At 40.3% G+C, this 72,089-nt stretch overlaps 1 protein-coding gene across 1 annotated transcript; it reads left to right on the top strand.

The window, feature by feature from the left end:
• Nucleotides 1-8,027: 8,027 nt before the first annotated feature.
• MAP3K7 (mitogen-activated protein kinase kinase kinase 7) lies at nt 8,028-42,543 on the top strand (the record flags this gene model as incomplete). The annotated part of the gene is made up of 17 exons (XM_084262346.1): nt 8,028-8,057; nt 8,817-8,927; nt 10,469-10,534; nt 11,404-11,449; nt 12,121-12,259; nt 13,409-13,533; nt 16,889-17,017; nt 19,003-19,133; nt 19,532-19,613; nt 20,755-20,906; nt 21,484-21,643; nt 24,169-24,249; nt 30,483-30,550; nt 36,034-36,142; nt 38,901-38,962; nt 39,489-39,604; nt 41,637-42,543. The coding sequence occupies 17 exons, from the start codon at nt 8,028-8,030 to the stop codon at nt 41,815-41,817; spliced, it is 1,788 nt and encodes a 595-aa protein (XP_084118472.1). The 3' UTR covers nt 41,818-42,543.
• Between the last annotated feature and the right edge of the window lie 29,546 nt (nt 42,544-72,089).

Consider the following 72,089-nt stretch of genomic DNA (forward strand, 5'->3'; position numbering starts at 1 on the left):
GTAGCATTTAGAGTTACGCTTGGTCTACCTCTCCTACCAGAAAATTCTTATAGACAATGGGGATGAATACTGTAGCACTGAATCCAGTCTGAGTGCCATTGCATGGAGGGAGAAGCAAGATTTACATTACAGTAAAATGGATGAATTAGAGACCATCCTTAACCCTCAGCTGTGGGTTTTGTACTCTTAATGTACTCTTAATGATGCAGTTTCAGCACAATCGTCAACTTTGCAGCTGTAACAAAACATACATTGTTACTGAGGATTTTCCATGCTGTCACTCCAGGCTCGGAAGTTCAAGGATTTTTAAGTGGCTGTAAGAACTCAGAATGGTCAGATTTTAATATACTTGGCAAACTTCAGATGTTTCATAATGGAGTGTCAACAGATCTACACTGGAAACTTGAATGCTTGTATAATCATAGCTTTGCTGTTGTATTATCAAGGCTGTCTTGTCAGCAGATAGCAGTCCCACTCTGCCACTGGTTTATTAATAGATATTGAAGTTCTGGAATACTTGCAGGCCCTGAGTCCTTGCTAATAAATGTAAGATCTATGAGTGTGCTTTCATTGAGGTTTGGCTGAACTCAACTGGTCAATATCAAGAACAAACCATATTTTGTTTTAGCCGCCATGCACATGACTAACTGTACCATAGCATTACTTCCCACCAGTCAAACATGTCTCTGATTTCAAGCTGCCTTATCATTATTTAAAGTGCATAGATTGAAGTAAAATGTAGAGATAATTATTATTAATGGGTTGGAGTCAAATCAAAATTGATGTGACACAGTGGGAGCATCTTCAAAACTAGAAGAGGTAAAACAACATAAAACTTGAATCCTGAAGAAATGTTCCCTACTTGACCACACAAATTTTTGACTGTCCCTCTCAAGTTTTCAGTTATTAGATAGCCAAATCATTAGAAACTGAACAGATAAAACTACAGAATTTGTCTGAAAACGTAATATAACACATCAAGTTAACAATAAAAAGCCTGATAGCCCTATTTTAAAATCTCATATTTAAATCTAGCCTTAATACTACTGTCTCTTCTACCCAGAGGAGCTTTCACATCTACGCAGTGAATAGAGAGCAGACTTTGGGGTTGAATTGTTCTGGCAACCTGCTCCCTGCCACTCTTTCCTGAAAATCCCACAGCCCTTTCTCCGTCATGTAATCTGATAACAGTCCCATACATGTCTAAAACGCGGACCTCTTCATCACATGATGTGTGTATGCTTTGGATCGTGTCTGGTCATGTATGCTGTGGCCCTACCCAGTCACTGGCTGATGCAGCCAGGTTGAAAACCATTGACATGTTTGCATAGCTGCAAGTTACTTTTGACCAGCCTGTAAAGTATTCAGAAACTGTTGTTAATACTCGTGCTGGTACACTGCAGTATATAGACTGACAATCTAATCGGGCAACAGAGTTAATTCCATGGGGATTTAGGGTAATATTTTCTTTAAGATGAACAGGTAAGCATTCTAAATACTTAGTTTAGAAAACCTACTTAAGGTGCTAACAACTAAGGAGATGCAGTTTGTGGCATGTTCACCTACCGTGGACACTTCTGAAGCAGTTGACCAATTTCATTAACTGCCTGAGAAGAGTGCTGAGAACTGTGTGTGTTCCTTGCAGTTGTGGAGCAGAGCAGTTTAGAGGCAAGAGAATGAGGAATGCAGCATGACAAGTGGTTTTTGCTACCCTTTATGGTAGTTCACTTTTAAAGTTAATGAGGTGTAGTGACCAATTATGTCTGTTAATGCTACAAGGTAAAATGGATTTATATACGATGCTGCTGAACATGGAGCTATTGCTACCTCCCATTTTTTTTTAAGTCCTGGGGGGCTGTGTTCAGTTGTAGAATACCAGTCTGCAGAATTGGAACCACAGGTGTCATCAGAGATCTGAACAGTATTCATGGTTCTCAGGAGCCAAGGGTGGGTAGTTAAGAATCCTTTTGAAGTCAGTCACATCAGCAACTTCTCAGCCTTTTCCAGAAAGCAAGCCTTCAAGGCACAAAGTTGGGCATCGAGAAGCAAAGGCAAAATATTAGTACATGGTGAAAACATAAAACAGAATTTTCTGTGATTTTTACTTTAAATACCTTTCTGACTTAATTCAAATCACTATGTAAATTTTGGTTAGTTACACCAGTGGAAGGTTCTCTTCATTCATCGAAGAAATTAGCTAAAGTGAACACTGCTGGGGTGTAAATTTATAGTGAGAGTTACACAATATCAGTTTCACATGGATGAAATTTAGTGTGCAAATAAGTGTTGGAAGATGGCTAATAAGCTAGTTAAACTGTTAATATAAGACCTGACATGTATTTCTACACATGAATCAATCTGTGACTTGTAAAATAAATTTTATTTTACTCTCATAAAAAAACGTGTGGGAAAGACAACTCATAGGCTATTCTGTTCCAGTGGTTAAAGTAAGATGCATATTTATGAGATAATAATAAAGTTCCATGTCTAATACAGCAGTTAAGGTCACAGCTTGAGTGACAGTGTAACTGCTATCCGAAATTGGTGGGGGAAGGCTTTTCCCTAAGAAAAAAAACTAAACCAGAACAAGCTTCATGTGTCCCTTATTTATCCCACCCAGTGGATTCTCACAGCATTCTGCTGATTACAGAATGATTATTTGTTTTGCGAAGACCAGTAATTTTAGACTGTGCCAGCTGAGCAAGCCCAGCTCAAGTTGGAGCCCTTCACCCTGAGTGCCTCATTACCCAGCATTTTATGTCTAAAGCTAGAATCTCCTGTCTGGGCTGCTGTAACAGAACAAACTGATTCATATTACAACATCAGACGAGTGTTTGCTAATGTTTTTAAATTACAGGTTATTAAAGTGAGTTCAGTTCTTGAGACAGCTGCGTATAAGGCTATCAGTATGTAAAAAGCTGGAATGAAGGTATAACCTGATAACCTATCTTTGCTTGGGATGCACACGCTTCTTAGAATGATCGAGCTATCAGAATGCAAAGAGGGCTGGTAGTGTGTATGGAGCAAAGGAGGAATTTCTGCAAACAGCCATAATTTTAGGAGCATGTGTGAAGGTACTATGATTCTCCACAAGCATGTTCTGAAGAAGTTGAGAAGAGAATGATTTCTTAAAGCAGAACTGAATTCAGATGGCCGAGTCACTAAGTAACTGCCCAGTGTTGTGCAGCGCTAACAGATGACGCACTAAATATGGACCAACCGTATTAGTCTGTGGCAAGCAGAAGTTACGTGTAATTGCTAAGAATATATGTTGATTTTTAATAACGGCTATTTTCCATTGCTGTATGCATCCCAGAAAGGGAAAGCAACATTTAGACTTGGGTTGAGCACCTAGTAGAAATAAACTTAACCAGTCGAAGAACGTAGCTGTGAGAATTGGCAGATCTGAACTCCTTCCTCAGAGCGCTGCCAGGGTATTGGCCGCAGTCATTTGTGGCACGGGGCCGGTTCCCTTCAACCTGCTTAATAAAGCATAGCACAAGTTGGAATTTGAGGCTGGTTGAATGAATGATAGAAAATGTAGGCGTGTGTTTTTATGGGCTGTAAACTGTTATTCACAGCTGCTTTGGTCCCTGCTTTTTTTCTGTATGCATTTTATGTGTCATACGAGCAGATTGGTGAGAAACTGAAAATATTTGTGTGCTGTATTGATACTGCTGGAACTCTGGTAGATAGAATAGAATCATCTAAACTTAAAAGTGTGTTTCTGTTTTTACAAAGCGTTTTTATCCCTGTTTTCCCCCTCAGTCTTGCATTGTGCCTGAAGCTTGAGAGATCCAGAAGTTCAGTTTGCATAAAGCTTTCATTTGCAAATAGACCAGTAACGGAAAGGACATAGATATTAATGATAATTTAGAGACTGCTGTTTGGAAGCACAGGCTTTGTTGGGTTTGTATTTCTTGTTTTTACTGCTTGTCTTGCTGCCCAAAATCGTAAACAAGTGTGTCATGTAGATACTGCAAATTATGAAGACAATTCTCCAAAGAATACTTAGTCTGCTAAACTGAGAGCTATTATATTTTATTGCTGTCTTGTGTATCCAACAAGGTTTTTATAGAAAGAGAAGCACTAGGTATCCAGCATGCAGCACTAACTAACCAGGAAACTTCATAGATACAAGGTTAAAACTATGTATTTTTGAGTGAATAGAAACCCTGTGCAGTTAATAGAAAGTTGAAATTAATTCTTCCAAAGCTTTGACATTTAATAGGGGAATAGAGGGATGCATTTTCCTTGTTTTACTGGGGAGTGGGAATTACTTGGTCACATCCCTTGGGACAAAGTACATCCTTGAGGGCTTAACATATCTACAGTCTCTATTTTTCTGCATGATTTCTAGTCTACATACTTAGCAGGCAGTATAGTCCACGTACTTAAAAGTCAGAATCATGTATCTTTGTTTATGTACAGCATTTGCTACTATTTGTACACAGAGGTAATGTTTGTTCCAGGGATCTTGTGTGGTTCATATTCTTTAAATAAGATTCCAAACACATTATCTGAAAAACATACAAAGGGCACTCTCTTTCTCCATGTCACTTTGTCACACAATAAAACAACTTTTTACTGGTAGGAGTTTTATAGGGAGAAGCATAAATCTGTATATCATTTTCAATCTTCAAAGCTCTTTAAGTATTTCTGCCAGTTTGAAATGTGCCTGTGTCATGTCCTAACCAAATGGTTCTTAAACGTAATTCTCTTGTGGAAAAGTAGAAACATTGATGTTTTATTTCTAAATAGGTCATCTGCTCTACATTTTCTTTTTTTTCTCCTAGAAGATATTTAGAGGGATAAAATCTTTTACTAGAAGAATGTGTTTATTTTTAGATCATTTTCCAAACATACACAGTGCAACAGATCAACTTCTGTTTATTGATTTGTTGTGTCAATAATTCCATTAACTGTGCTTCATATAATTCAGAATATGCACTACTGTCCAAACATATGCTGTGGCAGGGGACAAGAAGGAATGAGCATGAAGATACTAAAGTTCAGGCAGCGCCTCACTCCTGTGCTATTAAGTTACTTAGTTCTAGCACACAGTGTTGAAGGAAACTACATAGTGTTTAAACTGGTCTGTCAAATTCTAATTCTGGCCTTTAAAGGATAAGTTCAGTAAAAAAGGAAGAAAATTAAATATAAGTGGAATCCACCACAAGCTCCCTCCTGTCCCTTATAAAGGATGTTTTTATGATGACTAAGATGCTTTTTCCAGATTGAGTGGGAAAGACACGCTGGGCTTTCACATATGGTGAACTTCAAGTTTGTACCAGACCCGTCATTGCTTCTTAGGGTTGTTCTTTTCATATGCTGTCCAAGAGGCTGAGCTGCTTTAATGGAAGATCAGCTCTTCTCTGTTTTCCCTGTATCCTAGGTAAGTATTCAGTGCATTTGTGTCCTCTTCTCAAGTTCAACCCTCTGCCTAAGCAGGCACCAAGTCACTGATAAATTGTTATGAAACCTCGACCGCATAGTTATTTATCAAACTCTTTTCACAAGCCATAAAATTTATATATCTGACGTTTCTATTACATAATTCAGATTTAGATTGCCTGGTAAATTCTTCCTGTTGGTGCCTGACACTTTTTTAATTAATTTTTATTCTTTGGTCAATAGCATGTGATTCTTGTAATTTATTCCACTTTTGAACTACAACTTGTAACATTCATGGTGCAATGGAAAACCTTGCATGGGGTGGTACCTCTTATTATAGCTTCTTCATCAAATAGAAACATTATTTAAAATTGTGGCAAAATTGAAAAATCATTTCTTTAGTATATGAGCTGTTGGAGCACATCCAGAGGAGGGCTGTGAAGATGATGGAGAGGCTGGAGCACCTCTCCTGTGAAGACAGGCTGAGGGAGTTGGGCTTGTTCAGCCAAGAGAAGAGAAGGCTGCAGGGAGGCCGAATTGTGGCCTACCAATATGTAAAGGGGTGATACAGGAAAGTCGGAGAGAGACTGTTCAGGGGACATGGTGAGAGGACAAGGGGCAATGTCTTTCAAGCTGAAAGAGGGTAGGGTTTGGTTAGACAATAGGAAGAAATTCTTTACTATAAAGATAGTGAGGCACTGGAACATGTTGCTCAGAGATGTTGTGGAAGCTGCATTTCTGGAGGCATTTAAGGCCAGGCTGGATGGGGTTTTGGGCAACCTGATCTAGTGAGGGTGTCCCTGGCCATGGTAGGGGGGTTCGGACTAGATGGTCTTTGAGGTCACTTCCAACCCAAGGCATTTTATTTTTCTATACATGTGAAAAATTGATCTATTTAATATATAAAAATCCCTGTAGTATATATTACACTTTCATAATATTAAAATTGTATCTGTAATACATATATTTGCACTTAAGGACATAAGCCTTTTCAGCAAGGAAAGATATGACTAGCCAAAAAAAAGTAAGCCTGGTGTATCACAAACTGTGTAAATGTTACCAACTAAGTAAAAAACACCCAAAATAGTCAAATTGCTTCATTAAATTTTATCAGATGTATCTGAGACCAGTCTTTTAACTGATGTAGCTTCACTGATGTTTTCAATAAGCAGGGTTTTTTTTCCAAGTCACTGAATTGAAGGTAACAGAACCATAGTCAAAAACGATGAAAAAGTGTAGGAAACAGTATATTGAGAAAAGCTTTCTGAAAGGAGTCTCACACAGCCTTGTGCCGTAATGCCATTTGTATAGAGCCAGGAGAAATCATATGCACATCTCCTTTTCCTTAAGTGGAGGAAAGAGTCCTTCCCAGTTACTTGGCCAGTTTATGTTCCTCCATATCATAGGGGAGCAGCAGGCCTGGATCTGCTGCTGCCAGCGCAGTTTGTCCTGCCCGAGTTGCTCTGTTGATAATTCTCTGTCCTTAGTGCTTCTCTGGTGCGAGCAGGCTGCTGTCAGTTACCTGTGCTTGACACTGGATGATTTCCCTGTGCTCAGTAAATCAGCACTTCTGTTAAATGCAGACTTAGGGCACACACGCTGGCTGTGTGTTCTGGTCAAGCACTGTGTGAGTTGGTTAGGGAGGTTGTAATGGACAACTCTCTTGTACTAGTAGAAGAAGGTGGGGCAGGGCTGCCAGCCCCAAGAAGTTTGGCAATTTTGTTTGAAATACGGTCCAAGAGAGAAGAAATACCAAGGGAAACTATTTGGAACTTTTAGGTGTTTAGGTGACTCACTGTTTCCAGTGTGTTTATATGTATTGTTTTCGTAGGCTGCTTCACTGTCTTTCATATGGGTTGGTGTTTCCAATCTCAGTTGTGGATGCAAAAACAAAATAGTTGAGTATTAAGAGGAGAGTCAAGGCTCTATCCTGTAGTGTGGGGAGGAGGTTACAATCAACAGGTCCTATTTTATGTCGGGAAGAATGGGGCATGTTCTGTGGGTCTGCTGTGGATATCTTGTGATAAACTCAGTCTGTGAACATCTGTTGTGGAGGGTGAGAAGCCAGGAGACCTTGGGATACTAAGTGTGTGCTGTAATGTAAAAGAAAAATGCTTCTTCCTTTGTATTAACAAAACCAGAAGAGGAAAATGCCATGGATCACCATGGATGGCAACTGTCACTCACATCCATACATAATCTTACAAAAATACTGAGCATACTTCCCCTTTCTTCCCCTTTCTTAATGTAAGATCTTGATTGTTTTTTTAATTTGTATTTTTCCCCTCTTCAGATTGGGTCCTTGATTGCAGACTTTTTATATTCAGCATGAAAGTTTAGCAGGTCTTGAACTATGCACCTGCAGCCTTATCTACCCTGTTCTCAGGGGAAATCAGCTTCACTAATCATTTATTTATTGATTAGGAAAGTGTGTAGCAAAAACCTAACCCAAGAATGTTTTTCATACGTGGTAGTTTGCATTCAAATGGAACCTTAACATTTTTGGCATCTGAGTTGTCTTCTCTGGATCAGCACTCTTAGTTTACATTGCAGATTATTACTGCATTGGGGGTCATCTCAAAAAAAAAAAAACAAGGTAAAATTATTAAATGTTATTTCCTCAAAGGCTAAGCATGCAGGCGGTTTGCATTGTTACAGTATTGGTTAGTCAGTATCTCCTACAGAGCAAATGTTAAAGGTGTCTTGAATAATGAGTATGCAGAAGCTGCTGCTACTGCTTGTGTGAAGTTACAGTGAAGAGTTGCAACTCATCTGGTTTTCTGTATCTTTAAGCAATGCTAATTTTGACTAAACTAGAAAGCAGACGTCAACAAAAATAGAGAAAAGCATAGTTTATGTAGACCTTGTGCTTGTTTGATGGACTCCCAGGAGAATTTACTGCTTTTACACTGTTGAGGCATCTGTGAGAAAATGGAAGGATAATTTTGAGTGCATTGAACATCTCATCCTGGCTTCAGCAGAGTCCTGTGCAATTGTTTGCATATGCATTTAAATTTCAGAATTTTGAATTTCTACTACTAGCAAGTGTAAATGAATAATGCATATAGATAAAATTTCACCAGTCATCTATACAAATACATTTGCCATTGTTCTTTTCATTTTCTTCCAAACAGATCTTGTTCCAAATATTTCAGAAAAACCTGATCTTAATTACTGTTACTGCATGTGAAAAATAAAATGTTTTGGTTTTGTGTTTTTCTGTTCCTTTGGTAAATAATATCTGGAGGAAGCTTAGCTAAGCTTCAGTTATGCTTTGATGCCATAATATTAAATTGCTGCTGTAAAACATGATTCTGTGTCTCTGTAGTTTTCTAAGGTAAATATATTTTCTCTTTCTGAAGTCCTGCACAGCAAATTAAACCATTTCAAATTTTAACTTGTTTCATGTTATTTTATTCTAGGTTGTTGGAAGAGGAGCCTTTGGGGTGGTCTGCAAGGCAAAATGGCGAGCTAAAGATGTAGCCATTAAACAAATAGAAAGTGAATCTGAAAGAAAAGCCTTCATTGTAGAGGTACAATAAGTTTACTGGAAAATATGGGGTTTGGTAATGTGTGCTTTCTTAAATTCATGGCTGTATTTAGTGTACTAAAAGCCGTGTCTGTATTATAAAGTAAATATAGCCTGTGGTACCTGCTGCGGGCCTGAACCCCTTGTCATGCAGAACAGGACACCTGTCAGCACATCACAGCTCCTTTAGTTTGCTTCCCATTAAATGTGGAAAGAAAGATGGGAGAGAGGAAGGCACGCAGGTCAGGGAAACACCAGTTCCAGGATTCCATCCCAGTGTGGAGTCAGGGTGCAACTGAAATACCCACCCAAATCCCAGAACTGATTAGCACTTCCAGGGTCTTACAGCATAGGTGATGCTTATAATCAGGTCCATACTTGACACTGTTTCTTTAGTTTTTTTCAACAGTTCTAATCATTTCAGGGTGGTTTATTTTGCATATAAGTTTTTAATACATGTCAGTTAAGGACAATCACTCTTCCCATTCAATGTCTACTTCAGAATGATCTTGAGTAGTTCAGATACACTGATAGACTTGCCAAGATACAGAACATTTTCTAGAATCAAATTAGCCATGTAATTTAAATGAGATCTATTGTGATGTGCTGCTTACTATCAAGCCAGTAAGAATCTAGGATGTTCAAGATGAAATATGTTTAGAATAATGCTCTCTTAATTTTGGAACCAAAAATGTAACACACTGAATGGTTAAAGGAAGCATATTTGTGATAGGCAGCTTCATGTAAATATTTATATGTTGTTCATTACCATGGAAGTTTTTAATGTTATTAATCTAATACTGAGTAGATCTGATCAGTCTCAGCATTTTTGTGTTAGGAAGAAATCTGAGAAGATAAACCCAGAAAAACTTCAGTAATTACTGGGATTCATGAAGCCCTACACAGTGCAGGCATCAGTTGTGATACTGCATTATGGCTTTTTAGAACTTAGGAAGTGTATAGAAAAGAAAATATTAGCTCCCTAGACAATGAACAGCATAAGCTACCTCCAGTGGTCTGTGTGAAGACAAAAAAATTCCTTTTTTCTTGTGCTACCTACAGGAAAGGAAAATTTCAATGCAAAATAGACTGATCATCAATTAGTACAAGCACCAGTAGGTTCTTGAATCTAAGTCATGTTAATTTTTAACTGGCTGATTTATTTTATGGAATTGTGGGGTTTGTTTTTTTATTGTTGTTTTTAAGAACAGTAATTTTCTATACAGTGAATAAAGCCAATATGATTTAGATTGTTTATTAAGTCAATCAGGATTTCAAAATTGGAGGCTTCAAGAACACCGCTGAGCCTATAGAGGTCATAGTTGCACAGTGTTTGACTTGAGCGATTTTACTACACCGTTTTCTTTAAAATTACTTTTATACACAGCTCAAATGAGATACAAACCTAATTACATAAATTAAAATGCAAACAGGGATATCAGTCTTGTAATTCCTAAAAATCACCATCTAGGGTTATGCAGATACATAAAACTGTAATTAGTCTCATTCCCCCCATGGTTTGAAATTGTGTAATTTGTGTTGCAGCTTCGACAACTGTCACGAGTGAACCATCCCAACATTGTCAAGTTATATGGAGCCTGTCTAAACCCAGTAAGTTGCAGCTTCGTCAGTATGACGAAAGGTGACTAGCTTAACACCTGCAAGCATCAGTGCACAAAATGTGTATTTCTTATCTATATTTCTATGGTTTAGCCATAATAAGGAAATATACAGATACATGGGTTGGTTGATACGTTCACATTTTTTGTGTTTTTTTTTTTTTTTCCCTGCTATGAGAAATAAATTCCAAATGCTGTTTCTGAATACTGATTATGCTTCAGTTTGTCAGAACAGCATCTGGTGTATTACATATGTAGAGCCATTCATATCTACGGTCCTATTACTTGCAAATCAGCAATATGAAAAAATACATTAGCCACACGATTCATAGCTTGTAAATCAGTTCCTATTCTCATATATGCAATTTTCAAGATTTGCTTTCTGCCACAGCTGCAAACAGTCCTACATATTCTTAAAGCAGAAGAGCAAGTACTGTGACAGGACAGATGTATCCTTAGCTAATTCTAGTATGTTATCTGTATTGGTTAAAGTAACGCTGCATCCCTTGTTCCTTACTACTAATGAAAACCATTTCACATAGTATTTTAAAACCTTTGTAAGTTACTTAAAAAAAAAACAACTAAGGGCAAATGACTTGCAGTTTGAATATGGTATTTGCTCTTCAAGATTGTTGGGTAGGTCATTCTTTCCAAACTTAACAGTGGGAACTAATTATAAAACTGATTTCTCTTTCTGTTATGTAAGTATGTACCATTCAAACTGACTTTTTACCTCATAGATAAATTTTCCATTAGCTTAGATATGGAGACTTCCCTCTCAAAGAGCTTTCCTTTCAGTTTACAAGAGCTGTTTTCCACATTTAAAACAACCCTATTTTTTGTCCCCTCCCCCCTGCTAAGGTGTGTCTTGTTATGGAGTATGCTGAAGGAGGTTCTCTGTACAATGGTGAGTATCATTTCAACACGGTGTCTTCCTGGAGCTGAAGGCTCGTTGTTAAAGCAAACATGATCTAAAATATAAAGCTGTTTCATACACGTCTCCATCCTTGGAGATACTTAGAAGCCACCTGGACGCAGTCCTGGGCAACTGGCTCTATGTGGCCTGCTTGACCCTCTTTGCTGGACCTCTCAAGGTTCCTTCCAACCCCAAACATTCTGTGATTCTTTGAAATTGTTAAAAGTAATTATAAGGAGAAATGAATGTGCTTTAAAAAAAACACTTCTCAGTCTACTGTTCTGTGTTTTGATATCAGTTTGTTATATTTTATACAAGTCATATAAGGTTTTCCAGTGGAACTTCTGAAAAGATTCTTCCTTAACTTGTAAATTCCTTGAGTATTTAACATAGACTTTACCAGGGACAGCTGAGAGAGAGCAGCATCTTTGTTTTTGAATTTTAACATCAAAAATGACGGAAAACATACTAAAAAAACATGGAAAATATTTTGACATTTCTATTATTTTAACAGTCTGCAGAGGGGTGTGTTCAGTTTCAGTGCCAAGGTACTGATAATTCCTTAGATTCCATAGAGCTTTCTCACTGGTATGTTGTTAACTCTGTTGTATCTGTTGTAATATACAATAAAGTTCTTTTTAGTTTGTGCCTTTGTTTTGCAGTGCTACATGGTGCTGAACCTCTGCCTCACTATACTGCTGCACATGCCATGAGTTGGTGTTTACAGTGTTCCCAAGGAGTGGCATACCTCCACAGTATGAAACCAAAGGCTCTAATTCACAGAGACCTTAAACCACCAAAGTAAGTTTATGGTTCATGTTTCCTATTTTCTTAGAAATTATCTTAAGTTCCAACTGTAATAATTTCATTGCATTTGAAAGAGATGCCTTTATTTCATACTAATATTATTTGATGTACTATATTCTAAATGAAAGCTGTGTGTTTGAAACTTTGGTTACAGAATGATAGTGCATGGTATCAGAAAGGAAATACACCCAGTTACTTTGTGTTCAACTGGAAAAACATCCTGCTCTTGTCCTGTGTCATGGAAGAGGATTTTGGTAGAGATAGGGCTTCTGATCAGAGGCATTTAAAATGCCCCAATGAGTTACAATGAGTTGCAATGTTCAATAAGAGAGTGTGGTGGATGGGATGTTTGGTTGCTTGGTTTTAACATAATATTTAATCATGTAGTAGAACTCTTTCCCCTCCCCAAACCCTCCCACCTCATGGCCATCTTCCTCTATCCCCTCCTTCAGCTTGTTCCACTACCCCTGTAGTATCTCCCATCACTTTCCACTAAAACAAAAATTGTTTTCTGCCCAGTAATTGTGTTGATCTGACTCACTTTACAGCTTCAGATCTGGCACCATAGATCAGGAGGAAACAGAAATTTGGGGATCAGCTATCACCTTTTGGTGGTAGCCTGCTGCATTTACTACCAGATAAAATTACAATGTGAAGCCACACTTTAAATCTTGAGTTCTTTCCTGTATCCCCTGTCTTGATTTATAGAGCTGTTAACATGTACTTCAAGTGCTTTCATTTAAGTAAATAGCTAGGTTGACTGACATTAATGGGAGTCTTGATTGTTCCTTCTTTTGGTAAAATTGTTGCAGCACTTGTTTTTCAGCCTCTGGCATCTAAAAGACTAATTTTGTCAATATATGCTTAGTGGTTTAGTATGGCTAAAGATACTTATTTAAAATTCAGCATGTAGAAATATTAATAAATTACTATATATTTAACTATTTTAAAATATTTCCTACGTTCAGATCAGGCACAAGTGGCTTTGCTTTCTCAAACTATGAAACTAAAGCACTGAAAAGCAAAGCTGTAGATATTCAACTCTATTAGAATTGTAGTTAAGGTAGAAAAATTCAGTGGTTTATTACCAGAATGTTTTATCCTACAATTATAATTGTGATTTTTTTTTTTTTCCTTTGACAGCTTACTCTTGGTAGCTGGGGGGACAGTTCTAAAAATCTGTGATTTTGGTACAGCCTGTGATATTCAAACACACATGACCAACAATAAGGGAAGTGCCGCTTGGATGGCGCCTGAAGTTTTTGAAGGTAACAAGAATTTACAGTGTCGAAGTTATGTGTTCTTTCTATGGATGTAACTTTGAATTAATTTGACAGAGGAAAAAGATCATCGTGTGATTTCACTTCGTTTCAATGAGTGTACTAAAGTTTGAGGTAACAGCTGAAATAGTCTTGGCAGAGGTCTAACGTTTATTTTAAAATCGGTGTGATTGTCTACTGCCAAATAATTATGCAGGGTTTCGAAGAGCAACACTGAATTGAATTGATCATGTTAGTTAATTACATGAAGATGTGGAACCTTTATTTGTGTCATAGCTGAGATTTACATAAGTACTTTGACAGCTGCTGTTTCTTCTTTTATAAGCAAGTAAAACACAGCCAGAGGGCTATTTCCCCAGGATTGTGCTGTTTCTGATATTCTTCTTAAGTCATTTCAAACTCTTCTGACGTTTAAATACACTGTCATTACTTTCACTCCCTATTCTGATCAGCTTTTATCTTTAGAATTTCCCTGTTAGTGTCTCTAAATTGAACATAATTGCCTTCATTTTCAATCCCCCGCTTTCTTGTAACTCCATCTTTGTCTGCTTTTTTTGTGTAATCTAGAGATTTGATGTACTTCCTCAGTCCTACATACTGAGGAACTCGTTATTAACAGTTAATTTAGCTAAGTAGGAAAACAAGCTATTTCTTGGAGTGTAGCTAGAGAAGACTGATGACACTTGATAATTAGATAGGTATAATTGCTGCATGATTAGCAGAGAAATAATCCAGTCAATATTAGATTGCAAATTAACGCCGTTTAGCCAATCAGTACCTTAAACTGTGATTAGCAGAGTGGTCTGAAGAAGGTAGCAGGTGTCCTGGTTTTGATGTATTTAGCAAGCGCCTATGTGCAAGAGGGTTTTCCCATATTCTGGATCCAAGTGGCCTCTTTTACTGTCCATATGCAAGAGAAAAGAAATTATATATGTATATCAATGTATGTTTTTAGCAGGTATTTTCTCCCAAAAACACCACCTTTGGAGCTTTTGTTTTGAAGGTACCTTTTTCCCCCCCAACGTATTGCTTAGAGGACCCACCTAAGGGTGATCTGTTTCATTCTGGTGGGTAAAAAGTTTTCATTATGTTAGTTCATGTTGAGGCACCTACTCCATTTCTTCAGCTAGGAATGCTTCTTTACATAACATTTGTTTACCAGTAAATGAAATTGTATAAATGAGATACTTTTTTCTTCTAGCAATGATCAATTGGACGATCCATGTTAAAGCTAGATTGTTTTTGAGTAAAAAAATCCTAATCTAACCCAGATTTTCAAATAAGTATATTGTAGTTGGGATTTACAGTGCATATATTAATTCCTCTGGTGTAAGAATTCAGCAAGACAGAACAAAGAAATCTTGTATTGCAAATTTATTGTTGAACAGCAGCAAAAGCCTCCAGTTTATGGTTGGTTTTATGTACTTTTATCTGAAAGCATTTACCAATAATGACAAAAATCATACAAGTATCAAGGAAAGAAAGGAATCTATAGCTTCTATGATGCAGCATGTAAGTTGCCCTTGATACAATCATTAAATTACTAAAATTATGTCAAATGTTAAAAATGCTTGCTTCCGCTACTGCATCAGAATTCAACAATGAAGTAAATGCTAATATTGTTTTAGTACTGCTCTAGTATTAACATTTTTAGATGAGAACATTAACAGCACAAGAAGTATCTGTTGTAGGTGGCAGAGTGCTCTTTGAAGTAATTGCTCTAATATTAAGATTTTCCCCATTTTAAATATTAGGGCACGTGAAGCCTTGTACAGATCAAACAATCTAAGAGAACACAATATAATTTAGATCAGGATAAAGTGATAGAGAGCAAGCACTCTAATATCAGAACTTGCTTTAGAAGAACCTCTTAAGATTGCTTTGGGATAACTGGATAAATCAAAGGAATTGCTCTACCTTTGTCTGTTCTGTAATTAAACAATATAAAATACTCTCTCACTTTTTGACTCTGTTTTCAGAAACAGTCCAAGACTTCTCAGCCACAAAATAGAATTTTCTTACACAGGAGAGTAACACTACCTCCCTGTCACAGGCTGGGTTTCACAGAACCACCGTGGCTGCATAGACAAAAGGGGCTGTTTCGCTTCACTTAGCGATCTGCCTTTATTAACAGATACCTTCTTTTTTCCAACACCTTTGAAAAAACACTGTCTGCTAAAGCTGACTTTGCTATTCCCCGTCAGGAACCTTTGAACTCATTAGCCACCTTCAGCTAGTTTGATACAGGCGTAAAGAGATGCCAAGGGTTAAAGAGTTTTGTAAAATCAGTAGCTGGGAGAAGTCCAGATTAGTGCCTTCACTTAGGGAGGATTTGCAGTTCGTGCTGCAGCCTGCCTGCCTTACAGGCTGGCTGTTGTGCAGGAACTGGCCTGAGAACAGGCTGCTGGCCTTGTGCAGGAGCTACAGGTGCAAAGGAAGATGGCTCATAGGCAGAGTGGAGCCGCTTGCAATGGGGTGCTGTGTGATAGATGCACACAAAACTTGGCTTCTTTAATTCTACTGTTTATGAAATTACTTGTCACAAGGCTTTCCGATTATGTGTTAACAAAAAGTCTCTTGGCTGCTCGATGCCAGTTTTGATCCTTGTTTAAAGACATTTTATTCACACAATTATCATTAGCCATTCACATTAGTTTGTTGTATTTGAGTTATGGTTACAGAGCACACATCTTTGCAGTCTGTGGAAATTCTTATTCAGTATTCTTATATCACCTATGTGTCTTCTGCACCTTTAGCAGGGGTCTTAGAAAATACTGAAATTATGGTGAAAGCACTTTAATCACATGACAGAAAGAGTATAGATAATAAACAGGGAGGAATTAAGATGGTAAAGAATTGAGGTATCTGCTGAGTTGTTCATATGGTAACTTAGTAATTCTGCTAAAGACCTGTAGTTAATAAAGAGTACTGGCTATGACAGAGATGTTACTGGCTGGCGTATTGTGACTAGCACGGAAGAAGTGAGTTGAAGAATATTCAGAGGAAGAAGCAGAGTCAGTTAAATCCTGAATGCAAGAGATCTTTGAAACCTAATAAATTGCATTTTATATTTTATAAGAAAATCGACGCATTTTATCATTTTAGAATGACTCCAAGTGAAGGGGATTGATTTCCAGAGACAGGCATTCTCAATGATCCTACTGTCAAATTATTTTAGACTTAAGTTAGCGTGCATCAGCCAGCTTTAGAAAACACTCTTTTCTCAGCATTAACAAATGTGAAGTGAAAGGAAGCATAGAAAACTATTTATCAGTTCAAACTGTATTTCTTTTTAATGTGTTACATAGAAAAGAGACAAATTCTGTTGATGGCTTTCTTCCAGGTAGCAATTACAGTGAAAAATGTGATGTCTTCAGTTGGGGTATTATTCTCTGGGAGGTAATCACCCGTAGGAAACCTTTTGATGAGATTGGTGGTCCAGCTTTCCGCATAATGTGGGCAGTTCACAATGGTGAGTTAAAAATACTTCATTGCATTTGAAGTTGTGCATTTTGACTTATAAATTTGCTAAACACTCTTAGCTCTCCAGCTTTAAGTTACCGTTTTTCCATTTTATACTTGATTGAATATGTGTTTTGTCATAAAGGCTTAACAGTTAGACACTGCTACTTTCTGTCAGTGGTTTTATTTGACTTCTACAGTGTTTCTGTTTCCTGCCACATGTAACTAGTCTAGGAACAAACAAGAGCCACCTTCGTTTTGTTATGAAACTCCATTTTAAAAGTGATCTGAATCACGTGCTACAAAAACACCACAACCCCTCTGTCTGGATGAACAATGATTTTATTAACCAAGTTATCTTGTTTGGTTGGGGTTTTTTCTTCTTGGGCATCTACAGTAAATGCATGAGTAAGTGCTAGAAACTGTCAAAATCCTGCAGGACCATTAGGTATTAAAAATGTTACTTTGTTTTTCATCTGGGTTTTGTGGTGGGTGGGTTTTTTTTTTGTTTGGTTAGTTTTGGGGTGATTTTTTTTGTTGTTTTGTTGTTGTTTTTTCTTTCTGTTGCTATTCTGCTGTTTGAATTGATTTACCTTTATGTCTAGGTACCTGCAGTCATGGAGCAGGACTTTAGCTAGGTGCTGTACAGAACAGATTCTTGTGAGCTTAGAATATTAACAGGAGGCAATGGTTGGATTCGGCTGGACAAAAGAAAACACGGGGCAGAATAATGCACTACAGAGACTGTAGTGTCTTCATGCTAGTGGTGTAACTTTTTTAACAGTATGTTTTTAGGTACCATGGCAAAGCAGAGTTTTAAGAAGAATAAAAAAATTGTAGTGAAATAGTTCAGTGAATGTCTGCAAAGAGTTTCTGCCATTTGTGAAAGACAACATCAAAGAAAGCACAAACTTGTTTGGAAGATCTCATTAACAAATGAGCAATGAAGGCCGGTACTCTGCCTGAGTGTCATTGCTTCAGTACCAAATGATAGAAGCTTAAGGTGAGCACAGGTACCCTGTTCAATGGAGAAGGGAAAGGGGCAGCGAGCAATAGGATGGATGGATGAATATTAGAGTCATCATAATGCACAAAGATGTTTGCAAATGGCATTTTTGAATAAAGAAAGTGATTTCAGTTTTTCAAGAGCAGGAATCTTAGAATCATAGAATTGTAGGGGTTGGAAGGGATCTCGAGAGATCATCGGGTCCAAATCATTGAGATTAGGAGTGATGAGTGCCTTGGGTAAAAGCATTAACTGTAAAAATAAGTGTCAAAGTCATAAATCAGAAAGCCTCCGTAAGGTGTAGGAGTATCCTTTTGTGGAACAAAAATTCCCTATCTGTCCCTATTTTAGTTTTTAAAACTATTTTTTATTTTCTTTCTCCTTTTCTTCTTTTCCTTGTTAGGAAGGGAGTGTTAGTGCACTTCATCTCACTTGAAACCACTGTACAACAGTTGAAGTAAAATAAGTAATGAAAAATGTGTATAGACCATAAAAAACTCACCCAAAACTGGTACTCCCAGTGCTCAATAACATGTCAGAAATTTCTTAAGAGAAAAATCAGCCCCATCAGAAATTCCCTTTTTTTTTTTTTTTTTTTTGTCTTGTGAGTACAACATTGGGAACCAAAGACTTTGTTTGTTTACTAGCTTGGTCTAGAGCTTTATTCATCAGAAAGTGGTAACATATATTATTAGGCATTGTAATATGATGTATTTGGTCAGTTGGTTATTGAATTTATTCAAACCATTACTGAAGAAAAAGTTCTATTATCATTCTACTTGTTTGTATGGAATTGTAGCTTGAACGTAATGCAAAGGAACCTTTTTTTTGTCAGTTTTTGTTCGTAGAGAGAACATTAAGTACAAGCCAGTTCTTTCAGAGTCCAATTAGCTACATTTTCCCGCGCTTAACGAAATACCAAGGAGATTGATCAGTTGCTGATCAGATCTGTTATCAAATTAAGGTTTTTTTCCTAATTTCAATTCCAGGTACTCGGCCACCACTGATCAAAAACCTACCTAAACCAGTTGAGAGTTTAATGACCCGTTGTTGGTCCAAGGATCCCTCTCAACGACCATCGATGGAAGAAATTGTTAAAATAATGACACACTTGATGCGGGTATAAAAATTTATTTTAGTATCTTAATAATTTCTTCATCTGTTAAGTTGGGGAATTGAATTACAAAAGGTACCCCTTTTATCACACTCTGTAGGTGAGCTTGTATTTTTTCTCTCCCCTTCTCTCTCTTTTTGATAAAAATTAGCCAAATATTTGTGTAGAGAAGAGAAATGATTCCTCTCCTTATGGAACACATATACTAATTTATAACAGATTTGGGGAACTGAATAAAAATAGTCATAGATGTATTACTAAAAATAACTGCATTTTTTTCTCTTCTAAATAAATTATTATAAAGATAATAATTTCTAAATTACTTAAGGTATTATTCAAATAATAGTAAAACAATTGTTAATTGATTTTTTTTTTTTAATCAAAACATTGCTGTTTTTTCACAGTACTTTCCAGGAGCTGATGAACCTCTGCAGTATCCTTGCCAGTATTCAGATGAAGGCCAAAGCAACTCAGCCACTAGTACAGGTATGCTTGTATAAATAAGAGACAAGAACAGCAACATGAAATGAGGGAGAGGGATTGTAAAGCACATGCTGACATTGATTCTGAACTCAAAATGAAGCATTAGCAAGAATCTATTTTTTTTATTAAGACTTCATACCACATCGTGTTTAGTGTTCTTAGCCAAATGGTTTTGCTGGAGTGTACCATTTCTGGAGGACGAGAACATAATAAAAGCTGTCTCTGAATGCCCAAGTTTTAAGGTCTCCTTTTTTCCCCATGAAGGTTGGTAGCAACTGACATGCTTTCCTTGTATGTAATGTTTAGTGGTTGGCATTCTTAAATTTTCAACTATTCTTGAGAGCTGCACCTCCAGTTCCACACAATTTAAACTTGCAGTTGTTCAATGCAAGATGCACTAAATGCAGTAATTTAAATTAAGTGCAAGGGAATCACTAGGAAGGTGAATAGAGCAAAATGTGGGCTCGGTTTTCAGGTTGTCTTGCCCTCAGAGAAATTCTTTTAATAATAGACAATAAAAATCATTCAGTCTTCTCATTTTTAGAATAGTTCTCCCACTTCAGTTGTTTTTAATCTTAGGTGTCTTCACCTATTACTTCTTGGCTTGGTTTTTATCCAAACAAATTGCTGTTATTTTGGATAAGGTTTCTTGGCTACTTCACAACTTAGTGACCTGTGTATTACCAAATCTTTTCAGGTGTAGTGTTGTACTGATTTTACTAGCTGTTCACTGTCGCTCTAAGCATCACTTTAAGATACGATTTATCACTTTAAACTGTGTATATATGTTATTTTTCTGGGATTTGTGCTCCGCTATGGTTCCTAATGCACCTTGTCATTAAATGTGAACAAGGTTGTTGGTAGTGTTGTTGATATAACATCTATCCTGACAATTTCAGGACAAGCTAAAGATTGACTTGAGAATTCCATCAGGTACTCCTAGTCATTTATTTTCTCTTTTTCACTCCTTCTACTTTTTATGCTAATGGATCTCTTGCAGTCTTGCAGCTTGCCTTTCATTAAAAGTTTTCAGAAATGTTGCTTTAGAGCAAAGTAAGGCTTCTGAGAATGCTTGAGCGAAGAGATCCCCTTCTGTGTTTTTAATGGAAATTCTGAAATATTTTTCCTTATTACTGATTTCTAGGCTCATTCATGGACATCACTTCTACAAACACGAGTAACAAGAGTGATGCTAACATGGAACCAAGTGATTTCCAAGGAGCCTCTACCAATGACACTATTAAACGTTTAGAGTCAAAATTGGCACAGCAAATGAAAAATACAGCCAAACAGCCGGTAAGCCAGGACAAAAGTATTGTAACTGCTGTATGAACCATTAGTGTATTCTCAGTCAGATATAGGAAAAGAACACGAAAGGGGATGGAAACTGTCGAATGATTTCAAAGAGGTAAACTGGAAGGCTCCAATAAGATCTCCAATGAAATAAAAAATAGTTAATTATATTTGGAGGGATTTGTTAGGTTAAAAAATTTATATAATTTAAAATCACTATCTTGACTTAGAAGCACAGTATTAGTGTGACATGAAAGGATTAAACACTTAGGTGAATTTCGAAAATACTGTGTTTCATATCAAGTAGGATGAAAAAATACACAGATTCACTTGTGACAATACTGGCCTAGTTCCATGCAATTTTCATCTGTGTAAAGTTAGATTCTTTTGAAAGACGCAGATGTTTGGTTCTGGTATACCAATAATAGCTAAATTATTATGATTTATTGAATTAAAATTTTTAAATGTCACTTTTAAAATGCACATTATAGAAATATATTTTAATCTACATACTGTGCATACCATGGAGGGGCTTCTGCAGAATTTTTTCTTCTCTTTAAACATGTGACTGTTGAAACAGGGTGATCCTGGCCGTTTGAGTTTACCTCCATCTCGTGGGAGCAGTGTGGAAAGCTTATCGGATGTTCGTGCACGACCACAGTCAGCCCTTGTTTCAGGAGAAGCCAAAAGGATGAGTGCTGATATGTCTGAAATAGAAGCAAGAATAGCTTCCATCACAGGTAAAATTAAAGGATGTTTCGGGGATAGACTAAGGAAATGCAAGGAGGGCAAGGAGGAGGGAAGAATGCAATAGTCTTACAGGAGGTTAATACCATTAGATATCTGAAAATACTTTTAACTTTCATGTAGGTTTTATTGTCCTTTATTTCCACGAGAAAAAGTTGCCCGTTCATGATTGTACACTCAACAAGGCTGAGTATTTTAATTGGGCACTTTTGAGGCTGTAGAAGAGATTACTTTTGTTGAATTAGACTTTGACCTTTTAAAAAAATCATTCTGAGACTTCTAAATGTCTGTTCTATTTTGAATGCACAACTGTCGTCTTTACATCTGAAACAATGTTATTCCACCTCTGCTAGAACAATTATTTCTAAAACAACATTTCCTTCAAGGCTATTTTTACAGTATTTTGAAATTAAGAAGTGGGAACTTTAAAGTTCAGCATGTTCCCAAATAAGTTTTAAAATCCACTTTGACATTTTTTAAAAAAACAAAAAAAAAAAGCTACAGGAGTTTTGCAAGGTTTGCTTCAGGTAGCTATAAACTGTTGTGTCTAAACATTGAATCCTTGTGAATTGGAATATATGTGTAAGTATAAATACATAATTTTATGGTGAAAGCAATCTTCTTCCCAGAAGAGTGAAATAATAAAAATGTGTATACTTGTCAAACACTTTTTTCTTGTCTCTCTTCTTCATCAGAGATATTGTTTGTTAGTCTACACAAATTTCAGGTGTTACATTTCATATGTGAAACTTTTGTTATGGTATATAACCACAGATTTAAATAACCAGACAAAATTAGATTGGTTAGTCCAGAGTTATTTACTTGTTCTGGTATTTCTCTACAAATCTGAAAATTAGGGTAATCATGCAGCTTTCATTAATGAGGAAACATGCATCATATTCTGGCTTTCTTGTGCACCATTATTATTTTGGTTTTGTTCTTCATTGTATTACAACAATTCCAGTATCTTGTTTTACTAAATATTATTTCATGAGTAACTTCAGTGTTTATCTTGCCCTAAACACTTTTTACTTTTATGTTCTTATTTTAAAGCTTTATTTCAAGATTTGTCTTTTGTATTGTCAGTCATTGACTGGATGATTGTGTAGCACATCTCACCCTGGATATCTCTAAAGGTTTCCTAACACAGAAGGCAGCTGTGTACTTACCTGATAATAACAACGTGCTGGTTTTATTTTAAAACATGTCAGGACTCACTTTGGTCACTGACACACTCTAAAGGCAATGTAAGTTTTTGACAATAGTGGAGATAACCTGGCCCTCCTTTGTATGAGTTTTTAATTTTCCTGGTCTTTCCTTGTCTTCCTTAAGTACATTGCTCTTGAATAGTAATTATTAGTTCAGAATATTCTCCTTTTTTGACTGTAGGGTTTCATTTTTTTGAAACAAAAACATATATTGAGCATGCTAGTTTTTGGTGGGGTTTTTAAAAGGAAATCACTTCAGACAGTAGTGGACTACTAGAAATGAGGTCAAACCCATCTGACCTTAGCCTTTTCAAGAAAAGCTGAAACAGCATTGTATTGGTTTTGCTTTGGTTTTTTAATCTTGTTAACTGTTTGACAGAAATGTGCTGTGACCCTGAAAAAAAAAAAAGGTGTGTCTGGGTGAGAACTGGGTTGTTAAGAGTAAATCAGGTCAAGAACTATTGAATCTCCTTGTTCCATTTATCATTAGATTAAATGTAAAAGTAAATCTGGTAACGTACATCACTGTTACTTATTAAGTTTGAGATGGATTTGCTGTAGCTTTCTACCTTTAGGAGATGTATTCAAACTTTTCTTTTCATGGGGACTATTTTTTCTTAAACTATACAAGTTGTAAAGTCAAAATTTAAAAATCTCTGCTTAGATTTTATTCCAAAGTATATAATATTTCTTCAACATCATTCAAAAATTAAAAGGTGGGTAGAGATACTCAGTTTGCAAACTAAAAAAAACCCAAATTCACTAGTAGGACAAAAGAACAGAAGGCAGGAATGGTCGTGAAATGTAGTAGGAGTAAGCATTTTTTTCAGAGATGGATGAGATTTCCTTTAAAAGGAGGTGATTTAAAGAAGAGTACCCAACTACTAATCTTTATAAAATAGTTTGTACCCAACATGATAGAGAAAATGTTATGTAAGTTCAGACAATCGAGAATTTATTGCAAATATACATATGACCTGAAATAATTTAATTTGCTCTCTGCATAATTACACTTGGTTTTCCCTTCCTTGTTGCCATGCTGCTTTCTGTGTTTGACTTTTGTGTTGCTAACTACAACTAATGACACAGTGTTGTAATGACGGCTAGTTCTGCATTTTTTTGCTTTTTAACAGTTGCTTTTATTATGTGTAAGCATGAGTGGAAGGCAATGCAGTTTACTCTGCATGACACATTTTTGCATGAACTATAGTTTAACCGAGTTTATGAAAAATGCAATATTAGGAATTTAATAATTTTGCTATTGCCATTTTAGTGTTTTGCATGTGTATTGTATATGTGTATTTTTTCAGCCTATTCCAAGCCTAAACGAGGCCATCGTAAAACTGCTTCATTTGGCAACATTCTGGATGTCCCTGAGATCATCATACCAGGTATCGCAGACCAGGTGAACGGGTCAGTTGGTTAAGATGCCGGAATAATGATCAGACTGCTAAAAATACTTCTTGCTCCAGTTCCTTTAGGACAGAACTAGAACTGTTCAATATTTTTTTCATAACGCCTCTGTGAAGAGGAGGATGATATTTTAGTACAGTTACTTCTATCAGGAAAGGATTCGATCTTCTAGTTTGAATTTACTTTTATCAGTAAAGGTCGTCTTATAGAGCAAAACTATATATTCAGTCTTTTATTACACACTTTATGTAGTGGAAGTGGACTTAAGCCTGAAACATTCCTATCTAGGTAGCTCTGATTTGTGTTGGGTTTGAGCACCCATTTTTAACCTAATTAAATATTAGTAGAAAAAAACCTTTAATACATTATGTACAGACCTTCAAATCCACGATACCTGCGATTAAAAGAAATTATGCTTAATCTATGTAATTCCTGTATTTTACTACACTTCTAGAGCTAAAATATCTCTGCATGAGGTATTTCTGTTGTGTTTAAGTTAATACAAAATAAAATTATTAGGAGAGGCATCTAACAGGAAGAAAATCGGTACAATCAGGTACTATAGCTGGTAATTTCAGTTGGGACTTCAATGATTAGCTTTTATCAATCCCAAAGCTGTATTTAGGTAGCAGCACGTTGCTTGTCTTTCCCATTGCTTTTTTTTTTCCCTGCAATCAGAGTGGTTTTCTTTCTTTCATACTTCTCAAAACCTAATAATAAGGGAAGTAACCACTACTAAGTATAATCAGTTCCAAACTGTGATGGATATACCATGAGCAGTCGCTTCAAAATGATTTGTCAGAGGCAGATGATGTAAGTGATAGGATCTACTGCTAATCTGGAGAGCCATTAAAATCTGTGGGCTCCCTACTCTAAATGTGTCATCTGAGGAAGCTTTCTTGCAATTCTTGACATTGTTTGGTATTTTAAAGTTGAATGCAAAGGATATTCTTGTGCAGAAGATTCTTTCAAATAACTTTATTGAAGTTTACATGTACAAATACAGAATGTCAAGCAGCCGATTCCAAAAAATTGCCTATTTAGCATTGAGAGTAAAAAATTAGCAAGAAAGCCTACTTGTGTAGCTTTCTGCTGTAATTTTGAAATTGTCCTCGCCTGCCATGACATAGTGAAATCCTGAGAGAGCAAGGAAAGTGATATGTCAAGCTTTGCAGTGCTGACATGTCATGAGAGCCTGGTAAATAAGCTCTATAATCAGAATTCTTGTCTGAGCACGCTGTGTGCATGTAACAGCGTTGAGGCTTCCAAGAAACCCTGAAACTCTTAGAGCATAATTAAAAACTCAGTGAATGCTCTGTCATTTTCACAAAATAGATTGTACCAGTCTATTGGGTTTACTTATTTAAGTAGAGGAAGTCAATTAGATATTCTTCACCTGGGTTGTCCTAATTGAACTTGACAGGGTGGGATTCCAAGGAGAATTTGGAAAGAGACAGCAACCTGTAGAGTGAAAGAAGGTACAGGACTTTTTTTCAAATTTACTCGTAAGGTATTTAAGTCTTAAATAAGTGATAATGAAATTCACCATGCTTTATCAGGAGCAACTATTCCTAAAGAGGAGGATTAGAGTGTCACATTGGGTGAACTTTGTTTTGACTGGGCTAGGGGGGAAGGTAGAGGGTAAAATTACGGTGTCATGCACCATAGGTCATACACAAGCAAAAACTTCTTGTTGGTACATGGGACCATAGCAGGTACATGCAGACTAATCCCAGGTAGTATAAGCCACTGATGTAATGCAGTTCTGAAAACGTATGAAATCTTAGAGTTCATTTCCACAAAACATAAGGAAGCACTAACACTACTTACAGGCCCTTGTTGAAGTTTAATCGGGAATTTGACATACTTGTTCTGGGCAGCCATATAAAAGAAACATGTATGCTCTGAAGTGATAGTAAGAAGAGCTACTAGGATGCTATGGTAGAACATAGAGAAGAATCTGAAAGGGTGGCTTTTCTAGCCCACAAAATGAAAGCTGAGAAATGAAAAATTATTTTATATAGCTAAATCTGCAACTAAAGACTAGGAAGAGAGAATTGTTTAAGCTACAGGACAGCATTGGCACTACAGAGGAAAAAAATAAAAATGCAAATTGGGTGCAAATAAGTCTCTGTTGTATATTAACAGTTTTCTGGTTGTCAGAGCAGCTTTCCAGTAAGAATCACAAGGCCAGGAAAGAAAAGAGACTCATCTTTACATGACAGGGATGTGATCCACTGCCGAGTAAAATAATTACCTATATATTTAAAGCAGATATTCAGAAGTATCTTGCTCAGTTACTCTTTGTAAAGGCAATATTACGTGGCCTGTTTCTCCCCTCTTTTTCTTTCCTTACTCTCTCAGCACAAGGCCTCTCAAGTCCTGGCCTCTTAAAGGCTTTTCCCCTTCTCGCCATACTTCCAAGACCCCCAAACCAGCAGCTTCATCTCGATCCCACCCTGCTACGTTCCACAGCACTTCTGCCACATACCCAGCTCCTCAGAACTTTTCCTGGGCACGTCCGTCTTGGTCCTCGGGGCAGCGCAAGTGCTGACCCAGTCCGTGCTCGTGCCTGAAGTTCTGCTGAGCACATGGTGAAACAGCTGCTCCTAGGCGAGGGGAGGCACCACGCAGGCATGTTACCATGAGTCAGCTGCTTTGGGGCAGGGTTATTTTAGAAGTATGAGTATTACATCTGCTATCATTGGGGGTTTTCGTAATGTGTTGCCTCAGCTGCTTTTCATCTGTGAACTGATTATGCTACTGAGGTGGTAAAATGCAAATTTTTAACAGTTGAAGGTAAAATGTTGCCAGAAGTTTCTAAAATATAGATGCTATTCTTTCTAAATAGATTTAAATAAGGGTTGAATAGAACTTTCATTTAAGATGCTGTTTTGTGTTACTAGTTTATAAAACTTAGGAACTGAAAAATGGATCAACTAGTTCCTTTTTTGTGTAACAATTTGGCAAATGAGTTTCAGCAGTGGTGCCCTGTAACCAGGTAGCCAAGTATCAATTTATTTATTTATTTATTTATATCCAATTATAGTATAATGGTATAGATAGTAAGCACCAACATCTTAAAATATATATATGAAAAATAAACCCCCTAGTAAGTACAAAAGACTTAAGAAGCTATGTGTTTAAAGAAACAAAAAGTCCAATCTGTAATATGATCAAGGAAACTAGTCAGAACACCTTTTCTGTACGAATCAGTCAAGCTGTAACTATCAAAAATACCTTCAAGTACAGCGTTTTCTTCACTGCCAATGTTAGACTTCTCATGCATATAGCGTGCATACATTTGGCTTTGTAATTTTTTTATCTGAAACTGTGCCACAGCATTAAGATTTTTATAGCATTGACACTGCATAAATGATTCCTTAGGATAGACACATTTTGTTGAGTGTCTTTAGAAAGTGTATAGGAATTATAGATGCTTTAGGTCTGTAGTTTTTCCATCTGCTTTTAAACCAAGTAAGAGCCAGAAATCCCACTCTTGTCTCCCCAGATCACTTCATCCTTCTGGTACTCAGATCAATGTTTTAACTTCTTTAAAATGTCTTCTAGCACTGTTGCATTCACTGATCATCCTGTGCTGATGAGAGGTTTGGATCTTGTAGGTATGGTTAGGAAGAGATAGTACTGTGGGCAAATAAGAAAGTGTAAAAGGGAGATACCAAGTATCTGCTAAAGAGCAGGGAGAAGAGTTTGTAGCTGGTCTGGATATTTGATGGGAGAGGGTGGGTGGGGGCAGTGATCAAAAGCCTTACGTTGTAGATTTTTGTTTCGCTGTAGTATTTGGGACATCACACAGTGGAAGTTATCTGTCCCATTTGAATGTACTTTTAGAAAACAAATGACAGTATGTGAAACTGGGATTTTTGAGGCCACAAAGTATGTTTGTGATGTTTGATTTTTAATCTTAAAATTCTGTAAACCACTGAAGTCCTGCCATAGTGTATCAAGCTACTGTATATGAACTTCTGTGTATATCTTAGTTTCTGTAATGAGAATTTGTTCTAAATAGATACATAGGTAAGAACAATCTCAAAACTGTGAGAGGAAGGCACAGAGAAGTAGCAGCGATCATTTCAAAGAAAGGTTGTATGTTATAGAGTATATTTTTCAATTTATATTTGTCTTGAATCTGGAGCAATAAGTATTTGTTGATTCCTAGTTCTGTTTCTGCTTTGTCTAAGCTATTGCCAGATGTCTGCAGTAGTTATACTAATTAAAATGGCATTGCCTAGTAGAGCTTGCTCTTCCCTCATGCTACTAACTCAAAGATACTTCATTTAAAGGTGTTCATTTATTACAACACAATAGTTTTGACCCTTCTTACCCCAAGGCATTTTCTTTTCTTTCTTGCACCCCACCCTGATTATTTTAACGTTTTGGCAGCCATGTTCTAATATTTCAGCAACACATGCCCTGGGTTCTTTAAATTCACAAATGTTGCTAATCTGAAATGAGAATTTCAGATATTTTTGCAAGCCTATTTCAGCTGAGCTAATTTTATAACAGTGTTGTTGAATGAAACGTGCACATAATTTTGTACCAGTCGTGGGTGGCTCGCCCATATCTTGAATATTGAGATGAGCTGTGGCATCCAGATGAAGTATCCACAGCAGAGAATTAAATGTATGATCTGGTTTGTTAAATGACTAGGTAGTGAAAAAGTTCACTTCAAATGAAAAAAGTTCAGAAATGTTGACATACATTTATCATTCACACAGTCTCTAATATCCAAGTATTAAATGTAATCATAGCCATTGTTGCTTAGGTAAGTATATACTTTCCCTGAATTTCATAGGCAAAAAGATCAAAAGCACAGAAAAGTTGCAATTCAAATTAATTTGTAGTCAGAACAAACAATATTCCCATTCTAGAATCCTTTTTGATTTTCTTAGATGCTTGTTTCTCATAGTACTTGCTATAAATTTTAGACTATACAATGCCATGACAAATTGGGGAAGTGACACTTAGAATTTTGTATTGCAGTTTTGTGGTAATACGTTCCTATGTGTAATAGTACCTGTCTTTAAAAAAATAAAGTATGATACAATTAAATGTACTGCTTAATGTTCAGTAGCCTTACGTTTTTATAGTAATTGTTGCAAATCAATACACCTGTCAAGACAGGCTGTGGAGTCATGTGGAAGTGATGCTGAAGAGGAAGAACCTAAAAGGTTAAAAATGCGGCGCCTGTTACAGGGCTTGGAGCGAGCTGGGCTGGCTGTTGTGTGCAGGGTCGCGGGGCGAGGGGCTGCCAGGGCTGCAGGACATGTTTCAGATGCTCCCCTCTAGTAGAAAAGTTACGTAATGCAGAGCTAAGAGCAAGAATTTTGAGCATTGTCAGCTGTTACTCGAGGCGTTTTGGTGTTTCCTTTTGGACAGCTGACCTGCTCTCAAGAGACAATATAAACAATCGCCGTAATAAAAATCAAAGTAGCCAGGGAGATTCCGTTGCATAATCTCCTTTTATTTTTAAGGAGACTTGGTTTCCTGGAAATGCCTTTGATTACGTGTCAGTGTTAAAATTTAAACTGTTTTATGTAGCTGTCACTGGTGGATAATTGCTAACAGGTGGAAGGAGAAGAGGAAAAGATTACAGCATTGTGCTCGGTAGGTTGATGGTGAGATGTGATTTAGCCGAACCATCCCCTTTTCACACTTCTCAGACCATGAGAATAGGACATAGATTTGTTGGGCAGAAGAAGGCAAAGGCCAGAAGGAAGCACTTTTGCTGCTTAGTTTTCATGAGGGGAGCAGCATGCAAGCCGAAGTCCTTGCCGTGTTCCTTGAGCACGCCAAAGAGCAACAGGTTAAAGCTGGCAGCCTGTTATCTTTGCGGTCTAGCTTTTAGAAATCCCCATAACGTAACGCACTTGAAATAGATGTCGTCACCAGCTCCTGCCCCAAGTACTAAGCCTGACCAAATACATGTGACAGAAGATGGTGGAGTAGAGCGCAGCAGCTATTCATGTGGTAGGAGTGGTTATTGTGTTAGGATATACTTTTTGTTGACAGGCCAGCATGTTTTGAGTTAAAATTCTGCAGCTGTCTCTTTCTCCCCCCCCCCCCTCCCCCCCCCAACTTTCTCTCAGTGGATTTGTACAAATTCCAAGCTCCTCTGCAACAGTCGCACCCTACTTATTTTGTTCTGAATAGATTTCACTGGTTTGTTTTTGTTTTGTTTTTTTCCCAGCAGGAAACGGACAGCAGAGGCGCAGATCCGTTCAAGATCTTAGTGTTGCTGGAACAGAGTCCAGTCAGGTAATGTCTTTCTTGTCTCTTCTTTCAGTAAAGTCAACACCGAATCTGTACAGGGAAAACTGGTCTGGAAATCTTCATCTTTGATGCTTTTGTGGAAATGATATGGAAGTTTGGTAGACTGTAGTGTCATTTGTATTGCATTTAAATGAGATTCCATGAGGGTTATCTGTGAATGAGCTCTAAATGAGAAGTCTCTTTTTTTTGTAGAGCTTGTGCAGCATTTATCATTTTTATGTACACATCGTTTTTTGTGTATCACTTCATTTGACTGACAGCAGATGTTCTACAGGAAAGCCTTTTCACCTCTCGATGTAGAAAACATTTTAAGTACTACTTAAGACTGTCTGAAGCAGTTATACATATATTAGACTCGCTTTTTGCATAAAAATAAAAAGTATGTGTTTCAATAGCTATTTATTATTAGTCTCTGAACCTTGAATAGTAACTTACAGTTCTACCTCTCTGTTTCTTGAGCAAGGTTTACAGGAGGATGCTGTTCTAAAGTTTTCTTTTAAAAAAGGACTATGCTACTAAGATATTTTATAATAAAATAGCTTCTTATCTGATACCCTAAATGCCATGGTAACAGAGTCTGTGCTATGCTATATAAAATTAAAATTAAACTAAGAACCTGTTAAATGAAAAAAGTACAGCTAACGTTTCATTCAGTTGTGTTCATTTTGTGGTTTTAATTGCTTCATTGTCTGTGTCAATAATTTGCAGGGACTGTTTAGTGTGAATTGGTAATTTTGAGACCACTACTGGTATTTGCATGCTGGAAACTGGAGCTTAGCATATTCATCAGGTTAATCAGGTTTCCATATTAAACAACCTACTGCAGCAATCTAAAATAGGTGGTAATTTTGGGGGTGCATAGTTATCTGGGAGGTAAACGTTTGATCCTTATTTAGTTTGTGGAGTGGGATAGCCACACAAACATCATAAATTCTTCAGGTGGTGTTAGAATTTACTCTGTACACCTATCAGAAACTTAACAAATGAGCCTTAAATACATTGTAATATCTTCAGAGAAAATAGGTTTGTTAGAAAGAAATTAATCTGCAAAATTTAGTAAAGAAATTATTAGCCTTTTCAGTTAATTGTAGAACTAAAATTATTCAAGACTTGGGGAAAAAAAAATTAAGTGACTGTACGTCAGTTATACTGAATTGCCCTGATTGATTTATGAACATGTTTAAACATAGCTTTACTTATTGAAAATGTTTCATTCTGTTAATTTTAAAGAAAGGTTAATATTTAAAAATACAGAATTTCAGAATTTACTTTGTATCTGAATAGCAATCATAATACTCTTTGAAAGCGAGTCTGTTCCTTGTATGGATATTGCATCTAAATTGTCACAAAAGTTTGTTTACCTTGAGATTTTCTGATGAGAAACTGCTATAGAAGTACAAGAACCACACTTTACTTTCTTGCTTCTGATAGGTGAGATGTTGGAAATCTCAGTGAAATAATTAAATTGTCTCCTAATTTACAGTTTTTGGAAACATTATGATAAAATCTTGAAAACATAATATTTTAACAGGCGTGAAAAATCAGTTCTTGGAAGATGTTTTTGTACTGTCCTTATAAATGAATAATGAATTTTCATTCCATTTTTGTGTGTGAAAAAAACCTACAAAATTCTGCTGAAACTGATGCTAGTTTTTGACATAAATATGCTTGTATATTAAAAAAAAAAATCAAAGTAATGAAGAAAGCAAGCACAATGTAATTATGGCAAAAGACTTAAGATTACTCTCTATGAGTTTCTATAACTCTGGACCTCACTGTCTTCAATTTTTATTAAATATCTGGATCTGCTACCCCTTGTAAGCAATCTACTACCCAAAGCAGAAAACCCCATCTGTGACTAGCGTAGCTCTGGTCAGTTTATCATATCTCCCCATAAGCACCATACCATACATAGGTTATCCCTTCTAATGTGAAAAACCCCTTCCCCCTCCCTCCCTTCATTGCAAACATCCTTCTTCCCCACATTCCATTCTCTTGTACACCCACCCTGCCACGCAGCCGCCTTCACCCCGCTGCCATGGCACTCACTGCCTGCCTCTGCTCCCGCACCCAGCCCTTGTACACCCCACTCCAAATTCACAGAATGCCCCAGCTCTGTTTTTCTTTTTAGCTAATTGACCAAGGGGCTAAAGCTGATCGGAAATCTTTCCATTAAACATTCTTCTCCTGAAAATTGCAGCTGTGTCAGTAGAAAATTATTCTGTTGAACTATGGTGGTGTGTTAGGGTTTTTTTTCTTAATTGGGGAGGATTCTACAGAATGGAATATTTGTTAAGGTGGAAGAAAACACTGAGCTTGGTATCATAAATATACCAAAGTTTTGGAATGTTTACCTGAAAAGGTAGACCAAGGCATCTCCCTGCCTAAATGCAGGTCTGTTTTAATCCAACCTTCTTGTACATATTATGATATTTATGTATATTTTATTTCTGTGTCCTGTTAGAGTAAGTTTTGGTGTGCTTTGTATGGGTGATTACTATTTTTATGTTGTTGAGATGCTTTAGGCATTTTCCGTTACTGCTCTTAGCGATGTTATCGACAGCAGTAGTGCTTCGCAGGTGATTCTACTGCTCAACTGACCCTTTTACATCGACAGTTTAGATGGGAAATATCCTGGGCCAAAGGTTGGGGTGGTTTGGTGTTGAGAACCTGTGTTTCAGTCCAGTTTTTCACAGATTTCTCTAGTACTTGTGGACCTTAGACTAGACCTTACTCGAAGTGACGTTAGGAGCACTTCTACAACCCTCTGTACTGTTAAGTGCTACATTTCCACTTGTCTCCATCCATATACTCTGATGCTTTTTTTTTTTCCCCGCTTGATTGTTTCTTCTGCCTTCCCATTTCCCTGCACATGTATTTTGAAACACTGCAGTGTGCCATCTATCCAGCCCCTTACCTGCACACCCTCGTAATGGGAACAGACATGCAAACTCTGAACTGCAGCCATAAAACTTTTGGAGGCTTGAAGGAAACACAGGCTATTTATGCTGGATAAAGTCTTTACAAAAATTTCTCTTTTATACAGATACTGATTATTTGGCATAATTACTAATGAACTGCAGGTTGTGATCAGATGCCTGTGTATCTTCTGTTGGGTTGGTTGTTTTGGCACATCATCCTTTACACTGCTATCATAATATCAAAACTGTGTCTTTTAAATGTTTGGGGTTTTTTTGTAAATAACTGCTGCTGAGCCTTTTGTAACTCTTACAGTTCACTTCAAAATGGAAAAAAAAAAGAATAAAACCATATACTGTGTTGAAGAGTGGAGAAGCAAAGTCAGAATGTACATGCCCACATGCATGCAAGCTAAATATGACACTTTGGGGTATCTGATATTATCAGATGAATCATTCTGTCCGTGAGATTGTGAAATCAGTCACAGATACACTTTTTTTTTTTACCCCCCACCCTCCCCTTCTACAGAGAGATACAAGCCACAGACAAGGAAATGAGACAGGGCTAGTAGCAATGTTTTCTTTAAGTTGGATAGTCCATTTAAAACTGAGTGGAGGATCATTCCTCAGAGCACACCAGGTTCTCAAGACTCGGCAAACCTTGGAGAAGTGGTAGCTAAGAAGCTGACAGTACCACGTGGGTTTGGCCACCTGGCAAAGATGATTTTAGAGTAACCTGGTAACAAGTCCATTGAACATGCAGAGATACCTGGACGAAGCAAGGATGAAAGGATAGCTGCAAAAGGGTAGCAGAAACTTACTGCTGAAGAACAGTCTTTGGCTTACCTGTCAGAGCTGGCGCCTGGGGGGCCTAAAACATCTCACTCAACACATGCTCATAGGCTATAATCTAACAAGTTGATTTGAGGGGATTTACAGTGCTTTTTAGAGTTCTTTCAGATACAAATCCTTCATTTCTACCTCTAGTAATTTTATCTGAATAATGTTACCAAGGAAATGTTTTGGTCCATCAACAGAAAAAAAACCCAGACCAAAAATAAAGCCCAATCCAGTACAGCAAGCATTCTAGTATGGCATTGAGAAGCTGCTGTAACTAGAGTGCTTCTCAGGTGCCCTTTGCTATCAACTGTAGATATTCAACAAATCTTTTTGTTTAAGGGACTTACCCTCTGTTAAAAGTGCTTGCTCTGTCTTCTGACCTTTCACATCAGCACAGTGTGTTTATCATTCCTATCCAGGGATGCTGACAGTAAGCTATAAGCTCGGCACCTTAAACCAGGCTTAATCATCAACAAAGGCTCCAACACAAAAGCTTTTTTTAAGAAGTGTGATGCCATCATCCATCAGAGTGTTTCTACAGTGGTTTATTGCCATGTTCCAGGCTACAAGCAGAAAACAACAGGATAAAAACAACAGGAGAAACAGAAGGCAGTTGAAATAATGGATATTTCAGTGTGTAGAATCCTGTTACTGTTATGAAATCCTGTCTTTTAAACATAAAATTAGGAAATGAAATTACATGAGTATTAGGAAATTAGAATCATAAAGGCATACAGTTTCCAGATAACATATATTTGAATGCTTCTTTTGAAAAATAGGGACATTTAATCAAAATTGCATGATAAATGCACAATATTGAAAATAGTTGTATTTTAAAAGCATCTTTTTACTTCGCTTTATTATTAACTTTTTCCTTCACTTTATTTACTTAAGTCCTTTATTGTACTAATTTTGTGAGTGAGGGTGTATAGGAAATACAAGAATATATATTGTAAATAATAACTGTTAAGAAGCTCAGTAGAATAATGAAGTCTTAGCATTTTGCACTTTGATAAAAGGATTGGAGGAGTCAAGCTTTATGTAAAGGAACTTCCTACAGCATTATATTATTCTGTTCTTAATTTGCTTTGTGACAGATGTACTCACCTTCTAATAGCTTTGCTTTAGTTGCTTGATCCTTTTTGATTTGATAGGGGTTTTTTCTGTTTCCTGAAGATGAGTCACATAACCTCTGAGTTAGCATAAGAACCGTAAGAAAACTGTAGATTAATACACCACAGAGTAGTGCAGTTAGTAAGCCGCATTCCTTTAGTTGAATGTGGTTCCACTCATTGATTAAACATTGGAAACAAACTCTTATTGCTTCCTGATGTGAAGGGGCTGCTAGATTTCGCTGAGTAGCGGTGTGAAAATTAAACATAGTGTTGTGATTATACATAAAAGATCTTGAACACGTTGTTCAACACTGCATTTTATTATGCTAAATAGCCAAATTATATTCATTTTCATATGGTAAAGAGTAGAAATGGGGATGAAATAATCCCTGTGATGCATGTAAAGTTTATCAAAACTATCTGGAGAACTTTCAGGATAAAAGCTTGGGAAAGAGGGAATTTGGGAGGATTCCAGGTTCAGGTTTCTTCAAACTTTATTTTGCTCTTCAGTAATTTATTTTTTTTAATGAACCCTTCAAAATACCTTCTGTTAACTTTTCCTGTAATGTTATTTTGTTTTCTTTTATCATTTCAGGAGAGTAGAAACAGCAGTAGATCATCTAGTCCTAGTGTGAGAATGATCACTACCTCGGGACCAACCTCTGAAAAGCCAACTCGTAATCCATGGACACCTGATGACGCAGGTAATCATTTGTTCATCAGTTCACTTTTTTGCTGGTAAAAAATATAAAATATTTATTTGATTATGGTGTGGGGTGTGTTCCTAGACATTAACAAAAATAAGCTATGAAAAGTTACATCCATTTTAGTTCTGCTCAAATTAAATCATTACATTATTGTTTTCCTTTGCACAGTGGCTTTAAGAACTTTTTTATAGAGATTATATTAAGTTACATCAACTTTTAATCATTGTGCTTGTAAGAAAGTACTGTACATAGACAGTGGTGGTAGTCTTTAATGCAGATTCTTAGCACCATGTTTTTGGAGAGTTAGGGGAATAGACATGTTAAAACATTTTAGGCTTGTGCGTTTGTAATATGGATGCACAGTTAAGGCTTTCGTTACTCTGAGTTCTGAATTGAAATGTTATGTAGGTGAGTATCAAGTGGAATTCTGGGTTTTTTATCTGTGTTGTAATGTTGCTTATGCAGAATGTACATGTACACACAGTCTTACCCTTTTTAAAAGAACTAACGTAAACGTGTCTGCAGAAGTGTTGTGAATACTTGTAGCCATCGCTGTTCTTTTGTTATGAAACAGGATTAAGAATGAACATGATTTAATAGTTGAACTAAAACTTAAAAGTCATAATGCCTGCCATTATGAAAAGAACCAGTACTGGACTGCATGAAATCCCCACAATTTCTTTTTTTGAATATAAATAGGAATTACAAAAATTACCAAAATGTACATATTAAATCTTAAGTTTAGTCTAAATATGGCACCTCCATAGTGCCTCAAATTCTGAAACCTTTTACTTGTGATCCATTTCGTCATTGGCTGGCAAGACTCTTTCCTTCTTTTCTTGTAACCAACTGCAAAATAGAAACCCACATGTGGACTGACTCTTGTACAAGCATATATATTCACACTCTATGTGTGTATATATACGCATACTTGTATTTTACCAAATATAAGGTGATTCCTTATGTAAGATGCATACTTTTTTCCCCACCCCCTATTCTTGTGGTAGGAGGACAGTGACATGCTTTTGTGTTTTGCTTCTGTGTTTTCTTCTTTCTGTCCATTCTCACTTTGCCTGATCCCACTCTCTGCCTTGTCACTCATCATTTCCCAAAGCCCTTGCCCACTGCCACAGACCACTCCGTGCCCTTTTCTGTGTAGTGTGGGTCCTGAGTTGCTTTGGGCAGTGAGCGCTTATGGGAATTGCTGCCTCAGACAGAAACAAGCTTTTACCAAATTAATCATTCCTTGGCAACTGGAAGTTGCTGGTCGTGTGCCAGTGTGAAGGCTGTTTGGCCCAGGGCTTGGGCCGCAAACGCAGCACAGCACTAGAGCTAAAAGTCAGGTCCATTTTCTGGCCCACAGAAATCCCTCACCTTATACTCAGGTAAATACAGAATGTACCACATGTTTATTGTTTCTTGTTAGGTTTATGCAGTCCATGAACGTGGAATTCTTTGAATTTAGTTTTCTGTGAAAGAGGGTACATTTTTAAGTTAATGGAGCAAAATGTTAAAATGAGGATGCAGCTCAATCTGGTCAATCACAGGAAGAGTCACAGTTCTGTGACACAGTGCTGAAATGCTCAGAAATGTAGTCTGAAGGATTTTTGCATGTATTGATGTATTTGAAACAATATTGCAATAATTCCTTTGCTGTAGCACTATTCCATACAGTGCAATAGTCTAATGTAGGGAAGGATTTTTTGTATTGTTCTCATTTAAGATGCCGTGGTGATTAAGTCTCTGGTTTTGGGGTTGTTTTTCTTTTTTCTTTTTCTTTTACCACCTTCCAGATTCCTTACAAGCATACACTTAACCACGTTTTCTCCATTCCCACCCTCTTATTTCTGTTTCCTTTTGAAGCTGCTCTTGGAGATAGCATAGTCTTTGAGGGCAACACCTTAGTTTCTCTACCACGACTACTCTGTGGCAGGTGCTTTTGGGGTATGGGTAAGCAGCCCCTTTTTTTTCCCACCTACCCTCCTCCATATAATCCTGTAGTAGCAATAATACAGCTATACAATCAGTAGTTTCTCCGTGTGTCTTTACTCCTATGTCTCTTAAAGCTTAACAGTAACCTTGTGGTCCCCAGATTTTGGGCTACCAAAAGATAGGATCTCTAAGAGTTCAGAAACATGCCAAATTTGGAATGAAAGCACAAGAGAAGTTCAGAGCAGCCAGGCCCGGGTGATAGATTGGTTACTGGGTTCCTTGCTACCCACAAAGTATCACTACAGAGCAGGGAAGATGCCCTAGAGCATGTTGTGAGGAAGATACTTACAGACCTCACTTGGAAGCAGGTTTCAAAACTGAGCAGGAGGTTGTGCTTATTTTATTTTGGCAGAGCTGGTTTGCACAGCTTCTAATTTTAAAATCATTAGATGCATGGGCTGGCTGGCTGATCCTTCATAAACAAGAATGAAATGGCAATTTTTTTATAAATAGAGAATGTGATTGCAAACTGTATAAAAATAGTATTTTAAAAATCTGTATGCTGCTACGTGGCTTCTAGAAGTGTAGGATGATAACCTTAATCTCTATTTCTTCTTGGTGTGATAGACCATACTTTTGAAGTTCTTAACTTCATCAGAAAAACAAAATGATTCATCTGCCTTGGGATTGGAACGCTGCTATTTCCATTTGCCTTTCCACATTCAGACTGTGTATTGTGAAATGATGTAGAATTCTTGTTTTTGTCCTGTAAGAATAGAATTAACTCTGAAAATATATTAAAATTTTCTTGGCATTGTTACAGAGACCAATGGGTCAGATAACTCCATCCCAATGGCATATCTTACATTAGATCATCAGTTACAGGTAATAAATAAATGTCTATTAGATGCTTTATCTTGCATTTCATTCTAACGTGTGAATTTTGGGCTGTAAAATACAGTGCTGCATATTTACCTGTGTTTATATTCTGTCTAACTTTTCACCAAGGCTAAAAAAATATGTTGTGTAATCTGAGATTGGTTGACTCAGATTTGATCAAGCTATTAAAAACAAGCCCTGGAAATATGATCCCCAAAACCAAATGTAAGTGGGGTCTGACTGTCCAAATAAGACATTATTAGCTTGAGTGTTACTGAATTAAAATGTTGTATTCACTTTATTTGTTGTGTGTGGGATTAAATGCTACTTTGATTTTTGTGACAGAGCATCAGATTAATAACTGTAGATTTGAGGTTTGAGTCAACATTGACATCAGTGCATGGTTTAGCACTTATTTTTAAAAGCTTACCAGTTTTTAAAAGACGTTATAAATACACTGCAGGGACATTCTAACACACTATATACCAAGATACCAGTTCATTAGTTTTTAACATGTCTGATTTATTTTCAGCCTCTAGCACCATGCCCAAACTCCAAAGAATCTATGGCTGTGTTTGAGCAGCACTGCAAAATGGCACAAGAGTACATGAAAGTTCAGACAGAAATTGCATTGCTGTTGCAGAGGAAGTAAGTGAAATGTGTTTAACCCTTTCTGATCTTACGCATTTCTTTTACACAAAGTCTGTTATTTGTGACTATTATTTCTAGTTTTATGAAGTGGCATTTCAGAAGGCATAATTATTGTAATCTCAGAAATACTGAGCCTCTCCATACAGGTGAGATACTTAGAGCAAATAATGGAAAGGAAGACTCTTTTTCTGGACAAGTCCTAGTTTAAAGTGCATGGCCTATCTGTGTATGGAACATACTAGTCATGTTTGTATCATCTGAAATGGAAGACCCGGACTATTGAGAATCCTTGGAATTTTATTTCCCATTGCAATTTGACGGTAATCATTTGGATAATGTATTATAGAATTTAAAGTAATAGGTCAATGTTACTCATTTTGCAGTTAATTTTATCTTAAATCTGACTTTTGTCAGTCATCACATTTGCAGCAGTATTATCCACACATATCTAGTGGTTTTCTACTAAGGGTTTAGGATCTAATACTTAAAAGCCATTATGCACTTTCTTATCCTTGTGCACTGGAAATAAACTCTTCCCTCTTACGTTGTATGCTCATACAAGTGAAGTGACTGCAGGTATTGTTGGATATGGGCTGGGGTCACTGTTGATTCAGAACTCCTGTTTGCAATACTATAGTTCTGGTGTGCTCTGCTTCTCCTTGTTTCTGTTTCCCAAGGCTGGGGAGCTGTTCTGACAGGTGATCTGTACTCCCATGCCAGAACAAGCAACCAGCTCATTACCCGCCAGCGTCCCAGCCGCTGCAGGCGAGCGGTGGTTAATGAGGAGCTTGCCTTGGTGTTTGTGGGAAAGCTAATGAGAAAAATGTGTGTATGACCCTTTCGTACATCAGAAATGGCATACTGAATGGGGGTGTGGGGGCAAAGCTACTGTAAAATGTCCCTGCTGTCTAATCAGTTCTGGCCTAGCTTCCTGAGAGCAGACTTTGTTTTTCTATTGCAATTGAAATTTTTAGACTTCATGTGGAGCTACTGAAGCTAGTGAGAAGATCCTCATTTTTGTCTTATTTCTGTTGTCCAGAAGGGTCAATAAATTATATAAGAATGTGTTTCTGTTTCAAAGCTGTCAATTCTGTACCTTTAGGTTCCTACTTTATCTTTTTTTCTAGGAAGTATGTATACACACTTCTCCCAGACTTTTTTTTCCTAATCAGAACATAATTGCCCATAGGTGTTAAAACAAATAGTATTGTGACTGATGAACTAGATGCTGGTTAAGGTAGTTATTAGTTCAACCTTTATAGAATGATTAAGTTTTCTTTAACTGTAATTACAAACCATATGGCAACAATTAATTAACATGAACTTTCTCCTCTACTATTTTGATGTTAAAATATTGCTGGCAGCTTGCCTTCTTGTCACCTCATAAACAAATAGTAAACCAAACTGCTACATCAGTTTTGCAGGATAATTTATAGCGAGTTTATCACTGTGTTTGTTCCTCGAAAATTGTTGCTAAAAACCATATTGAACACTTATGGCAATATATTAAGTGAAATGACAGTTAAAAGAAAATTTGCTTGATTCTGTTTTTCCACTGCTTTAAAAAGTTCAAGTTCAAGCAGAAAACAGTGCTTCATGGAAAAGATACTAAAATTATTGTAATTTGGGCTTTCAGATTGCCTTTTCAGTTTTTAAATGTACATATAGTTAAGCAAAATTGGAGGTCAAATAGATTTATAAACTCTGAATCCTTAGATGTTTTACTGTGACCTGTAGAACTACATCTGAAAGACATTAGATAAAGGACAACTTTAGCGACTGAGGCTATGGCTTGCAGCTCTTCTAAAGTTTAAATGTGGATTTTATTTGGAAGAGAATTTTTCCCTGGGCTGCCTTTAAAGAGTAAGATTTCTTTTTTTTCATCAGCTTCCCCCTACCCTCCCTCCTTCCCCCCAGAATAGCAGCCATGAGTTCAGACTAATAATCCAATAATGATTTGGAACATCCTAAGTCACCTACACACAAAGTAGATTACAATTACTTTTTTCTTTTTTTTTTTTTTTTTTAGACAAGAACTGATAGCAGAACTGGACCAGGATGAAAAAGACCAGCAAAACACATCCCGTCTGGTACAAGAACATAAAAAGCTGTTAGATGAAAACAAAAGTCTCTCAACTTACTATCAGCAATGCAAAAAACAATTAGAAGTAATCAGAAATCAGCAACAGAAACGGCCAGGCACATCATGATTTCCTGGGACCTTTCAAACGAGAAATATGCACAGAAAAGACTGATTATTTTTTTTAATTGTTGTTATTATCCCTTATTACGACAACTCATGAGTGTTAGCTTCTTGGTGTGATCTGTATTTGTCTGCTACACTTAACATCATTTAATTTTCTTTTTCCTATGGTGGACGTCCAGTTCAACAGGTTAATCGAATAAGGTGAGAAAACAGTGACTTGAATTAACCAACAGCCCTCGATTTAAAGCACGAACAGTGGCTGTATGCATGCTCCTTGTGTGAAGGCTAGCCTAACAAGTGTTAAAGTGGCTGCTGAACTGTAAGATCTTAATTTTAGGTTTTTTTGGTGTTACCTCGAGAAGAGCAAAGCAAAAACTTTCCTGTTTAAGAATGATTTCGTTCCAGTGTCTCATCTCAAACAATTAATATGGTTATTTTCAGGTCTTAAAACATGCACCAGGCTGCAGAGGTGATGTTGGCTGACCAGAGTAATTCATGATGCATTAGTGATGCCTTTTTACCTGTAGACATAGTGTATTTTTTCCACATGCAAAATGGTAGGCAAACTGATGCCAGCATCCTTGGTTCAGTGCTTGATAGCCCTGCATTTTGACTAATATATTTCTTGTAATCTTGCATTCATAAACTATTTGAAGTAAAAGGCTGTATTTTCTTTACTTTCTGGGGGGGAATGGCATGATACCAATCATCCTGTAGTCACTGGGCAAAAGTTATGAAGGTGATTCACTGGGCAAAATCTGTCCTTTCTATAAAAGAGAAGAAGAAACAAAAACGTGTGAAAGTGTGTGTTAAGCCTCTAAAGCTTTTGTCCCTGTAGCATCTTTGGAAGGAAACTCAGAAAGCAAATCAATACAGAACTTTGAATATTTGCTCCGTTTAAACCACTTCTGGGATATTTTTCCCCCCCTTACAACTTGCTGAAAAGCATTTACTATAAATGTAAATAAGTTTGGTTTAGATAGGGAGAGAAGGGTTTGGGGAAATGAATTTAGTTTAAATAGCAAATTACGAAATGGTGTTGAGTATGCAAATAGCTGAAGCTATTAAGAAAATGAGGCAAATGGCTCAGATCTCTATCAGGAATCTCAGCTATTCCACTCATTTGAGCACAGTTCAAAGGAAGTCCATCACAGAATGCCTGTTGCCCTTGTGACTGAAGAACTGCATTTAATGAACTCAAGCGGAATATGTAATGATCAGTGTCGTTATTTACATGGGAGAATATAACTACTTGTTTACATTGCAGATTGATTAGCTGTATTATGAATTAACTTTTAACTGGTACAAAAATGAAGAGCTTCTAAATATAATGAGAAGCTCTTCCTTACATAAGCTTTTGGTGTACTCAGTTGTGGGCAGGGCACACTGTCTTGCAAAAGGAAAACAGAAAGCTAAAGTTTAGCTGCTAAGCCCTCAAAATATGAGAAGTAATCTGAAATCTAACTTCCACTTCTTTCGTGAGAGCCCACGAGCAGACCTTGGAAAAACATTAAAGGTAAAAACCTCACAGGTTTTTTTCTCCTTCCTGCCTACTTGATAAAAAACATTAACGCTGTTGTGCTGATCTGTGAACAGATCTGATGTCTGACGACAAACCATTTACTGAAGAGTGGCATCCTGTCTTGAAAATGCATCTAGTGCTGGCAAACCTCTGGGATTTAGGATCCCTTCCCTCATTTTATTTAAATAGAGGAAGGGTTATCATTTCCAAAACCTTAGCAGATAATTTGATTAGTTAGCTGAAACTGATATTGGGATCAACTTAAGGGCACACATATTTATAGCAAAATGTAATTGCCAGAGAAAATAACTGCAGTATTAGGAATAGCACAAGTTATCCAGAGAATTGCTGTTCACATACATCTGTCCGTCTACCAAAACGGACACGCTCGGTGACCAGCAGCCTCCTTAACATATGCCAAGGCGTGAAGGAGAGCAGCGTAAACACCAGTGCTCAGCTTCAGAGGCGAGGTTGGTAACTGCATGCACAAAATCACTTCCCAGGACAGTTTTTACAGCTTGCCTTGTCCTGAGCCACATAGATACTCTCAAGATAGATCAGTATTGAGGAGGAAAAGTCACTTTATGGCAAAGTTTGAATGATGAAGGTGAATGCAATGCTGACTTAAGGGTACATAGTACAGACATCTGTGCCAGCGTCACTTATGACTTTTCAGGGTTTACATTGAAAAAGGGTCTCTGATTATAGAAAGAAGTACTGTGCCACCATGCACTGTTGAACTTGGCTCCGTCCAATACTTAGGTTGTGTTGCTCTTGTGATTTTTTTCAAAGAAAATTTGAAGTTTGAACTCTGGCCTGACAATTGTTCCTTTCTGAATTCCACCAAAACTTTCTCGGCGAAGTGTTCTGTGTGGCAAAGCCTGCGCATCATAAAAAAAAAAACCCAAGCTATAAGGGTAGAATGCTACAGTTTGTGCTAAGGAGAGTTTCATAGCTTAACTTGTGGTGACCTTTATTATTTTCATAAGGCTCTTGTTTTAAAGTTGTTTACAAATGTACTTTTATTTTTCTGTTAAACTATCTGGAGTGTTCAGGAATTTTTTCATGTACTCCTTTGTCCAGTTCAAGCTGTTGCTCTGATAATTGGAGGTGCAACACCTGGTTTTGTTCTGGCACTGCCTTCTCAGCAAAGGTAACAGGCTCTGCTTTTTGTTACAGTACGTGTTCTGTAAGATACTGTGTAATTGAAATGACGCTTCTGTACACTGTGCAGTGCTACCAAAAATGCTCTTTATAGGCTGTTTGGGTTGTTGGGGTTTTTTTTCTGATAAGTTGAAGATTGTAATTCAAAACTTGTACATAAAATGGTGAATGATTTGATATGATTCAGGAATGAGAAGTGTGGCTTTCTGCTGCAGGGTTTTACTGCATTGTCAGGAATCTAATTAATAAAACCTGAGAGACTTCCACAAACATGTAGTAATGCCCCCGGCACTTGCCAGGGCATCCTTGATCTCCAATGGAATCCCACACAGGGTGGGGGATAATCATCATGCAGTTGTTCCCACCACCAGAAGAAAATTCTTCTGCTATTAGCTCTTCCCTTCCTGTGTGCAGCAGTAGGGTGTAGGATGAAGAATCCTGCTCATAGCTGAGCATTGAGATATTTTAAGAATGCCGCATCTTCCACACGGATGTTCTGTGAAAAGATAAGCATGCCTCTTCCATGGTTCAGTTCGGACAAATTCCATTCCCTGAGACTCTCTGTCTTGCTCGTAATGGATCGTACCACTGAAGAGCTTCCGTTTCCATACCGCAACCAGAGACAAACCCTTAACTGTTCCTTGTCTGAGAAGACCACCAAATCTTGCACCAGATCTGTGCTGAGCTGCTTTGAATGACTCGGCTGTTCCAGGTGTTCTGCTCCAACCTGCAGGAACGTTTGAAAGGGTGAGGCCTAAAAGAGACTCAGCCCCTCAAAACACAGATTTCCCTGCGCTGAACTGGTTCAAGAGGAGGATCTTGTGAAAGTGAGCCTGTCTATGTACATATGCACCCATACACATGCTGTTATGTGCTCAGAGAGCAGCAGGTAGCAAATCGTAATTGATAGGTGGCTTTTTATTTCCAAAATCTGGGCTTTCCATAGCTAGCTTTTGTTTGCTTCAGCAGTGTCAGTAGGTGAGTGGTGCTCTAAGGTGTTCAGTACCCAGTTCTATGGGGAGAGCTGAATACAGGCGAGTGTGTGTTGGGAGCACGCCGGTTCTTTCCTTCACCCATGGAACACTTCTCGGCTTCTTGCAGGGACAGTTCTGTGCTCCCACCACACTTGGATGGCTCTGCTACAAATGTTTTGGCTTCCAACCTGCATCCTAACTCTGATACTTGCACAAAGAGTGAAACTTAATTTAGACTAAATACTTTTAAGTATTTTAAGACAGTATTTTATTAATACTTAAAAGAGCACTGCTAACCCCAGGGCTTTAACCTAAACAAGCATTAATAAAAAAGGGGTTTCTTCCTAGCTGCATGCTTTATGCTAAGTGGCTAAAAATTTTAAGGTACTTCAAAGGGTAAAGTAGGCTTGTGTTCACAAAATTCCACGTGCTTTGTCTATACCCTCTCTTCCACCACTCCCTGGATCAAGGCAGCCCAGCTACTCTTAAGCTTGGGAGCTGTTGCCTGTCACGGATAGAAGGAGTGAATCGCCATGGTGTAAGAAGTTACATGTGTATCCAGCCTTGTGAACCCAAAGGACTGGGAGAGGCAGACCGTGAGGCAGGTGGAGTGGAGCCCCTTGGTATGAGACCACGGCTCTTTGTTAGTGCTGGGGCAGGGGGAAATTTACCCTAACTGTGGCTGCCAAAGCAGCACTCAGCAGCCTGTAGCTGTGAGTTTTGGCTTCCCTTGGACCTCTCCCTGCCCTTAAGCAATGGGTGCTTCCTGCGTAAATATGAACCCACTGAGGCTGGCATGCATGCTGGTAGAAATGCAATGGTCTTCCCTTTTCCCTCCCATGGATTTCAGAGTGGGGAGGCAGTGGAGCAACTACATGTAGGCTGCTCTCATGTGGTATTTAGGCTGAGCACCAAGGAGTAACCGTATTCATAGAGCTTATGGGCTTAGCACGTGGGAAGGGATGCAGTTTTAGTTTGTAGCATAAGATTACAATAAATGTCCCTAGTTGTAGGAGACTTGAGAATCATATGATGAGGTGGATGTACCTATAAACTCTGAGAGTGTTCTTTTTTCATGAGGAGCAGCAAGGTGGGCTTCACCTGTAGGGCCACCTCTGGGCGACATGCAGAGCTACCATGACTGTCCTGGTAGCTCCTGTGGTGTGAGAAGAGGGGTGGCCAAAAAAGCCATTTAAGAAAAAGTAGAGAGCTGTTGTCAATGTGGTATGTTTAAAACCACTCAGGCTCCCTTCCAAAAACAAATAGTTTCAAAGACTGGGCTAAAAGAGGGAAGAAGTCCTCTCATCTGAGGATGTCTCTGCTGCAGAACTGATCCCCTGAATGTCTTGGGCTCCTCTGGGGCCTCAGAGAACTGCCAGTGTCCATCACCGGAGGACTCCTCCAACAGCTGTCTGCAAAAAGTTAAACCTGGTACGTGCAAATCAGACTCTTATTAAAGTCTCTTACATCATCATTAGTAATGCGGCGAGAGCACGGCCGGGAATTGTTCATGAGGTAGGAGGTGAAGCTAATTTAGGCTGTCTGGGGTCTGCAGGGCTGCCGGCACACACTGCTTCTGTCAGTAAAGGGCTCGGGTAGGACCTCGGAGACGGAAGCGGCACACGGAGCCATTTTGGTGGGTGCAGCTGTGCTTTACATCAGAGCCGACTGCTGTGATGAATGTTGGCAGGCCTGCTGGAGAGACCTGCCTGCTGGAGAGAGAGACCTCGCTGCTCTTCTTCCTTAGAGGTCTTTAGCCACCACTCCAGGTGCCCGTGAATGCCATCAGGTACCAAAGCTGTAGCCAAGTTTGAGGTTTGGGGTGTTTGCTTTAGGCTCCTCAAAAAAAATGGGTCCCAAGAAAGGCCTGAGGAGGGATTAATTTTATTTGTTTTGGAAGAAAACCCCGTAAAGCCCTAAGGGGGTGAGGGTCACTGAGCGCACTGTATTCTACCTCTGGATGAGAGAACTGCCTGTAGCCTCAGCACAAGCCGTGATGGAGGCTTTCTGTTTTGTTCATGGTTGCTTTCCCGAGTGCTCTGACTTGAAAGGGCAAGCTGGAAAAGAGAAAGAGGAAAATGCCATGACAACACATCTGGGGATCTGAGCGTGGCTGCATTACTGTTTAATGTGTGTATTAAAACAGCCCCCCAAAAGAGTGCTACAGGTCAGCCTGAGTTGTCAATCTCAGCTCCTTTAGTTCTGTCGTTTTAGGACCAGATGCCCTGCACCTCCCGGGCAAGTCTCAGCTCTCACCAGCTTTGAGCAGGTACAGCTGAAAGAGCTTTTCCTTTCCAGGAGCGGAAGGAGCCTGTGTACTCATGTGCGAGCTACCGGCAGCTGCAACTTCTGTTCTCCAGGTCAGTCACTTGAGCGAAGTAGAAGGGCAGATGAACTCACCCCCTCATAATTTTTTATCCAGCTATGTCAGGAACAGGAAGGGGATCTAAGAGCCTGATCTCCTTTTAGTATAATCCTATGGTGGCAAATCAAGAAAGGTGTGGAAAACAATCAGTAATAAGAATGTGACTTTGTTTCAATTGTCTGAGATTTGGGGGATTTTATGGTTTTTTTCTTCCTTGGGGTTGAGTCTCAGGGCTCGAAGAGAAGCCAGCTGACATACCCCAAAAGCACATGGCTTTTCTGCATTCCATTCAGCTCCTGTAAGCTTAGTCTCTGTCAGTGAGGTTCACGTACAGAAATCAGTTGCTAAAGAAAGCCCTGAAGTCTAATTACAAAGAGGATGGCTCTAGAGGAGTTTAGCCTTAACTTGATTCGCTTGGGGGCAAATTTTGTTAGTGAATGAGCCATGTTCTGAATGCTGTCAGCAAGGTGAGCGTCAGAGCCTAATGGCAGGTGTATGGTACGAATTTTTAAGCATCGCTTTGTCTTTGGTTACTGCATTTCTGATTACTGATGTTCCTGGGGGAAAGCAGAGCTTCAGGTTTACAGAAAGCAAACCTGCCAAGTCCCTGTCTGGAATCAAATCATAGAATACATAGGACCTGGTTGATGACAGGTTGGCTGTGAGCCAGCAGTGTGCCTTGGTGGCTGAGAGAGCCAATGGGATCCTGGGGGGCATCAGGAGGAGTGTGGCCAGCAGGTCGAAGGAGGTGATCCTTCCCCTCTACTCTGCCCTGGTCAGGCCCCACCTGGAGTATTGTGTCCAGTTCTGGGCTCCCTGGTATACAAAGACAGGGACCTGCTGGAGAGAATCCAGAGAAGGGCTACAAAGATGATGAAGGGCCTGGAGCATCTCCCCTATGAGGAAAGGCTGAGTGAGCTGGGACTGTTCAGCCTGGAGAAAAGAAGACTAAGGGGGGACCTTATTCATTTTTATAAATATCTGAAGTATGGGATGCAGGGGGGAATGGCCAGCCCCTTTTCAGTGGTCTGTGGAGACAGGACAAGGGGCAATGGCTGCAAGTTGGAGCAGATGAAGTTCCGCATCAACATGCGGAAGAACTTTTTCACAGTGAGGGTGAGGGAGCCCTGGGACAGGCTGCCCAGGGGGGTGTGGAGTCTCCATCTCTGGAGATATTCAAGACCTGTCTGGACACCGACCTGTGCAATATGAGCTGGGGAGCTGCTCTGGCAGGGGGGGTTGGACCTGATGATCTCTCAAGGTCCCTTCCAACCCCTATGATTCTATGATTATCTGTTGTAGCCCTCTGTCAGCCAGTGCTACCGTGTACCAAGAGCCCTTTTTTCTCACAGGAAAATTAGCTGAAGGTTTTAAAAAACGGCTTAAAAGAAGTTAAAGGCGCTGAGTGATCACATTCGGGTTCGGCGTCCCTCCCACTGTGTAATGGAGAAGCTTAGAGCAGTAGCTCTGACAGACACCTTAAATACAGAAGCGTTGAGGTGAGGTGAGACATTCACTCATGTGCATTCGAGCCACCACAACAGCACTCTGCATTGCGAAGACCTTCACAACACAAACCTCATTGCTACCAGCTGCATCGTCTGCCCTGCCGCCCAGCCTGAGCGTGCCAAGGGAAGAACAGTGGGCGCCTCCACCGGTCCAGTCAAAACTCGAATGCGACACCAGTGCTACTGCAGCCAGTTGCATTAAAATGCTGCTCTGCAGTGTGGCCATGAATCATGGGCGATGCTGTTCACTTATTAACTTGGCATAAACACAAATCCCTTAAGAGTCAGATGATGAACACTAAGTACTTTGAGCTCTCCTGAACCTTTATGATCCAATGCCTGGTATTTACTTGGACTAATGTTCCCCACGGTATCTGCTTAGACCTAATCATTGCTCTGTGAGTGATGATAACACACTAATACCGGCTCCCCTTTCTTTCAGCAGAGTTTAAAAAAAACTTCTATGTGATTATAAGTAAGCCATGACTCTGGGAATCTTTGTTTTGTTCTGAAGAGATGAGGAAAAGAAAACTACAGGTTTCCCTGTACTTTCAAGAGCTGAGTGTGCTTGTCAGGGTTGGAAAGCCTATCCTGGTGCACCTGGGACAGCAACAAATGGAAGAAGTTCCTGCTGCTGTGAGCTTGAAGAGATGCAGCCTTCTGCAAAACAAGCATCAGGGTTATAGAGGGACAATGCTGTCACTATTCTGTATATCGCTGTTCTTCCCATACTGACCATTTTCTCAGTTCAGCCTTGGAGCAGGTAACTGAAGGTAGAAGTATTCACAAAGACACTTCCTCCCTCTTGTTTTACAGGCAAGAGTGAAATGTGTTCCTCCACAGCAATTCAAGCCATGAACTTGGATTTAGGCTCCTGAACAGGATGATGCAGAATATACAGTTCTGCATGGGGAGCCAGCATCCCCATATATTATGTAGGTGGATGTGGGAGAGATTGCTCTCAATGCCTGAAGTTTAGTAGTGATGATCTGGACAACCCCCAGAGGTCCCTTCCAGCCTCTACCGTTTTGTGCTTCTGTCAGTACCCTAAGATGTCCCCATCTGTCAGCACCCAGCAATGAAGAAAACCAGAGGTGATACCTGTACCCATTTTGACCCTTCTCTTGTGTTTGTGGTGCTGAACACGTTCTGGACCTTAAAATCGTTTCATTATATAATGGACCCACGGTTCTCACAGTAAGACTGTGTAGCGTAACGCGCCCTGTTATTTGGACCAAGTGTAATGTTTGACATATAATAGGCAGGTTTATCTAATTACCCCCAGAATGAGTAGTATCAAGAGCAGCACAGGCCTTGTGTACCCTTGGTGTGTCTGCGTGCAGGCTGCAGGAGGAACTGTGACACAAGAGGTGCTGTAGCTGCCACAACTCTTCACTTCAAAGAGCAGCCAAGGTGCTAAGTGGAGGCAGCGGCTTTGCAAGGCAAATGCCCAGAACCTGGGCTAGCCTCACCGACTCACTCTTTGCCATCAGTCAGAAAAATTAATGGCATGAGTCACCGCCAACGCCTACTAAATAAACCAGTGACCTGGAGATGAAAGGCTCTGTGTCTAAACTGTTTTCATTAATTGCACTGTGGGGCAAAGATAGATTTAATTTCAAGGATGGGAATATTAACCTCAATTCCTTTCCTTAATTGAGTGTGGAGAAACAAGAGACGTAAGCAAGGGAAGCAGAGAACAAGGACATGGGTCATTAGCACTGTCATCTGGTCTCACAGACAGCAGCATCTTGTAAAAAAAGTTATTGCAGCAACCAGGAGGAAAAAGCTTATTTGGCAAGGAACAGTACATAGGTAATAAGAAATTTACAGTACTGACTGGATTTTTACCAGTGTTTAGATGTACATGTCTTAGCACAGACTTAAAATGATGAGAAAGTAACTGGAGGCCATTTTTCAACAATTCATAGGTAAAACACCATCGAAATGTTGCAGAACAATCCCCATGGGTGATGCTGGCCCCATGGAAAGCCCATAGGGGGAAAAGATGTGGTGGTTAGGCCTTCTTTTCTAATTGATACATAACACTTGCAGAGTATTCCTTACCTGAAGGCTTCCAATCGTTTTCCAAGAAATCATTCCAGGGAAACAGAGGCCCAAGGGAGTGTAGCTGACCTTGCAGAAAGTCCATACCTGATTTGAGAGTAAGATTCAAGTTTCCCACCTGTCCATCCAGTACTATATCTGGTCAGACCCAGTGACACTGCCCTGAACACAAATCAGTAGAGGTTTCCTGTATCTAGCTTGGCTAGAGAGTACATCCTTCCAGATGTACCCCTGCAGATATGGGGTACTTTCTTGACATTATTATTATTTGTTTGTTTGTTTGTTTATTTGATAATATTTTTTACTGTTGTTTGCAGCTAAGCTCATTAGACTGACACAAGGAGAAGTGAACCGATTACAAACCAGGCCTGCTGTTGTTACAAAGGTGGGATGGCTATGACTGTCTTTCGGATACCTGTAGCAGGGTGATGATCTCTTAGTATGAGATAATAGGTCTCATACATATAAAAGGCTTTAATATAAGACCACAGGTTTGGGGCTTACTACTAACTAGCTGATTCTGCTTAATCTTGTTCGGGGTCATAACTATTAATAAGATTAAAAAAATGCAAGAGAGATAAATGAGATAAAAAAAACGCAAAAACAATCCTGGTAATGCTCTAAAGAGCTTTCTAATTCAGTATAGAATATTTTACTCTAAAGCAAACACATTGTTACTTCTTAAATTTTCTGTAAAATCTTTTAAGATTTATGGTGCCCTTTTTTTCTCAATAAGACGGTGACAGAGATCTATTTATGCTACACAATTCAAGACCTTCCATAGAAGTGACTGTGCTTAATTATATTAAAATGCTGTGCAGTTAGGAAGGAATGTGCCCAGGGCTGTTATCTCCACATGCAGTGCTCGCAAGAAGAAAGAATTTCTCACCAAGCTCAAATCCTTTCTTTTCCACTATTTGGAGCACAGGGAATGCAAGATCATCTTCCTTGCACAAACCCAGCAGCGGCTGCAAAGCCATAAATAAAAATGCCTTACTTTCTTGTGACACTGGTGAAAGAGCAAACAGAAGTTAAATAAAAGCATGTTTCACTCGTGTCTGGAGAAAACCTTTAAGGATCTACAAAACAATAACCGTTGCTAAGTCTCTTGACTTAGCTCAGTTACTCCTGGCTCCCTGGAGGCCCATCATTTTGAGGGAACTGTGGCCTACTTGGCTTGAGAAACGGGGCCAAGCTCTCTTTGCTTTAATAAAAGCGTAATAAATAATGCCAGAGCTCCTCGCAATGAGCCGGGAAACAGCCCAATTCGGCAGGGTACAGCCAAAGCCCAGCACGCGACAGAACGGCGCTGCGCCGCGCTCGCTCTCGGCGCGCCACTGCTGTGTTAGCAAAGATCTGACGTGCTGCCTCTTGCTCAGAGTGTCGCCTGTTTGAGACTGGCAGAAATCACTACACACCCTTAGCCTGGGGTGCTCTAAACCCCCCAGGGACCCTCGGCTAGGGAGCCAGCCAACGCCACATTGGTCCAGCAGAGCGTGCCCAAAGGTCTGCCCCACCAATACCCTAAATTATGATTGGAATTGGTTAGGTTTCCTTAGGTTTGGTTTGTTTTGGGTTGGGATTTTTTGGGGGGTTGGGTTTTTTTGAATCAGTGGCTTCTTCATACCCATCTCAGGTTTGGTTATCCCGTATTCTTCATCACTGAATTTCCAGCAAGTGCAGAGGCTGTACACAGACATCCTCTCCTTCTAATCTATCTTGTAAGAGACTGCTCGGGCGCACGGGCGGGTTTTAAACTACCTCATTATTGAACTTATTTGCAAATACATACTGATAAATGCATAGACACAAATTCCTGCAAAGTGAAAAAGGAAAATGCCTTGTTCCTCTGTCCATACTGGTAGACAAACACAATATATTTTTCACAATGTAATAAATACACAGAGTTTCTCTGCAAAATCTGTCAGCCAAGGCACAGCGTTTGCCCTGGATCTGCAAGAAACCACAATAACTTTGAAAAAGTTAATTAAACAACACTGAGACTGCCAGCACGGGCTAAATCACGTCGTGCTAGAACCTGGATTTCCTGGAGGCGAGAGAGACTTCTGCGGAGGGAAGGCTGAGCAGCAGGAGAAAGCTGCTTTTCCTTCTTTTTGTTGAGCTCTATGTGTCTTAGGGAGCTTTTCAAACCTTGGCGCTGTGCTCCCTATAACTGCGATGAGACCCCAAATAAAGACCTGGCAACAGGGGGAAAAAAAAGGTGCTCAATAGCCCTCATAATCTCTTTTGTGCAGCGAGGCAGTTTTCCCCTGGCATTAACATGTCACAGCATTGAGGACTTCGTACTTACTAAGACTTTTTGTTTTGCAATTTCCCACAGAGCGGTGAATTTTGTTCTACCGAAAGCTGTGATTATGCAAAAATATGGCTCTCCACCCCCCAGAGGCATATCACTGCTTTTGAAGAAGCAGTTCTGCTCTGCAGAGAGAACTCGTCAGGCCTGGTAACTTAAAAATTTGATTGCCAGTGAGTGAGTCTTCAGTTGTACGCGCGTTTCATTTCGACGTCGTGGTCTGGGAGCATTCCCGAGCTCATTAAAATGCACTAAGTAGTCAGCTGGTCTGTGCTGAAAGCTGCTTTACAGCTTGGAAATGGGAATTGCAGTGATTTCCTCCTTCTGGTCCGGAATTGTTGGGAAGGAATGTCACGTGGAGCATGTTCAAAGCACAAAGCCTCTCTAATGGGTGCAAAATGGTTTTGTAGCTGAAATTAGATGCTGTTAATATTTTAAGAGCACAGAAAATGCATGCTTGGGTAGAGGCTGGAGTTTGCAACTACTACAAAGAGCCTACTTAAAACCCAGGCAGACCTTGATGATAGCTGCACAAGCTCAGACAGAAGAAAGAAGTTGGATTGTATTCAATTAATGAGAAGTAAATTTAGAAGTATTTGAAATTAGCCCTTATTTTTAATAAACGACTTGAATGTTGCTTTTGCTTTAGGATTTACCACATTTGGGAAGGAAAAAAAGAAAAAAAAACCAACACAAAAAAACCAACAGCATCAATGTGGTACCTGAGTCACACAGATTGATTACCAGAGTGGCCTTTGGAATTACTCAAGCGGCCAAAGGATGCTCTGCAGCTGCTGCCAAAGAGCAGAAGGACAAGTGCAGGGCTCTCCTGCTCCTGGTGGTGATTGCCATGTGCGACCCCTGGCACAAGCCTCATACCCATAGTGGCTTCTTACCTCTAACCCTGGAAGGATTCAAAAAGTGCTTGCTGGAGTCCGGCTTCAGAGGAGGGCAGGGCTCTTCTGAGGCAGAAGTGTGGCATTTGCATTGCTCCCATCCTCCTATCTGTCACAAAAGACGCAGACAAATCACTCCAAGATGAGGCATTAACAACATGCTCCGTCTGACTGGATTTGGGGTTTCTTTTCTAGCAATGCAGCCTTTCTGCTTTGGCAGGGGGGTTGGACCCAATGATCTCTCGAGGTCCCTTCCAACCCCTACAATTCTATGATTCTGTGATTCTAAGCCTGCCAGTGATTTACCTGAGCTTGACAGAAAGGAAGACGAGGTGTGTTTTTGCATTGCCCTCTGACAAAAGACCGTGAAGTGTTACAATCACCTACAGAAACCAGAGGGGTGGAAACGTGAACTTTCCTCTTCTCGCTGCAATTTAAAGAAAGTATATGGAAACTATTTTGGTGGATCTGCAGTCTGTATCTTATTTAAAATTAAAATTGTCCATTGAGTAGATTTCCACTTACTCTAGCAGAGCTCTGGTGATTTACATCAGTTAAGAATCAGCTCATCATTTCCTTTAAAGCTACTTATATCATTCTGTGGTTATGAGCACTCTACAGAGCATTTAAGCTGCATTTTTAAAGAGAAGAAACCCTCAACGAGCTTTCTGTTGCACATACAAGTTTGAAGCGCTATTTCACGCTGAAAACATGGTTCATTTTCCTCTTCCGGAGATGTTAGTGAGGTTCAGCGGTGGCTTAGATATACTAATCTGTTTAATAAAATGGAAATGTTTCATCCCATCGGTCTCTGTGTCAATATTTGCACTTTATATTATGTTTTACCAAAAAAAAAGTCGTTATCACAAGCGGTTTTATTTAAACTCAGCACGTTAAACACGGCTTTTCTGAAGCTTTGATGTTCCTTCAATTATTTAATAAGCATGAAGATTACAGCGTAGCTAAAGGTTATCATCTATAATAGATACATCTGCCTGTGTTGTCCTGAAAGCAATGCATTTTGACCTTTTTTTGCTGTAGAAAAGAGCAAACTGTTTCTGCGCCTGTACAAACTACGATGAGACTGTGGTTTTCCTCTTGATTTCGCCCCGCTCGCTTTAAATCATCTCAAATAAAAAGAATGCTAAAGTTGCAGCAGGTTTACACTGGAAAATAAACACAAACGCTGCTGTAGCCTCTTGAACGCAGTCATGATGATGTCAAACTTTGTATTAAAACCCATTTTGGACACTGTCAGACTGCAACGCAGAATACACCCCTGAGGGCAATGCTCTTCTTGGGAAGGATTAAACTTGTGTCGCAAATGAGGCCATTTCTAATGAGATGACACCTCCTTAGGGGAGCCGGATGACTTTAGTTATCTGAACTGCGTGCTCAGAGGGGCATGTGGCACCTCAAAATCTAGATTTCCAATGAAGTCAACTGAACTTAGTTTCCTAAAAGATCAAGTTGCTTTTGAAGATGAGCATGAGCTGGACAAATCATTTTGATCTGGCACCATGATTCTGTAAAAAAAACTTCAGCACCCCTGAAACTGAAGCCCCTGGGCTCAATTTTGCTCTTTTGTACAGCAAAAAAGGTCAAAATGCATTGGGGTGACACAGACCACAGAAATTTGGCATCTAACCTTCTGGATACAACAGTGGGCATTGCTGAAGAGTGGTCCAGCAATCCCACACCCAGAAATCAGGCCCAGTCACCACTGGTGGCAGGAAGGGATCAGCTTTCCAAGTGTAGGCATTCTTTTTAAATGGGGCAAAGTCATTTGTTATACATAAAATTTTCAGCCTAGTCCTACCAGAATTACAATTTTAAAAGCATAGGTAAGAGCTTTGGGTTTATAGTGAACCCCCAGAGCTGCTGCATTTTAGTATTTCAGGGTATTTCCCCCCACCCCACCCTGCCCCTTCATTCACCACCTGAAGAGGACCCTCACCACTGGAAAGAAATTCTTCTGGACTGATGCTCAGTGCTGTGGCACCTTGGAGTTAGGTTTTGCATGTGGTCAGGTGAGATGTTGTTTCTCCGGTTTACTCTTTCAGGAAGACGTAGCTGAGGCTTTGTGGGAGAATTCCCTTTGTTCCTTCCATGAACCTGTAGTGAAGCAGGTAGGAAACATCAAGCGATCCTGTATTTTGGAAGAAAGAATGTTTAAACCAGAATGCCTTGAAGCACCTTAACTCTAGACAACTGGAAATCATTTTCTAAAACCTCTTATTCAGGAAGAATCATTTAATTCTTTGAAATGTAGGCCATTTTCAAGTCATTTTCTACAACAAATGGGACCAGCTCAATCTGTTCTTCACATTTTAGTAATTTAAAAGGACATAACTGAATTTTATTTTAATGGTAATTGTAAACTCATGCAGAAAATGTAAATGCACACTTCCCGATTAGCTTGCAGCATAAACCACGGCTTCTATTAATGTATTCCAATTTGTAATTCTTTGCACAGTATGAGATTTGAAAGCTGTGATTAAAATTAATTAGGTTAAGTAAAGTTTATCCCCCCTGAGCACTGCTATTTGAAGAGAGAAATAGTAAAACACTAGCTACATCTGGCACCGCAGGAGGCTAAGGCATCACAAGGAGTAGCAGCACTGCTTTTTCAGAGGAGTTGCATGCTGCTTTTTTGGCGTACCTTAAGCACAACATGTTCTTTTCTACAGGCTAATTGGGAGCCATTAATTTGCTCTTTGCCTCTTGTAAATGCTCTGGAGCTACAACATCTGTATGAGCATCTGACAAGCCAACCTTTGTAATACAGTGGATGACACTCATTTTGAAGTGGCATCATTGCTACCTAACAAGGCATTAGAGTTCTGCCCCAACTAAATGGGAAACAAGTCTCAGGAGGCAACAGAAAAGTTGTCCTGAGGGAGCTCCTGGAGTTTTTGCTTGCTGGTTTATTTTGTTGTTGGTTGGGTTTTGGCCAAACCCTTTTTAATGGATTTCTTTTCCAAAGAAGGAGTACTTGGATAAAAAGGAGTGTAAGTGTTGGGAACATTGGGCTTGCTGGGATGGAAAGGCCTTTCTGAAAGGAGAGACAGTCATGCTCTGACCTCCCCTCTCTGGTCCAGACACCAGGACGCTGGCTGGAAACACTGCATAACCCACCTACGTGCTGTGTTTACACTCTCTGATTCCTGTCACTCTAGAGGTGGCAGTCAATACCCCAAAATCTGGCCTTTTGCCATTCTCTGTTCCTTCAGAGCAGTTAATTGATTAATTGAGCAATTCTTTATCAGCTGAAGCCTTTTGCAATCAGCATCTGTCACAGCAAAACTCTTGTGTTAGTTACTGGGTATTGAATATGCTTGACCCAATAATCAGGTTTGTGCTGGAAGCAGGAAGGTATTTTTGGAGACTGATGCCATTTGGTGACCCAAGACAAAGGCCTCATGCCTTTCTGATGAAGACAGACTGTTCCCATCGGGTGAGGGTAAGGGTACTATGCCAGATGATAGTTCTTAAAGATGTTTTGCTCTGCCAGCAAGTTCTCCCTTTGCCTTCTCTTCCAGCATGAGCTGTGCCCAGCAGAGCTCTCCCCACCCTCAGGAGCCATGCTTCTATGCCTGGAGCCCCTCTGTTCTTGTGCGGTTACCAGGATGCACCTCAGAAATTCAAACAGATGGGAAAGTGAAGACTGCAGGTGTACATGGGGGTAGTCCAGGCAGGGAGAATGAAGCCAGGCAGGGAGAATGAGGCATCCTTGCAAAGACCGAAGCGTGATGGGCTTAGCCCACAGCATTCACCAGACAACCCAGCGGATAGCAGAGGGGCAGACATAGGGATGGCCCCCAAGTTAAGCCAGTTCAAAATCAGAAAATATTTTTAGAGGAATTAAGGTTTGCAATCTAAATCATACTTCAGGTCAGCAGCAAAGTCCAAGGGGAAGTGTTCACATAGCTATCTCTGGCACTGCCGTAGCAGCTGATCAGGAAAGAAACAGAAATTAATTTTGCTGTTGCTCTCCTTGCTCTAGTCCAGCATTCACAAGCACAGCAATACATGAGCTGTGGTGCCTTTCTCACCCAAACAGCCATACCCTCCCACCTCACGCTGCATTGCCTTTCCCAGTGGAAGCGTATGGCCGAGCTGCTGCATGTGGCAGAACCACCACCAGTCTGGCATTCAAGGCAAAAGATGTTTGTTTCTACTTCTTTGGTGTGAGAGTTGAAAAAGATGAGATGGGAAGTCCCACTGAAATGAGAACGCTTTGCACTGCATCCCTGACAGTAACTTCCAGACAAGGATTTCTTACCACTGATGGTGTGTCTGGGTTAGTAGGAAAGATTGGAGAAAATACAGTCGTACAATCCCTCAGCTATGCAGGTGCCTGAGCTAGTAAAAGTGCTGACATTGGGGTGGTAAACAAAAGGGACTGAAAGAAAAAGAAGACTTTGCAGTCCTGTGCCAAGCCGCGGGCTTACAAGGTGATTCATGTTTTCTCAGGCTCACGAGTGAGCTCTGCAATCCCTGGGTCTATCATCCTTTTAACTCAGGCCAGGGAGTTACACCCAGTAATTTCTGTTGCAGGCCTGTAATTTACCTGAGCTGCAGCCATGTGCTTTAGCAAAATGGCAGGGAGAATGGAGGGATTATTGCTAGACTTGACACGACAGTAAATTCTCACTGAGAAAACAGCAGGAATCATAGAATGGTCTGGGTTGGAAGGCACCCCAAGGATCACAGAGTTCCAACCCCCCTGCCACAGGGGACAGAGTTCCAACCCCCCTGCTACCAACCTCCAGGCCTGGATCTACACAAGGTTGCCCAGGGCCCCATCCAACCTGGCCTTGAACACTTTCAAGGACGGGGCATCCACCCACTCTCTGGGCAGCCTGTTCCAGCCCCTCACCACTCTCTCTGTAAAAAAAAAATCCCCCTAATATCTAATTTAAACCTTCCCTACTTTAGCTGTAGTCCATTTCCCCTTGTCCTGCCATTGTCTACCCTTTTAAAAAGTTGATTCTCCTCCTGTTTGTATGCTCTGTAGGGAGCTACAGAACCCAGCAGATCTGGTGCCTCCAAGCACAGCAAGATGGGAAGGCTGGCAAGGTAGCGGCAGGACAGCTGCATCTGGCCAGGGTCTGCCATGCCCAGTTTGAAGGACACCCATCCCACCTGGGTTGAGGGTTTCACTGCACCCTCCTGTCTTCAGGGCTGCCATCACAGGACCAGAGCAGGTCTGAGTCTTGCATTCAAGTCAACAGCAAGGAAGAGAACCTATAAACATGAAGCCACTCACCTTGCTAGGTACAAAGACCTCCTTGAATTTTTAAATATCATTGTCAGTCCAAGTTCTTCCAGCTGTCCCTTTTCCTCCCTCCCCTCTCTACTTGGCCCAGCACTAACACTGTGCTTGCTCTCCTCTTCCTGCCCCTCAGTGCTCCTCACCCCTGCTGCAGCATAGACAAGCCAAGCAGCATGGGCTTGCTTGTTTATCAAAGGAGTCTGAGAGCTGTGGGAGGAAAAGACATGACAATCACAGAAAAAGTAGACAAATAGGACATGCTGGCTGGCAGCACTGGCAGCGCGTAGGTAACCAGGAGTGGGAGCAGCATGTGGTGAAGGATTTTGATGGGAAAAGGAAAACAGCACATTTACGTGGGACTTTGGCAACTGTGAAACATTCAGAGCAGATGAAAAAGTGAAGGCCAGCACGGGACTGGTGTCCACTCCCCAGAACTCATTCACCCATTCATACCCCATTTTATGGGAGCACAAGAACAGTCAGTCTGAGCCATTACAGAGGGCTCCGGGCCCTTCCAGCTTGTCTTTCATGGGTACTTAAAGAAACAGGGCATCGATGCTGAAATCTTTCTGGTGGAAAAGTGTCCTGGGCTTGGGTGAGCAGCTTGGGTTTTCCTTGAGCTGGAAGCTGCAACATAAAACATCGTGTTTTATGAACCTTCAAAGCTGCTGAAGTACAAAACGAAACCGACTTGAACACGGAGATCTTCCTATGCAGCACTTGCCCTAGAGGGCTCCCTCTCGCCGTGTACCGGAGGGAGATGGCATGTCATCAAGAAGTGGGTGGAAAGGGCTTGTGAGATGAATTTTCCTATTTCTTCCCTTTTGCTCACACAAGAAAGCTTGGCACGAGCCGATCGAGCTCCCAGAAAGTAATTTTGCCGAGTACTGAGGTGGAAAACAAGCAGCGGTGGGATGGGCATGGAGCTACCAGCAAGAGCATACAGAAGAGGTGAGAGGAGGTCTGCCACACCAGCTGTGGCAGGAGATTGTTGTAAGAGATGGGTCTTCAACTAGGAGACCAATTCCAATTTGCTTTATGTCTGGATGCCTTATTTTGGGGAAAAGATGATCCTCCAAAATAACAGCTCTGAAGAAAGAGACGTGATCAACCACCGTATGGTAAGAGTATAAACTCTCGCTGACCTGCATGGTGGCACGGTCCCAAAGCACTGGATTAGTGAGGTTACCCTGCACGTGGGACTTTGCATAAGGAGAGGCTAAGATGTTTCTGCTGGCCTGGCAAAAATTCGTAACAAATCTGCAATGCTGCTTCAAAGATCCCCATAAACAATTCAGTGCTCTCGTTAGTGTCTACACCCTGCAAATGTTTAAACCACAAGAAACCACAAACCACAAGAAACCTGCGAACTGAACAAACAGCTGCTGCTCCAAACTCAAAAAATCAAATTTACAAGATTCTCTTAATAGACAGGCATTTGCATTGCAAAAGCAGATTTCATTTTACCAATATCTATGTCACAATTAGACTATAGCTAAGCTTTTAGGTGTTTAAATGCATGATAATATACTCAAGAAAATCATCACTTCCATAAAAAAAAAGAAAATGTTCTAAAATGTCAAAAGATAAAGTGGTACAGGATGTGGATGTATTAACATCTCAGGTAAATGGGACTCATTAGCTACAATATTTCATACATTACAATATAAGGTATGCACATAAGAAAAAACTCCCCTGGGCTTTTGTAACGCGTGAGCTCTCTAGGTCTTCCCCTCTGTTGTTGCCTGAGTTGTTTTAACACAGCAATTCAGTATGTAAATGCAGGTGTCCTCACACCTGAGAAAATGCCACCCTGGGAACTCCAGTCTAGAACTTGCTTTTGTTACTGCTTACAGGGCAAGCAGGGAAGAACTGCCACCAAGGGCATATCCAGCCTGTCCCCAAGAGTGGGAGGTGGAAGATGCTTAGGGAGCCGTGTTAGTAGCAGAGCAGAGATGAGGTGATCCTCCTCTCCCAGTCACTCCTCTCACCTTGCAATTACCTAGGGCTCAGGGATCTCTGAAGAAAGCACGAAAGGTCTGAAGTTCCTTGGTGGGTCTCTCTGCCATGAAAGTGCTTCTTAGTGCTTCCCCAGATCCATTACACCTTTCCAACAGGCACGGCAAGAAAGGTCAGGCCTCACAGGAGGCACACAGGGATGCCAGTACAGCTATTGAAGTTCTTCCCTCACCTGCTGAGAGGGAGGGACCAGGATGCTATTGACTGAGGACTTCTGGCCAACAAGTCATTCATCATTAACAGTTTTTATTATACTGATTAGAATGACCTTAGTAAATAAAATGGGCCTGGAACTGCTTTTTAAGTCTGACACCTACCTGCTGACAACCATCCAGCTGCTGCAGCCTGTTTAGGAGTAGTCCCAAGATACGACTCAGCATTGATGGGAGAGTGCTAGTGTGCTAGGACCTTGCTCATTGACTGCATGGACAACGACATGGCACTGCTCGGGCCCTTTCCCTTGGCCTGTTTTGTAGCAGAAGTGTGGCTGCTGTCTGAACTTCACAGAAGGAGAGGCCGTGGTCCCCAGAATAACGTTGTTAGTCAAAGCTGCGCTTCTGACTAAAGGAAAGAGTGGGTCAAACGGAAGAGATAGGTCACAGCGGAGCTCACTGTTTTTCTGAGCAAAACCTGCTGGGCTCTGCAGAAAGGGCCAGCGGGGAATGTAGTAGAGGAAGAGATAGGCAGAGGCCAAAATGGGTGAAAAGGAGCTGAATGTCCTGGTGTGGGACCCAACAAAGTCAGAGAGGCCAGCTAGCATGATGGCAGATGAAAAGAGCAGAGGAGCCTGTGCTAGAAAAACTGAGATTTCCATAGTTAGTGTCCATGGCATGGGAAAGAGAGAGATGTGGCTTTGGAGCCAGGACAGAAGAGATGCTCAAAGGTGTGAGCAGCAAGAAGTTGGGCTGGAGAATCTCACACGGAGCTGGTGGTGTGCAGCCATTGATGGACTGGAGGTCTGAGGAGAGCTGGGGTGGTGGGAGCAGGGGCAGCTGGAGTTCCTGGTGAAGGCATGAGAAGAGGATGGAGAAGCCTGCCCTGGAGGCAAGGGCTGCAGACAGCTCAGTGGAGTGACAGGAGTGTTTCCCCTCTGTGTGAGGGGGCTGCAGGTGAAGGAAAGGAGCAGGAGGCAGAGAAAAGCTGCTCATTCTCAGACACGGCCTCAGAGCTGCCGTCAGCACTGACCTCCCTCTTTCTTTCTTGCTCTCTTGTGGGGAAGCACTCTCCCACCAGTTCAGTCTCTCAAGAGGCAGAGCGCTTACTGGGTCATATAATCAACAACCTGGCTGGCAGTGCTCCCTTCAAGGCTACTACTCACTGGCAGGAGAAGACATTGCCCATCTCTCAGGAAATGCCCTGATGCTGTCCTTCCAGGTGAATCACAAAGGGAGGCACAGCCAGAGCCTGGCTTGCTTGTCCCTTGGTAAACCTGTACGTGTGTTTCCCTTTGCTGAAACATTAAATGTTCACGTGAAAGGGGAATTTGGGTCTGAGCTACCTCCAGCTTTTGTCAATCTGAACCGCCCTAAATGTTTGCCTTTTCTAATCGATTTTCTATGACTCTGAAATAAAATGAAGACCAGAGTCCAGAAATTCACCTATTTAATAAAATGCTCTAATCCAACTTTCACCCTAAAGTCTGGGACTCCCCCAACTTCACAACTTCAATACTGAACTTTGCATTGACCCATTAGAGAATACTCAAAAAAAAAAAAAAAACAAAAAAAAAAAAAAAAAGAAAGGAAAAAAGAAAAGTATGCACAGGAAAAATCCTACTGAAAAGTCAATCTTGGACAAAAAGGCAAACAAGTGGTGTTGCAAATTCCTTGTGGTCGGGCTGGCAGCAGTGCTGAGGGGGAGAGCTCCATAAGCGCGGTAGCCACTAGATGCCACTGTAAGCATGGCCTTATACTTAGAAATAAGGTTTTTTTAAAAACAAAGCGAATGGCCAAGGTTTGCTAACTATAAAATAGTCCTTTCTGTTAAAGTGCATTTCCTTCGTCCAGGCCGTTCTCGCTGTAAAACTGCATTTTTTCCTGGGCAAGCTTTCTGCTACCTGTTTCCATTCACGATCACCACCCTCCTGTGCAATATACAGAAACGTACTTGCGTGCCATTGTGAGTACCCCTTTGGGATTTGCTTTCCCATGCCACCCTCCTCAGGAACACCCAAAGTAGAAATTATCTTTGGAGTTATCCCATATGTCTTTTAAAAGCACTTCTCTCGCTTCCGTCAGGGAGAGATTCACATGTCACCTCGGGCAGAGGAGTGTATTGCAGTATCAGCAATGTATCCTGCTGCGTAACATCAGCAGCCACGTGCCCCTGTGCATGCTGACCCCATTTCCTACGTGGTGCGGAAGAACCATGGCTTAATCTCCTTTCACCCTGCCACCCAAAGCAGCTCTGCCCATTGCAGAAGTGGGAATGGCCAGAGATCCTTTAGGTGAAAGACCCTTTATGCAGCTCAGCTGCGGAGAGGGCAGGAGCAGAGGTGGGACCAGGCAGCACACAGGCACCGCACCAGGCCCCCATCACTTCCCAGCACTCTGCAGCGTCATAGGAGAGAAGCAGCCCCATCCCAGGGCTCAGCTGTGCCTCTCTCCACAAGAAGGGGGCTATTCTGCACCCCAGGTGGGTCTCATGCAAGCACGGTACCATCTGCATGTCCCCTCCAGGCTCCAGCAGCCTCTCACCCACAACAGGGGCCAGACGCCCGCCCTCAACCCCAGCGTGCTGAGCAGATACATGCGAAGCTGCCACAAGCAGGACGCACACGTGCTGTTTGATTAACCTCCTTTCTCCCCCATCTCGCCCAGGCAGTCAGTGAAAACAACACCGGTTGTGAAGGAGAAAGCCTTACCCCCACCCACATATGACTCAACCCAAAACCCTCTAAGCCTGCAGCAGCGGTCAGTGTGCTAATCTTCAGCGCGGTTCAGCCGGCTCGGCGCACATATGGGTCATGGCTCTCGTAGGGCAAGCTAACAGTAAAAGTCACCTGAGGAAAGCAGGGTTTTTTCCTGCTGGCTGCCAGTGCAGCAAACCAGTGCCTTAAAAATAAGCAATGATTTCTCAGCCCCTAATGGATGCCTAACTGACGTCTGGTTTCAGACGAGGTGAAGCTCGTCACAGTTGTGGAGGTCTCCACCATAATTACCCATGCATGGAGGAATGAATGTAGGTGTTGGGCAAAATGCTCCATTTTTTGACTTCCCAGCACAGTTTCCAGCGTTGACTATTTACAACTGAAAAGCCCAGTGGGAACTGCTGTTGCTCACTGACCACCCACATTATGTTTTAGAGCTGGTTTTGAAAAGTGAAGAAGGCATCTACACTATTTTGTCAAGAACCGGTTGAAAATACTGAAGGTTTCGGTGTTTTTCACATTCAATAACAATTTCAGTTGAATGCAGTGGAGGTCTGTGGGATCTGGGTGGCAATTTGAGTTAGACTAACGAAATGTGCCATCACTACTGGTGTGCACCTCCAGTTTGCTACTATGTGAGAGTTAACATGAAAAAACATGTGGGTTTTTTTTCTCATCACCTCCCAGTTATTTTAAAATGGAAAGCAGAGTCTTAAAAATGAGATACTTAAAAAGTTTTCTTTTCCATTTTTACCCACACAATTTAGTACTCTAAATCTAGAGCTCTTTCCCAAAGGACATTAGTAAAAATTGATAAATTCACAAATGGATGGGGAGAACATTGGAGCTGAGCATTTGTTGGGCAGACACACAAAAAATGAGAAAAAGTATCAATTCTCATGTGAGTCCTTTCCCTTGGGGTGGCGCAGACACAAGCGATCCTCATCTCATTTGCAGTGGGGTTGGTTGCCTTGCTTTACTCTCTGTAGATGTGCTAGTAAGAAGTCCCAAACCTTCCCAAACCATTTGCAAATGCTTCTAAGCGAAGAAGCTATCTCTATTAAAGCAATGAAAACGAAGTCTCTTTCCCATGCACTCCCTAAGATACTCTCTATTTTGGCCCATATTCAGGAAGGCAATTAAATATGTGCTAACTCTGTGCTCATGAATAGTCACATTGAAATTTACAGAATTACACATGCCTAAGTGCTTTCTTGAATGAAACCCAAAGTTTGTATCCCAAAGAGAGCTAGGAAAACTGTGTCTGAAAGCCACACACCACTCTTGAGGGCCATGTCAAGGGAGCTACAATTCAGCAGAAGCTCCCAGGAGGGTGCACAGAGTAAGGGAAGGGAGTCCGGATTTATACATGTTGCAAAAGAAAACCCACCATTTTCCATTCGTAACTGCTGCCCTACCCCTCTGAGGAAAAGGATAGGGTGAGGGGGGGGTGTGGGGGGTGTTCCCTGTTTCTCCTTCCCAAACCTAGTAGAAGTTAAATAATGCCTGTCATTCACCATTTTGCAAAGTTCACCTACAGGATCCATCCAGTCCTCAGCTCTCATGCTGTGGCGTCTGTGCAGGGAAGGTACAAAGAAGTTTGGGGATTTTCTGCAAACATGGTGCAAGAATTTGGTTGGAGCGCTACCTACCTCCGTGGTCTAGCAAGGGCAGGTAACTCTCTGGCTCTTTTTCCCCACCTAATGATAATAACTGCCCAGGAACAGTTGTGCTAACAAGCACTCTGAACACAGTAAAATACCTTTAGACCTATTTACTTGTAGTATGTGCTTACACCAAGCTCATAGTGTCCCCTCTTGGTAGCACAGCTACTGCCAAAGTAGAGAACACTTCCTAATCAGTTATCACGAGACACAGTAATTTACAATATCATCTGTGAAATGATTGTCCACCATGAAGATTGTCTGCCACCTTAAACACCAATCTTGCGCATGCCAATACAGTCTAGTGGCTTGTTTGTGCCTGGTTTGGGCTGGATTAGTCAATAATTGGAGAGGAATGGGTTTGGCCATGTAGCAGATGTATCCTGATGGTATTACCAGGTGACTTCCAGTTGCTTCACTTTCTGCTAGACGTTCTGATGCGTTCTGCATTGTGCAAAATACAGCAGAATCTAACTCAGCACAGGAGATCATTTTTTTTCCATGCTGAGCCACTTGTGGACATGCTCTGCCAGGAGCTGATGAATGATACTGTCACCATGAAGGGACACCTGGGTGACAGCTGATAATCCACACATCATTTCCTTGTCAGCCATTCAGGGAAGAAGCAGTGGAATCAGCACACAACCTCCACAGGCGCCAGCAGCTGGCTCACCTGCCTGCCAAAAATTTCTTGTGTGGCCTTGGACAAGGCACCCAGGCTCCCAGCACCCAGCGTTCCTTTAGCCCATTCCTGATCCTTTCCATCTGCGCTCTCCACTACATCTTGTACACAGGGGAAGGCCTAGTTCCATCAGACCTGGCTTTTGGGTGGAGACCAGCCACTGCCCAGCAGAAGAGGTCACACAGAGAAGTAAGAGACTTCAGACAAGCCCCTTCTCTTCAGCCTCAGAAATTGCTGCCCTGGATTTGCCAGTTTGGTAGCAGTGGCTTTCAAGTCAAGGCTCAAGATCACAGGGAAAAAAAGAGGAAAACATTAATTCTCAAGAGCGGTTTGAAACATCATGTATCACTTTATCAATGTTTTTTTTCTGTTGGGTACTTACCCTTTTTAGATGCAAAGACTTTTGGTTTCTGTTGTGCAGAAAAGTGTTTCGCACAGTGACTTTTGGTTTCGGTTTAGCTAACGGGTGTGTGTGAAAAGAGCACTTTCTTCGTTCAGACCCATTCATTCACAGTTGAGAAATCAGTCGGGAGTGGAAGAAGCAGCAAAGCTCATTTCCCCTTCCAGCCTGTGACTAGAAACAGGTGGACAAGGTCAAGACACACTCATGAAGGATGTGAGTGAGATTTTCCAAACTGCAACTCGAGCAGATAGCGTTCCCACTTGAACACAACTGGCGCCCATTTCCAGTGAGATGCTTTGGGAAAGGCCACAGAGAGCTGTGCCTTTAAGAACTTATATGTGGTTGAATATCTAGCTCACAGTGACCAGAAACAACCTGTCCATTCATTAACTGCAGTTCCTACTTCCCTTATTTAATATGTCCGTTAGATGTTAAGTACAAAACTTGTTTTGATGCCTTGTCTACTCAACCTTCCCCACAAAACACTGAGCACATTCGAAGCAGTTGGGTGGCTTTTTTTTATTAATAGGAAATGATGGTATAAGAGCTGATTTGTGTACTTTTAATTGACTTTCTGCTTCCACCCATCAGCTTCTTGACACAAATCATGGAAAAACTAGTTCTCGCACAGTGAGTTACGAAGTGTTGTGATTTACCATTTGCTGGCAGGATGCTTGCATGTCCGCACATACAGCCTTGCTTGTGGTCAGAGGAAATTATTGGTCCTGTGCCAATTCTGAGCATCAGAAAGGGGGCTCCTGGTTACCTGTCACCCACATCAGCCAGCAGACCTCCGTTCCCTTTATGATCCGCCTCTCCAATGCAGATCGCCCAGTTTCCAGACTTGTTTCGCCAGGACACCAGCAGCGACAATACAACCCATCTCCTGGACCCCTCTGCAAATGCAGACCAAATCAAGAGCATCGCTGCAAATGTTTTCTGGAGGCTTTGTTGAGCTATGATTTGTCCTTCGCTGACGTTCCCAAGTTATTACCTGACCTGTAACCTAAAACCAGTTTCCGTGAGAAATATTTTCAGTTCACTTGCTCGTGGAGGTCAGAAGATACTGGTCTGGCACAAACGTCCTGTGCATTTTTACCGACCTCAATTTTTATATATAGCAAGCACTCCTGTGAAATCGATTGGTTACAGTTGGCTGATGAGCGTTATTTCTACCAGACAGTGAGATCACCTTGCTAGCGTGGAGACTGTTTTGGAGGAGGCTGCTGTTTTAAGCTTGGTTGAGGTGTGCCCACAAGTCTGTTTATTCTCATGTATCTTATGTGGTCAGGGTGGTGGTGCTGGAGTTTTTCATCGCTGAGCAATTTCTTCTAGTTTATTAAATGAAATTAGTTTCAAATGGAGTACTGGGTTTTCATTTGTGGTGCTGCTTTTCCTGTTACTGTTGTTGTGGTTTACCGTCCGCGTTGGGGTGTTCAAAAACTGCTCTTCAAACTCCACCAGGCCTGTTTTGTGATTTGTATTTTTACAGTTCTGAGCATCTTGGGGTGCTGAACATGGGCTGGGACTCACTCCAAGAGGAACTACAGTATATACAGTGTTGGGGCAGAACTGGAGCCAGTAAGGCCTTCTTTAATATACAGATGCTGCTGAGAGGTTGCTTTTCCAGATTGGCTTATTCCCTATATCTAGCAATGCATTTTCATCATTAGAGCAACTCACTGGGAGAACAAACAAACAAACAATCAAAAAAAGCAAAAGCAAAATAGCACACAGTCTTCCAGGCTCAAGCAACGGTGTAGAGGACGATGGTGAGCAAGTTTTGGTACTGATTTTCCCATCTGTAAGACAGAGAGATTAAGATTAATCACAGTGGGCTAGTCCCTAAAGGATGTCATGAAGGTTAACTTCTATTAGAAAGTACTCTGAGCTAATCAAAGAAAAGGTGCTACCCACACATATGTAGTGGGAGGCCTGGCATTTCTCTACCCAGCTAATGTGACAACATTTGAGATCGTGACTCCAGTTCCCAAACATGAGCAATAAGGGATTTTGGTCAGGGTGGTAGGAGTGACACAACCCATGGGCAACTCCTCAGGCTCTAGGGAAAAGAGTAACTGAGGGCACCATCTGCACAGCCCCATAATGGCCAGAAAAGCAGGACCTCACCGTTTTCACATGCCGATTCACATCAGCGCCTACTTCTTTAGGCTTCAGACAGGTACAGTTTAAACAGCACAAGAGGCACAGGAAACAGAAGGATGTCCCCCTTACCCTTGTCAGCAGCTCTGCATCACTTTTTGCCAATATATCTGACAAAGACTGCTCAGTAAGTATTTGCAGTCATAAAAAGTCCTGCTTGAGTACCATCGCCTCAAGATTTTGTCTGAGCTTCCCTCAGAGGTTCATGGCCGCTTCTGTTGGGTGGTGTAGTGAAGTGTAGCCCCATTGGGTCACCACAGCTGTGGAGGGAGGGAGAAGGAAAAGCCAGCAGCAAACGCCCCCAGCTGTGCCCTTCAAGACCTTACCGTCATCTCACGTCCTTCACATCAGTCCTCTCTGCTCCCAGCCCTGTCTCGTTCCAGTAACTCCATGACCACCCACAAGAGTTTTTAGTTCCCCTTCATCACCACGCATCCCCAAGCCCACTTATTTCTTGCTTGCTTTAAGACTGATGCTTCACAGCTGTCTGATGTGGTTCCTCTGGCAGAGCCTCCCAACATCTACCACCATATGAGCTCCTGCATACCCCAGTCATATCCCAGCCAGATCCCAGCCAGTTTTCCAGCCCCATTCCTCTCTCAAAGACCATTACAAAAGGTGGATAAGTCCCCAGCTGACTTTTTATTTGGTTTTAGTAGAGTTGGTGTGTTCGTTGTGTGATGTCTTCTCTGTGTGTCATCATCATCATCACCATCATTATTTCCAGTATTCAAAAGCCTTTAAGGCTCTCTGTTTTAAGACAAAAAAAAATTTGCCATTTAACAATGGGAGGCAGAGCCCTGCCAGTTTTCTCAGGTTGAGGTTTGGTGCAAAACAAAGATTGGAAACCACCGGCCTAACCAGTTCTTTAATCTTACAGCAATCTGCAGTATGTTCCAGTACTCAGTGGTGCTTATCATTAGAAAATGTTTCTGATCACTAACATAAATCTTCCTTGCTGCAAGTTAAGCTTGTTATTTGTTGTGCTATTGCCAGCAGACATGGACGCCACTATTACTGTCTCTGTTGCAGCTACCTTTTACATATTTGAAGGCTGTTGTCTTGTCTTCTCTTTTCCAGACTAGACACAGTCTCGTCTACTAGACCTCTGATCACTCTTATTGCTTTTGTCTGAGCTTTCTCCAGTACATTAGTAGGGCAGCGAAATATATCGCTGCTTTTCTTTGATATTCAAATCGGCCTTTGTGCTATGAATTATCCCAAGAGTTCCCATAGGCTTGGTTACCAGCCTATTCACCTAAATCCTCTGCTAAACCACCACTTTCTAGAATAAAGCCCTCATTCCTGTAGGAAAGCTGCCTTTATTTATCCCTAGCTTCATGGTCTTTCATTTGGCTGTCAAAATGTATGCTGCTTAACTGACCTTCCTTTAACAAGTAATCCAGATCCATTTTTCTAGCTGACCTATCACTAATGCTTCTTCACAGGTTTGTTGTTTGGAGTTTGTTGGGTTATTTTTGGTCTCCAGGTCTTCCACGAGGACTAGAAAGGAAACCTATGGGACCCTGTGAGGAACATCCCCCAGGGTGACAAATTGTCATTTACAGGCAATGTTTAATCTGTTCAATATAGGCTCTTTCAACTGTGTACTTCTCATTTATTTTCATAGTCATGCGCAGTGATGTCACTTGTCTTACAAAACCCTAAATGTGTTGTGTCATCGCCTGTTCCCTTACCAAACCTGAGATCTGCTCAGGAAGCAATAGCAAATGCTGTATCTGGGAGGAACCTTTCAGTTTTCAGGGTGAGTGATAAAGAGTTCAAGAAACCGAAGGTGGCATGTTGCTTGGAAAAGAAAGAAAAAAAAAAAAAAAAAGAGAGGCAGGAAATCTGTTAGACATAAGAGGAGTGTATCTGTACTCATTTCATAAAAATATGAATTAAGGACTGGAACTGACTATTACTCTAAATTGATTGCATCTGGTAGGCATTAACTGAGTACACATTTCTGAACTGTTTGCTGCTTTTTTGATCCCACTGGGTAGTCAGCTTCTGATATTTCCACTGAACCGTGTTTAATCATGTTTAGCAATATTTTAGTGATAAGAGTTGGTGGTATTATAGCTCCACTTCCAGTCTTTGATGCATATGATTATATTACCTGCTTCTTCAGTGAATGCAAAAATCCTCTGGTAACTTGTACTATTGACGTCTGAGGAAGTCAGGGCTGTTATTGTTTCAGTGTTCAGCATGCTGCCGCCGCATCGCTTTGATCCATGGCCTTATGTGGCTTTTGAAAGTGGAGGAGGGTGGAGGGAGAAGGGTTACTGGGCTTGTAAACATTTCTATTACATCAGATTAGTTTCCCTGCCATGTACAATCTGCTGGTGTGACTCAGACTTTCACATTTTATAAAGTCAGCTATGT

The sequence above is a fragment of the Gallinula chloropus genome (assembly GCF_964237585.1).
Source record: "Gallinula chloropus genome assembly, chromosome: 3".
In the NCBI taxonomy this organism is placed as follows: domain Eukaryota; kingdom Metazoa; phylum Chordata; class Aves; order Gruiformes; family Rallidae; genus Gallinula; species Gallinula chloropus.